At 39.5% G+C, this 70932-nt stretch overlaps 6 protein-coding genes across 7 annotated transcripts in view; 2 read left to right on the top strand and 4 right to left on the bottom strand.

The window, feature by feature from the left end:
* Positions 1 to 12590: 12590 nt before the first annotated feature.
* Positions 12591 to 26987, top strand: LOC110055401 (adenylyl cyclase-associated protein 2-like). Its single transcript, XM_089271867.1, has 14 exons — positions 12591 to 12792; positions 12921 to 12952; positions 13077 to 13145; positions 14324 to 14401; positions 14920 to 14973; positions 16441 to 16530; positions 17167 to 17252; positions 20443 to 20548; positions 21805 to 21976; positions 22915 to 23081; positions 23995 to 24118; positions 24817 to 24899; positions 25660 to 25806; positions 26432 to 26987. Exons 1-14 carry the CDS (start codon positions 12696 to 12698, stop codon positions 26513 to 26515), a joined length of 1389 nt encoding a protein of 462 aa, XP_089127993.1. The 5' UTR covers positions 12591 to 12695; the 3' UTR covers positions 26516 to 26987.
* Positions 26988 to 42044: 15057 nt separating this feature from the next.
* On the bottom strand, positions 42045 to 45223 carry LOC149105494 (uncharacterized). The gene is made up of 3 exons (XM_089272362.1): positions 45144 to 45223; positions 43484 to 43743; positions 42045 to 42468 (listed from the first exon to the last, which is right to left on the bottom strand). The coding sequence occupies exons 1-3, from the start codon at positions 45221 to 45223 to the stop codon at positions 42284 to 42286; spliced, it is 525 nt and encodes a 174-aa protein (XP_089128488.1). The 3' UTR covers positions 42045 to 42283.
* A 6666-nt stretch (positions 45224 to 51889) lies between these two features.
* LOC149105493 (uncharacterized) lies at positions 51890 to 58173 on the bottom strand. Of its 2 annotated transcripts, none has more exons than XM_089271874.1 (3): positions 58021 to 58173; positions 53716 to 53939; positions 51890 to 52427 (listed from the first exon to the last, which is right to left on the bottom strand). In XM_089271874.1, the coding sequence occupies exons 1-3, from the start codon at positions 58023 to 58025 to the stop codon at positions 52243 to 52245; spliced, it is 414 nt and encodes a 137-aa protein (XP_089128000.1). In that variant the 5' UTR covers positions 58026 to 58173; the 3' UTR covers positions 51890 to 52242. The 2 variants fall into 2 exon arrangements, with proteins under 2 accessions (XP_089128000.1, XP_089128001.1); XM_089271875.1 differs by lacking the exon at positions 58021 to 58173 and adding an exon at positions 56618 to 56724.
* A 124-nt stretch (positions 58174 to 58297) lies between these two features.
* On the bottom strand, positions 58298 to 61259 carry LOC110055467 (uncharacterized). Its single transcript, XM_020761857.2, has 3 exons — positions 61129 to 61259; positions 59277 to 59575; positions 58298 to 58861 (listed from the first exon to the last, which is right to left on the bottom strand). Exons 1-3 carry the CDS (start codon positions 61131 to 61133, stop codon positions 58674 to 58676), a joined length of 492 nt encoding a protein of 163 aa, XP_020617516.1. The 5' UTR covers positions 61134 to 61259; the 3' UTR covers positions 58298 to 58673.
* Positions 61260 to 63026: 1767 nt separating this feature from the next.
* On the bottom strand, positions 63027 to 66171 carry LOC110055472 (uncharacterized). The gene is made up of 4 exons (XM_020761863.2): positions 66082 to 66171; positions 64434 to 64525; positions 64033 to 64265; positions 63027 to 63593 (listed from the first exon to the last, which is right to left on the bottom strand). Exons 2-4 carry the CDS (start codon positions 64517 to 64519, stop codon positions 63406 to 63408), a joined length of 507 nt encoding a protein of 168 aa, XP_020617522.2. The 5' UTR covers positions 64520 to 64525; positions 66082 to 66171; the 3' UTR covers positions 63027 to 63405.
* A 4203-nt stretch (positions 66172 to 70374) lies between these two features.
* Positions 70375 to 70932, top strand: part of LOC149105492 (THAP domain-containing protein 1-like) — a 936-nt gene continuing 378 nt past the window's right edge. Inside the window, exons 1-2 of the mRNA XM_089271880.1 lie at positions 70375 to 70645; positions 70723 to 70932. The exon at positions 70723 to 70932 is cut by the window's right edge and continues 10 nt beyond it. Of these exons, the coding sequence (XP_089128006.1) occupies positions 70493 to 70645; positions 70723 to 70932 (363 nt within the window). The 5' untranslated portion in view covers positions 70375 to 70492. The remainder of the gene's footprint in view (positions 70646 to 70722) is intronic.

Below are 70932 nucleotides of genomic sequence, written 5' to 3'. Positions count from 1 at the left end.
GATCGCTTTTAAGATATTTTGCCTGTTCCTTTTACATTCGATCGACAAAGAGTTACATTTACATATCTTTTGATTTGATTTTCCAATGCTCTGTCATCATCCTTGTTCAAGAGAACGTGAAACTATGTATGTTGTCGTGTTTATTCTGCCCGCAATCATCACTTGAAGCCAATGGAGCAGGGAAAAGAGATCAATTAAGTGCCAACAAGGGACTATGGTCTCTTGGTGCTAGAGAATCCCGCTTAAACCTCCGCAGAAATCAATTGTTCTTCTGCAAACCACCTCCTATCTAAAGGCTTTTCATTATGAAAAACCACAAAGCAAAGAAACAAAACAAAAAAGCAGAGTTTGCAGAACAAATCGTTGTTAGCGAAAGTAAGATTTGTGCTAGTAAATTCGTTTGAGTTTCTCTCAAAATGTTCTACCAAACATTTTTTGTTAAAAAACTTCTCCTGCCAGCTCTGGTCCCGGTTTGTGCATAGCAACGCGCGTTCCTAAGGTCCTTGTTTATAGCGTACGTGAGGAGTAAAATATGGCAAAAACGTTAATATATTTGATGCCTGAGGGGTCAATGGCGGTTCACTAGTACTTTAGCAGATTTGTAGTCACGAGTTCTTTCCAACTGACACGAACACCTGGGATTTAACTCGGAAAAGTATTATCCAGTTATATCGTGCTTTTATAGTCATATTGTTTCCCAAACGTATAGTCTTGGTTTGTTTTTTACTCGGTTTTCATCCACCACGAAAATCGTGCAGTCTTACATGCACAACACAGATGTTCACCAAGCGTGTCAAAAGTTCATTGAGAGCTAGATCAGAGAAGAATAACTGTCGCGTTTTGGCTCGCGCTCATTGGTTAATTTTCACCGCCAAGAAGAGGGCACAAGTGAGCACAAGTTTAACTTGTTATAATTAAAAGCAATTGAATTGAAGTCAGCTTTTAAAAGTCCCGTCTTGTTGTTTACATTGATTATAGAAACGTCGAGTTGGTCCTGAATAATTCTGACAATGTTAAGATGCGTTTGGGACGGCAGAGTGTGAAAAAAAAAATCATCAAATTCCATTGTTAATTACACACTCGCAAGACGTGGCGATTAAAAAAAAAAAGATGAAATTGATAACCGTAATGACATATGATAATAGATCCCCGCTAGGCGGTCGCCATTGTTGAGAAAACTTTAACTGTTGCCAAGGAAACTATAATTACTAATTATTATGTTAACAAGTCTGTTCCCAGCGTGGTGCGGCTAATTCCATTATTCCAATTGTGCATGTCTCACAACACAGAAAGTGAGGTCTTAGAGGTTAACAAATTGTGCGTCTCACTATTCATAAACCGTTGCACATAGTTGATCATGATAGTCAAGCAGGTCAAGTATTTCCTACGACGCCATTTCTTTTGCATCTTCAGTAATAACGAAAATATAATTTCCCCCCTTCCACTCTTTTTCACTCGTCTTTCACTCGTCTTTCACTCTTTGCGTATTCCATCGGTCCTCTTGGTCCAGAATTTGGCCACGCGTGAATGCGATCATTGAACGTAACTGTTATCGGTCATTTCAAAGCATGCACTGAACTGCCATCGTCAGCTTCTTTCTTTTCTTATAATTTCGTCAGCTTTTGCACTCATGGAAACATCAGAAGAATCCTCCTCTCCGGATAGAGTCAACTTTTATCTTCAGCTTATCAAGAGAAATGACGCGTTTTTATCTGATAGCTGAGATTCTGAGAATGGCAATATCTACTGATGGCTGAAAATGGGATTAGAGTTTATCTAATTGTCGAGAAATCACCGGAAATTTAACTGATAATTGACATTCCTGCACCCTCATCCAGACTTTCTTTCAGGGGCCATTTCCTACATCGAAACATGCCCGGGTATCATTACAACTATACAATAGCCTTAACTCCTCTTAACTCCATCTTACCAAGTTTATCTCGGTATTGAAATAGTAAAAGATGTACTGTAGTAAAAAGTCTTTTTCCATATGCAGGTTCATGATAGTAACTGTTGTTAAGTCGAGCCGAATAGACTGGCTCTGTTTTACATGACGCAACTCGTGATCACTCCACTGTATCAACCGTACCGGCATCGACTTTGTTAAATCGGAGAAGTGAGCTGTCAGTTGGATGTACCTGTGTCCTGCATTTCGGTAAAAACGGAAATATAGGAAATATTTCAGCTGACAAGATATCAAAAAAGTGGTCGAGGAACTGGCTTACGATCTCAGCCATTCCTAAGTTTACACCATGGATAACGCATGGAGTATGCATGCAGTGTCTCTCAAAATTCAGTGAGTTAGAGGAACAGATATCGACACTCTGAAATTTCAGACTGCTGAGATATTAAATAATTGCTTTATTGAAATAGATTTTAACAAATGAGTACAGCAATTATTCTCAGTCAAGTTGCCAAATCAACCAGGGTCGTGACAGTTCAATGCAACAGAACTGTTGCCATGGCTTTTTGGTAACGCGTGATCACCTCGAGACTTTTGATGGGACTTTAGGTTGTCCGAGCTGAAGCAAACAAGAGACCTTATTTCTTACTTTTACAATAATCAAAGACCAGAATTTAGATCTTAGACAACCTTAGTGGCTTTGGCAAAAACTATATTATGTACAGGGGCCGAGTCATGCAGCGATAGACAGTTTCACAGAACAAACAGCTGACTTGCACACAGTTAACGTTACACTGTGTGAGTTAAGTGCCTTACTCAAGGAATCAAGATTTTAAATTTGATTTTATTATTAAACGAGCGAGGCAGAAAAAAACTACCAGGGTGTAAATTTTAACTTTGGAACCAACCACGTCGACTGGCATTGCAATAAGCCGGTATAGTCATGATCGTCTGATATAAACAAAGGGTTTACTAAATGACGGGATACTTCCCGCATTGTTTGTTTACACTTGTATTTTGCTGTAATTCCAATATCAATCCCCACGAATTCCAGTAATATACGCATTAAGCCGCCGTTCTTGAAACGTTCACGTATCTGTTAAACTGCTGATTGCTGATTTCCGCCACGCACGCTAGGCTTACGCGGATTTAATACGAAGCACGCGGTTGTTGAAAGGACAGACGGAGTCTGTAGTCTGACTGTCCTTGTAGTGTCCTCAAGTGGCAGTAAACCGCAAAACAAGTGACCTTAGAGTCTTTTGTACGTAAACACATGAAGTGCGACCACTACAAGTGGTTGTCCAATCACAGCTGAACAGTCAGCTCTCAATTATCTTATAAACGACCACGGACTGGTATTTTGGGTTGGTTTTGATTAGAACGTGACTTAACCGAAAAACACGACAGAACGTGACGATGCAACAATAAAATGCCTTGCTACCCACAAGTCAAGCATCCTGTAATTAAAGTCAATTTGCAGACAAGCGCGTTATATATCCGCCGCGATTACTGGCACTCACGTTCCGAATTTTTCTTCGACTCGCTCAGGTGGACCAGAATATTAGTTGACTTCCGGTATTGATCAAAATCCTCTTTCAAGATTTAAAAAAATATCTTCATGGTTTGCTTAAACTATAGCAAGGTGTCTATCGTTTCAGATGCAATTATTCTTCGGATTAGGTAACCAAATATGTGTAACCCAGATATGATACCCAGGACAGCAAATAAGGTTGCACGTAAAGTTATAGATGTGTGCCACAAACAGAAAAAGGTCTCCCCTCTGTATGTTTACAGTTGGGACCTTGTAGATTTGAACAGGTGCCATCTAAAAAGTGTTTTACCTTGCACATTACAGACGGCAATAAAATCAATACTTTTGACTAGAAACATCGTATTGATAACTCAGCTTGAACCTTTACAGATTAAGTGCGGCTTTTAGTCTTTGCGTCATGAGATTAAGGCGATGGTTCCTTAATATATTTGTTCTAGAGCCTTTTATCAACCGAATCTTACAATATCCGAACTTACGCAGTGGCTTAAGTTGGATAATGTTGGAAAATTCCCAGCTAAGACAAGGAGATCAGTCAGTCAGGCGAGAGCCCGTAAGCGCGTAGTAAAAATTCTCCGTTATAAAATCTGATCTAATTACAGGAAAAGCGTCAATGATTTCCTTAGGAATATTCTAGATTTCATCCATCATCCTTAAGGGTTCAAGCATTAGATACTCAAGTAATGAAGGCTTGTGTTACAATTACTGCTGGTGTTTGCATTCATGGCACTGAAGTTATGTAGATTTCAGGCTGCGAAATCATTTATCGCTCGAAAACTAATTAAGGCAGCAAAAAACGACTCCTGAATCTTTCCTCTTAGTTTTAATGTTTTGAGGATTACTGAGGTTCCAATAGTTGTGTGGCAAACGTGGGTCTTGGAATGCGCTAATACCTGTAAATATCATGATCATCACAGTTATATACACAATTTAGGCAGCTGTGAAATCGAATATATGATATTTTATACGATCACTTGTGCTAATACCATTAAAGAAAATATAGTGCATTTGCGATAACCTCTGCACTGGGCATACTTCTAAAATCTTTTCATTGTCAGCGTTTGGCTTGTACGGGAAACGGGAAACAGAACAGGCCATCTGCTGCTATCGTAACCGAAACAAATACCTGAAATTCCGACTGTTTCTTCATGGCCTTCTGATTTTTTGCATCAAAAGGCAGCCATGCAACCAGGAGACCTCCCAAATTGTTTTCATTAATTGATTCCAGTAATACGCTCTGTAATTTAAAGAGTTGCACGAAGCTGAAGCGTATACTAGAAAAAGAACAGGATGCAAACGTCGATTACTGTCGCCTTTTGAAATTTCTAGTTGTTATCGTGTAGTGCCTTGTTATGTTCAGGGGAGGGATATGAGAAAAAATTGAGTGCTATATTATATTATCTCACTGATCGGATAGCTTGAATATTCGACTCGTGACTTGAAAACTGAATTAAGTCCCTGGTAGGGTGTTTCGATCTCAGTATGCCGTAACAGACTAAGAAACTTCATTATATTTACTTTTCGTCTTCCGATCTCTTGAGTTTGACGTATCCATGGCAACCAGAAGCTCCACCCTTTTGGGGTTGATTTGATATGTTGTTATGCAAACTATGTTCTACTACTGTCTTGAGTTTGAGTTGTCCATGGCCACCCCTATACAGCGTTGATTTGACCGGGCGGAGAAGAACAAGTTGTTACAAGAGTGGGTTGTGTGGTTTAGTATGGACAAGTCTGAAAGGTGTTGTTATGCAAATAAGTTGTTTCCTCGAGTTTTACGTATCCTTGGCAACCAGAAGCCCCAGCTGCCCTTCCAGGCGAAACAAGAAATTACCCAACTTTTTTATGAGTAAATGATACTATCGCACAACAAAAAATGATCCTATTTACAACGCGATTGTGTGCGGACGCGCTCGGATTTAATGCTGAAAAAAGAGTAAGTCAATGATCTTGCAAAAAGTTACAGTGCGACTATTTGAACCAGGCCACTTGGAAGAACGTTAACCAATCAAAATGTTAGTTAAGAACATCGAGACTAAAACACCACAAGAGTACATACGAGTACATCGATGGCAGGAGGGTAATAAACATGAAATATACAATTTTTCTCTTTACATTTCATCATGTCTTGCACAAACACGCGAGCCCGCGTAAGTGCCACACACGCACGCGTACCACACCCATGCGCGTGTGCCACATACATACGTTCGCCATACGCGTGCCGCACACGCGCAAACAATCCTGGGCGCTGATGTGATGTGATGAGACGTTGCGCGTCAAATTAACGCAGATTACGATGATTGCACACAGGATTTAGCGCGCGCAAATGTCTGATAGAATTATTTTCTTCGAAGTAATCGCATAGTAAAAGCTTCGGGGGTGTGTGGCGTGCTGTTCAATGGATTGAATCCCTCTCCCTTAATTCCTTAAAGAAGTGGTAAAACAGTCTAACTTCCTTACAAATTTGCAAATTTTGGTTATATTCTTAAAAATTAAAAATCCTTAGCCGCCATAGGCACAGTCTGATGATCACTTTATGCGTGAAACTTGAGTATCTGTAGTTGCTATATCAATTTGTATATATTATAAAGCCAAATTAAATTTGTTGGTTATGTATAATAATACACCCTTCCGTAGCGCAAGTCAGAAAACGGTTCAATAAAGACTGGAAACAATAACATTACTTACAAAAGGAATTTTTCACTTCACAAAGTATTAATCAATGTATATTGAACATTGAAGAATAACCTATAAATGCGTTAGGCGGGTAACTGTAAACAGACATACTCGAGAACTGCAACAAACCATAGCGCTATGAAAACAAAAGATAATCACAGTCCTACACGGACTTCTCTCGTAAATTGTGGTAGCGATGCATTTTACTCAAACGACCTCGTATGTTACTCGTAGTTACTCGTATGGTACTCGTATGTACACTGTACTTGTATGTTACTCGTATGTAATCGTATGTTACTCGTATGTACTCGTATGCTACTCGTACGTACTCGTATGTACTCGTTTGCTATTCGTATGTACCCATGTGGTGCTTTCGTCACGATCACAAAGGATAGCGATCTTTTTCTCAAATAAAACAATACTGACATTGAAGAATATGAGCAATAGATCTTAACAAAATTGAAAACGCAGCAAAGTACCCAAACAATTCAGGAAACTTTGCCATTTGTTAAGTACATTTTTCTTATATTTTTACTGCAATCTTAACGGCTTACATTGTGAAGTGCTTTAGAATATTTTACAATTTTAGAGTTATAATCAATCTAATCTTACTATTGGATAGTTTCGATCCTAATTTTGTACGTTTTTCAAAGGTTTCGGCTCAGTTGTCGTAAAATGAGTTTTCAATCTAAGTTTTTCGCGCGATATCTGTGATTATGATAATTCGCCGTCAGGGACCGAATCTCTAAGTGTGCTTAGAAAACAGCCCTAAGAAAATACGCGCGCTGATTGGTTAAAAATCGTGTTTCTATTGAGCAATTAGATTATTCGCTTTCGACTTCTATCGCGAGATAGTTGACGAGGGCGTAGCCCGAGTCAACTACAACGAGTAGAAATCGAGAGCGAATAATCTAATTGTTTTAGTATAACTCGATAGGAACACGCTACATGTTTTATATTTTTTAAATATAACGCAGAGGAGTCGATAGTGTTTATGTTTTCACGTCAAACAGGCTATTACCTGCTGTCACGAGAAGTCAGCTACCAGTCCATCATTCCCAATTTACGTTTTGATCGGTTAGTTTTCTTGTAGGTAGACCGGTTCGAGTAGTTGCACTGTAGCAATTTTGAAAAAGACAATCAATAAACAATCTTGGATTAGCTGAAACTATTTTTTTAAAAAGCTATTCACAATATGTAAAAAGAGTGGCTCCTAAAGGAGCCGGCTTGCATGCGCCATATACATATTTACTAGCGCCAGTTTAATGTGTGTGCTTTTAGGATGACATGTATCTCTTGCAAATCAAAAAAAAAAAAAAAAGAGAGAGAGAGAGAGAGAGAGACAGGTGTGTTTACATCGAATGGCCGCCAAGCGAAGGAACGACATTCGCTCAAAAAAAAAATCACTTGGTCAATTTATCATTTGAGATGGTTGCCATGCCAACAACATATTTGCTGTCGACTACCGAGAGGCGCGTCTGCCACATCATCACCCTTGGCCTTCCAGTATGCTAACCAATGTACATTCACTGTTAATGAAATAATGGGAACAGTGCAACAGAAACGAAAAATACTTCGCAAACAATTCCTCACGTTTTTAAAACCTAAGGAAATCATAACCATTGCGCTGTTTAGATATCTGATTTTAATTAGCATAGATCTTTACGATTTTATTTCTCCGTTTTCTCTTTAGGTTTATTTTCGCAATTGAGAAGATATATCAAGCACTTAAGACCGTATTTTACCACATTTCCAAACACCTCAAAGCTTTTCAAACTGATATACATCGCTAAGTGTAACATTTTCAACGGTTCTCTTCTCGATGTTTAGAAATATGGTCAAACATGCACGGTCTTTCTTGTTTGATGTAATATATCAAGCACGAAAGACCGTGTTTGAGCACATTTGCAAACACCGAAAAAAGAATTCAAAATACGACGCGCAGCGGAGTATTTTTGACGAACTTCGAGTTGTTTGGAAATGTGGTAAAACACTGTCTTTCGTTTTTGATATATCTTCTCAATCGAGACTAAAACTAAGGAAAAAAAGGAGAAATATAATCGTTAAAATCTATGCTAGTTAAGCAGTCAGATATCCAAACACCTTCACGGTCATGATTTCCTTTGTTTAAACTTAATGAATTATTAATGAGTTTGAGAAATATTACATCCTATGAGTGAGAGTCTTTTGCATTATATCAGGATAAGATTTACAAAAGCAAGGACTTTCCATGCCTGGTCAAGTGGTCTCGCTGTTCGCTCTAATTAACAGGCCTTGACCTCTTGGGCTGCAAGGCGCGCGCTTTGGAATCTTGTACACTACAATTGTCTTTCTAGCGAGCTAGTGTGCTTTAATTTGGCAGTGGGAGCTTTTTTCATGCCCATCTTCTAATCTCTTCTGACAACGGGTATGTATGAACTTCCCGCAACACGATTAACTCCCTATAAGGGGGCTACCCGTTAAACTACCGACAGCTCAACTCTGAAACAACATCAAAACACCTCCTTGAAGTTTAACTACTCAAATTCTGCTGACAACTCTTGCCAACGTCGGCTTTGGTGATCCATATTGTATTCGATACACTGAATATGCTTTATTCGATGCGGCGAGTGAGAGTGGTACGAATATAGTATAGGCGATACGACAAGCGAGATCGAATTTTGAAGAACATACACTGGACGCTGATTGGCTCCAAGATCAAGCTTCTGATTGGACGATGGATAAAATATAGTTCCCTAAAAGATCCACCTCTGTCTTACTTAATACTTCAGTCACTTGAATCGATGTATTGTTTGAATCGTTTTTCTACTATTACTCTTAGCATGAACTCTTTGGCCGCAGTATGCCTTTTTTCAAACAGCAACACTCAAAGACTTGTCTCACAAGGATAAAAAGAGAGTGAACTTTGCAAAACATAAAATACACGGATTCAACTATCAACCCTGCTACCAAGAAACAAGATCAACTAGATAATTGTCTTGCTGCAATTTTACAACCACAAGACAGAGGAAAGAACCCTGGTACTCTACGAAGGAGGTCATGTGGAAAGTACCTTTTGGATAAACTGGACATTCTGAACATTAACTTTTAAACTTTGGGTACGTTGCCGAAAATGCGAACAGTTAAAGTAAATGACTGTAAAACCGTTACAGAGTACGGATTTCTCATCGGTGATTCGATTCATCATTGCTCAGTGACCCAGTGTCACGCATTTTGGTTATAGTTTCAAACTTATTTCCGGCAAATAAACTGTTGTTGATTTTCATTTAACCTTGCTATTATGAATTTATCGCGTCAAGAATCATGGGCGCAACATGTTGCGCACGGTTGATCACCCTGTTACGACATTTTGCGACATGTTGAGTGTTGTTTGCTCAAATTTGAAAATAGTTAAATTTTTCACGCAACATTAGTGGATGTTGCATGATGTTGTAGTCGTTTGGCCAGGTTCGTGCAACAATGCTGCACGCAGGCATGCGCACTAATTCGATTTTCAATGCCCAACTTGTCGCAGCACGTCGCAACAGGGTGGCCAAACGCTCGCAACATGTTGCGTCCAACAATGTTGCGATAAGTTGTGCTGAAATGTTGCGATCGTTTGGCCGGAGCTTGCAAATGTTGGGCCAACAATGTTGGGATATGATGTATTGATATGTTGGAATCGTTTGGCCGGAGCTTTATTTTTAAATGCTCATGGGAAGTCGGCACATTCCTAAGAGCATTTTATAAAAATAGTTTATGCAAAATTTGGGGTACAAACAGAGAGAATTATGGGGAACTGGAAAATAGAGAATACATGTCTACTCTTGTCACAACTTGCCCTCCTCTGTCCAGTCCATTCAGCGCTGGAAGGGTTGCCATGGATTCATAAATTCTAGAAAATATTGTAATTTGTATAACATGATCAAATCAGGACTTAAGGGCTGGGTCTCCTTGTTGCCAAGGATACGTCAAACACAAAAGAAATCTTTAGCCGTAAAAACACCGACCTGTTCTTTTCCATAACAACACCTGTCAAACCAGCTACAGGAATTTCCAAGTCGCGAAATTAAGTACGGTGCAGTGTACCTTACAACGGACTCTTTGACATTGAGGATTCAGGAAGCTTCTTTTCTTTTTTTTTTTTTTTCTGTCCAACCTCGTTCCCAGGGCGTTTTTCCTGGCTTGAGGGCGGGGCGGGCAAAGGGGACATTTTACGTCCCCGCCCCCAAGCCGGGAAAATGCCCTGGGAACTAGGTTGCTTTTTATCAACTCCGAGATATTGAAATTTAATCTGGTTTAACGCTTTTGCCTTAGAGACGAGACAGATTAAAACTCCACGCACAAATTCCCTATGTAGACTTACGCAATATGCCAAAGTTTCCGGTATGACTGCTTGTTTTACACCTGGGATCTGAATATCAGACCCACTGGAGGTCCGCCTGAGGTTAATTTTTAACCAAATTTTGGGCGCCTTTTAATTTTAAGCAACTCTCTCGCAGAGTAAGAAATTATTTACAAAAGGAAAGTCATTTAAGCCCAAGGCCTAAGCTTTTATCGGAAGAGATATTGGCGATATTGGCTTGCAAGAATATTTATGATGCCTGTACCGTTAACCGAAATGTGGGCCCCTTCGGTAAGCTGTGATTCCACGAGCAACTGGAAATGACCTATTTTTCAGGCCTATTATTTTAGATGCCCCCATATCTCATCACAAAAAAAAAACCTAAATTTCCATCGACTTTCGTTCTTAAGGTAACTCATATTTCCAGCTTTGAAAGAGAAGTCGATACATTGAATGACCCTCGCCCCCGCTCCTGAAGGTTGTGCCCCAGGTTCGTCAGATCAGAAAACAAAGATGGCGCAAGTTTCGCTGAAGTATTGTGCATGTTAATGGCAACAGCTGCAACAGTCACGAATAATTTGGCCATAGCGCTCCTTCTTTGGGCTAAACAGCAAAGACAATCACGTCTTTTCGCTCTGAGTTCAAACTGTGGCCTTCCTAATGTAAATATATTTGCTAAAAGAAGAAATCAAAGAAAGAGAAGATCACATTTGAGAAGGCCAGGACTCTTTCAGTCTTCGTTTCGTCCCATTTCCAGCTGCTAGTCGTCGTACCTCTCTTTCCTCCCTTTTAACAACTTTTGTTAAAAGTTATTTCCTAACCGTCTCTCTCCGCCATCTTGAAAACGATGTACATGTGCCACCCGCCCTAGACTACACGGTTTGCGACTTTTATTTCGGAATGAAATTTCATGCTAGAACGAGAGTTTCATTCGGATTAAAAACCGGAAAGAACTCATTCTAGAATGACTTGTGAAAAAGTAAGGAAATGAAATTTTTACCCGGTATCATGCATTAATATATGGGGATGGAATGAAATTGTTTCAGAGTGAAAGTCATTTCGGTATCATGTAAACAGCCGCCTTCACACAGTCCACAAAATATTTTGCAATAAAAGCTGGTTCATTGTTTGCTTATCAAAACCGTCAATGTGCCATAGGAAATTCGGACCTCTCCATTTGTATTGACGCCTTTGCAGTCTATGCCTTAACCTCTCATCAACACCTTCTGGATCCAAAATTCTCAGAGCGTGTCTTACAGCTTCTTTAGCGACTACCAGGTCGTGGTCGACCACAAGCCTTTGCCACATGGACCGATAACCGATATTACCTCCACTGCATTGAACTTGCTCTATGCGATTTACAACTGTTGAAACTGAGATTGGATACATGTTTCCTTCTTGTTAAACTTCTCCTTGCAAGAATTCGCCTCAACTGCCTAGAACTCAGTTCTGGTCGTGTATCAGCAGAAGACATGAAAGAATTTCCTTTTGTTGATATCCTAGATTCAGTAATGTTCAATGAGTTCGTTTCGGTCCTCCATCTTGAATCTTGAATTGGATTCCCGGTTCAGTGCCCCGTCAGCTACACGACTATATGGGAAGGGACAATTTTTTATAAATCGACTTATAAGTCGGCATGGACGAGTTATAAGTCGACTTATCAGTTACCATAGACGAGTTATAAGTCGACTTATAAGTCGTCACCGGCGGACTTATAAGTGGACTGATGAGTCGGCATAGACGAGTTATAAGTCGACTTATCAGTCTCCATAGACGAGTTATAAGTTGACTTATAAGTCGTCTTAGACGTAAAAGACTGATAAGTCGTCTTGGACGAGTTATAAGTCGTCTTATAAGTAGTTTTTTTTCCATCTCAAACTTTTTTGGTACATGTCCTATTGGGGGCTCCGTACATTATACTATGAGCATGTCTTTGATAGTAAACTGTGTTACTCTGTGTTACAAAAGGGGTAATAATTAACTATAATTGCACAACATATTAGACCCTGTTTTGAGCGGACACCCTGAATCTGGCGGACAGCTCGAGCACTGGAGACACTTTACCAACGTTATTTGACGTATTTTCCTCTTCCTTAGCTATGGAAGACTGGAAACTAGTAATGACGAATACCATATTAGGAAAAGTCAGCGATAAAGTTTCACCCCTCCCTCTGATTCAGCAGGTTCCTTTCAGTAAAATTTCAGGACTTTTCTTGTGTATTTGATGGTGTTGGTGACTTTGTAAGATGTCTGGAGATCTAAGTGCACTCGTGGCTCGTCTAGAAGCAGTCACGACTCGTTTAGAGTCTGCAGCTGACAGAGCGAGCGGCGGAGAACCAGCAGGTCTGAAAATTGTCCTAAACTTAGAGCTTGACCTCACGCGGAAATTTTTCGTTTGGTAGTCTCTTTCTAAATACGTTTAATAGTTTAAACTGAAGGTGATTTACTTGATTGGTTTCATTTAATTGCAGATGTTGGGGTTCTGGTGGAAGCCTACGACGAGGTACTTCAATCGAACTGTGAAATTATTTTGATAGAATACGGTCAAGTAACCCTCAGCTTTACAAAAATTGTTAAGACATACGATATTGGATTTACTAATCAGTGCTTTTGTCTTTGACTGGTAGATCTTGAATGGAAATGTGACTAAATTTTATGCCCTTTCAAGTCAAATTGGTGGCGATGTGGACACCCAGGTAATATGATTCGAATTAAGAGATAATTCCCGTTTCTGTCCGTGAAAAATTGATGGATACAGAGATGTTCAATATAGCTCAAGTGGGGCTTTGGCCTATTATAAGCTTACATGTAACAATCGCGACAGATGTTTGTCTTATTTGCTCCCAAATAAGGTTACATAGATACAACATATAAATGTACCTGCCAGTTTAATAATATTATGTGACCCATCCTCCCCCTCTCCAAGCCCACTTGACAGTATTGTCTGAAGGGACTACATGTATGTAAGTAGACAACAGCAACAACAACAGCAGCAACAACAACAACAACAACTTTATTTGTACTCAACATAGAAATTAGAGTTAGCTGAATGAAATAAGTTAAAATAAAAAGAGTACATGGCTGCCCGAAATAACCTTAATGAGCTAATAAGACTGGGCAGCCATCCTTAGTGATTTAAAGTGATTACTAATTTGGGTCAAACAAGAGGAGAAAATAAGAAAAAGACATGCAAGAGCACACGCACACACGCACACACAAAAAAGACTAATTATACATAGGGAAGTAGGAGGGCTGGCACCCAATACAACATGTACTGTAGGGGATGATGAATGGTGAATGCAAGACTTTGCAAGAAGGCACGAATAGCATTTTTCTTTGCAAGCCCGATACACTTTGACTTCTTCAATTGCTAGACTGAGACTTCAAAGTGTTTCAAACATGTGCTCAAGATGTTTCAAAGGTTCTAAGATGTTCAGACGTCAGTTATCAAAAAAAAAAAAGAAAAGAAAAAAAAAAGTTGACACTTTCTTATCCTTGCGGACAGGTTTGTGAAAAAATTGAGACTGTGAGACACACATAACCACTAAAACAACAAAACTGCGTAACCCGTGAAATCTGGTGAAAATTTTGCGAGATGTATGGTTTTTGAAGAACCATTCGGCACCTCCACTGTGTGTTGGTGGTGGTGTTTCTATAAGACAACTGGTGTAGTTGTATACTCAGTGTATTTGACTGGTAACCACAAAACAGCTAACGCATGTCTTAGACTAGTTCATATTTTAATTCAAACTTGCATCAACTGTACATTGGACATGTACTTGTAACTGGGTTTGAGGATGGTGTTATTTTAGTTGATTTGGTGTTGACTATATTTTGTAAGCTGTTTCTTGTGTATGTTTGATTCTTTTTCCAGGTGAAGATGGTTAAAAAGGCTTTTGATGCTCAAAGAGAATTAATTGTACTTGCTTCTAAGAATCAGAAGCCGAGTACGGTGAGTTCAACAGCCACATTAATGTGTCCTTCTTTCACGTAAGCTGAAGGTGAAAATTGCTGATCTACTGTATCAGTCAAAGTACATGTAAGAAGGCAGATCTCTAAGATAACAGAACCAATCATTTAACTAAGAACTGTATGGAAGGGCTTACTGCAAATCTGGAAGATCAGGAATAGCCCATATTATTAGAATTCTCAATATTAACTGGAACCAGATTGCAAGTGTGGTTAGTAAGGGGAGTATTTTCAAATGCAAATTGCATATATCTCTCTCTAATGATTTTCCCATGCCTGTGCTTCCATTGTAAACCAGCTGCATTCCACTACTGTGGACACTAAAATGGCATATACAGCTGTACAGTTGTACATTGTGCATCCCTAAGACAACATGCGAACTCCTGTCATTTCAGTGTGGTTGGTGATACTTATTGCACTTTTTACTATTTTCTTCTTCTTTACCATAATTGCTAATAATCCATTGTTTGACATAATAAGTGTTCAGTGTTTTCTTTACAGGAAGAATTTGTGAAGCTGCTGAAACCACTCTCTGGTGCTATATCTGAAGTGCAGGTGCTGTCATATTTTAAAAATCTTATTTAATATGAGTTATGCTTGATTTAAGAAAAAAAAATTTCAATGTTTCTTTGCCGCTTCAACTTATAGAAATGCACATCAAAGTTTGTGAGAACAACAGTGGCTGTGGGAGAACAAAGCCCTAGGCAGTGAGCTGATTGTTTCCAATGCTTTGCCAAATTCTCTCCACACTTTCCTTTGTGTTTCCACAGCTCCATATTGGAAACTCAGAGAAAAAGATGTGTTGTTTCAATTACAAGTACCCGTAGAGGGCACTGTAAGAAAAGGGAAGAAAATCACTGATTTTGCAAATGCTACAATTTGATTGGCAGGGCTATTGTGTACACTAACATTAGAATGCGGTGGCTTTAGGTCATGTGTGAAATGGTGACGCTTTCAAATTTTTCTGAAGTTTCGGGAGAAAATTTAGAAGTAATGTTAGAAACACATAGAGCATGACAATCATTATCAGGGAGTGACAAATGCTTAACGTTACATTTGATATTCAAGGTGATCTTTAGACTTACCACAAGTTGACCTCATGAGTTTCAGGGTAGAATAGCTAGGTGAGCTGTGAGGTTTCAGGCCACAGAGTGGTTGAGCAAGCGATTAAGGCGCAAGAGGTTGACTTGTCTTGCTTGAAGGGTTTTCTTTTGCATTTCACGCTAAAATTGAGGAGTGGCGTGACTTGCAACTGGTGTCTCAGATTACTTTTGCGAGTCCTTGATTTGAATTGAGGAACGTATCGATAACTTTTCTAACTAAAATGTCCTGCAACTGTTGTTCTGAACAATCTCCTACCTAAGATGCTGAAATGCCATGGGAATTTAGACCTTATCGAGAGCATATTTAAAGAGCTTTCCTTTGCATTGTAATCAGTGACTGAGATGTATTTGATACACAGGGAGAGCTGTGAACATTAAAATATATTAGAACGAGATCGAGAGTGACTATAGTGTTGATATCTGCATTTTGACCCATAACATAAATAATTAAATTCCATAGAAGACTAAAAGAAAGACACTGACTGTTTCATGACTTTAAAATCTTAACATTGCCTTAAAACTGCAAATTTGAAAAGAAAATTCAGTCTGTGCAATTTCTCTTAAGTGTAAAGTTTAATACAGCTGCAAATATTGGAGAAATAATATTGGAATTCATTTTCTGAAGGAAATTTCAGTTAGAATTCTTATAACAAGACAATTAGATTATTTGCTCTTGATTTCTATCATGATGTGATAGTTGATTTGGCCTTTGGCCTTGTCAACTAACACCTCATACAGTTGTACATGTACATGTATGTAAAAACTGTGAGCTCATAATGTGATTGTTAAAAAAATAGGACAGCTTTTAGAACATTTACTAAAGATCCATTATGATAATACAATATTACTGTATGCTGCAATAAAGTATTATGGGTTGTTCACCTTATATACAGGTATGTTTTGCTTTTGTGTGTTACAGAATTTCCGTGAGAAGAATCGTGCAAGTAAGTTTTTTAACAACCTCTCTGCTGTGAGTGAAGCCATTCCTGCTCTTGGTTGGGTATCAGTGGTAAGCTCCTTACGTTCCTTTTGTAATGTCTTCAATAAGATTTGAAATACAGTAAATAGGTATGTATAGTGCAAAGGTGAATCAATAAAGCGTGCTTTATGTACGTCATTAATTTGATATGTGTGCAACTTTTGCGTCTTTGCATTTGACTATAAATGCAAACGTGAACATGTTAAAACATATAGTTCTAAAAGCAGATAAAGCAGCCAGGTGAAGGTCTTTTCACAGCCGGTCAATTTTTCTGGTGCCCAGCCCTTAATGAATCCCCTGTTGGTTACATCAAATGGCAAAAAATCGCCAGTGAATGAATGAAACAGACATAGTCAAACAGATAACTGAAATGGAAGTTTTTTTTTTTATACAATACCAGTGAAAGAAACCATCTACAATATACTTTGTAACTTAAACTCTTTTGAGCTAACATTCTCTTTTTTAAAATAAGTTCATCAATAATTGGCTTGTGTTATTCTGTTTTATTCTGCTTAAATTAATTAGCTGTTTGGTTGATCCACTGAAAGTTTTTTGGAGTTCAACTATTGTGCATTTGTTGCTCTTGGTGCCAACAAAATTCCATACATCAAATCATGCAATGTATGTAATTTCATTTGTTGTTCTGAATTATTTTATACTTGACAGAGTCCTACCCCTGCACCATATGTTAAAGAGATGCTTGATGCAGCTCAGTTCTACATGAATCGAGTCTTGAAGGACTTTAAAGAAAAGTGAGTTGGCAACTCTTGTAAAATGAATTCATAACTATCAAAGTGTACCATGTACATTCCTATGCACGCATTACTTGCCTATGACGTGGACATCACTACCGTATTTACCCGTGTATTAGTCTATCCTGTGTATAAGTCGACCCCCAATTTTTGAGGCCAAAAACTAGATTTTCTTAATTTCCAGGTAAGAATTTCTTGGAAAACTTATTTTGTATTTCTTAGAATTTTCTTTCAGCTACTACGGATATGTGAACAAATCACAGCAAGTTTCAACATAAAGTTTTAGTAAGCTTATTATGGCATGTACAAAAGCGTTTTATCAAGTTTAGCAACATGTATGTATGCGGGCTTTTTGACGATAATTTTTGTAAAATGCTCACAAAATCGAACATGATGATTTCAAACAAACCTTTTTAAGTGTGAAGAGATAAGAAGTGGCTTTACAAGACAGGCAAAACACCAAAGAAGCTCAGGACTCTCCCAAAACGACTCGATAAACAAAGTTGGGGAACTTGGTAGCCAAGCCTCGAAATCCGTCAAGTACTGGTGACTGCAATAAAACTAAAGCTACACGTGGCTTGCTTACCTGGGCTTTCCATTACTTTTTTTGCATTCGCCTACATGCAGAACATTATAAGGAAACAACTAAAACACAATTTTACAGTTGGTCATTGACTTTTGTTTTATTTGGTGGCTCCTAAAGGAGCCGTTTTGTAAGCAAGCACAGTCCCTGCTTGCTAAAAGCCGTCGAAGTCCTCCTCATCATCACTCGTGCCAAACAAGTTTTGCCACTCTTCTTCTGTGAGGCAATCATCATACGCGTCTTCGTCTTCACTTTCCTGGTCTTCGCTCTCTTCGTCTGGAACAGTACCCTCTTCTTCTTCCCACAACATGTCATCCTCTGTGCCATCAGTAGAGTTGGAAATTCCACATTTCTTAAACGATCGTGTGACCATCTCTTCAGGTAGATCTCGCTATGCTTCTAAGACCCATGAAGCCACAGTTGTCAACGAAGCTGCCTTCACATTTCCAGCCGGAGTGAAGGTCTTCTCTCCTTCCACCATCCAGGTTGTCCATCTTTCTCGGACTCGGTCCTTGAATGGCTTATTCAGGCAGACATCTAGCGGCTGGAGGACGCTGGTTAATCCGCCAGGTATGACTGCGACATCCGTGTTGGTCTGGCGCAGCGCTCGTTTCACTGGCTCAGCAAGGTGGGCCCTAAATGCGTCCCAGACAAGCAGGCTTCCTCTTCTCAGCAAACTGCCAGGTCGCGAACTCCAGACTTTCTGAATCCACAGCTTCATGCCTTCTGCATCCATCCAGCCATTGGGATGATGATGTACAACTACATCTGGCGGAAACTTTTCTTTAGGCTTGGTCTTTCGCTTGAAAATGATCATGGACTTCAACTTTGTACCATCGGCCAGGCAGGAAAGGACGACTGTGAAGCAGGACTTCTCGTGGCCGGTCGTATTAATGGAGACGGTTTTCTCTCCTCGTGTGCTGACTGTTCTGGCCGAAGGCATATCGAACCAGACAGGAGTCTCGTCCATATTGCCAATGTTCACAAGTTCGTAGTTGGCTTTCCTTCTGCAGTTCAGCACGAAGCGATGAAAGTTTACAATCTTCTCCTCTAGGTCTCCCGGCAGCTTCTGAGCAATCTTTGTCTTCTGGCGAAGAGCTAGATTGTTGCGACGTAAAAATCGCGTGCACCAGTTGTTGGATGCCTGGAAGCCAGTGATGTTCAGTTCGTCAATCATTGCAAGTGCCTTGATTCGGATCATGTTACGGGTCACGATGTATCCAAACTGCCGCTGATCTTCGATCCAGTTGACGAGCTTGTCTTCCAGTTCTGGCCACTGGCACTGTTTTCCTTGGTTGCTGCACTTGTTCTTGGGCATACACTTGAGTTTCTCGACTTGCTTTCGCCAGTCACGAACCAACTTTTCATTGACACCAAACTCTCGGTTTGCTGCGCAGTTGTTCGATTCCTGAGCAAACTTCACAACTTGCAACTTAAACTTCGCGGTGTACTTCATTCGTTTGGAAGACATTTTCGTAAACAGTTGATGTAACGCAGTCAAGACCTTGTTAGAAATGATGAACACGCTAACAAGTGAGTTTGTTTCTATCGATATGAAGCATTTTGATTGGTCTTTGTCTAGTTACTAAAAGCTAACAACACAAAAGAACTTACCAACAGTACTTTAATTGGTCCTCATGCATAACCAAAAACAAAAGATCTTTCCAACACTAGCAACGTTCGTAAGAAACCAAACATCTAACTTACCAACAGCAGTTTAATTGGTCCACTCACGTAACTAGAAAAAAAACCACTTACCAACCATACTTGATTGTCAGAACATGCGCGTGTAACAAACAGAAGTCCTCGCGCGTGCTCGAGACCGTATCCTGCCAGGTTACTAAGCAGAGAAGTTCGATGCGCAAAAGATGTTTTCTTCGAGCGGCTTTACAGCTTTATTTACAGGAAAAATATCGGTTCTTTATGACAAAATTGAGTCAGTGAGTATCTACAACTTTCAGGTTAACATTTAGCGGATAAATGTTGATGTATTTCAACTTGGAGCTCTGATATAGAGAAACAGATCGCTAAGCGAACGTACATTGTAAACTGTGCTGCCATTTATTACATGTTTGCTAACATTGAAAGACAATTATTATGCTAATTATTTAACTAATGCTTGTTTTGACCCATGTATAAGTTGAGGGCGAATTTTTGGACTGATTTTTAGGTCTTGAAAGGTCGACTTATACACGGGTAAATACGGTACATATTAAGTTCAGGATTTACAGCGCTGTGCTTTCCTTATGTAATGCTGATGAGCAAAGTGGCCCATAATCTGGAGCTTATCCTGGTTTCTGTAGCATGACATGACTGGAAGTATTTCTACTCTTCCCTGGATAGGAAGTTACCCCCAGCATTTGCTGGTACCCATTTGTACACCTGGCTGGAGAGAGGCACTGTGAAAGTAAAGTGTCTTGCCCAAGAACACAACGCAATGTCCCTGGCCAGGACTCTAACCTGGACTGCCCAATCTGGAGACTAGTGTGCTAACCATGAGGCCTTATGTACTGGCTGTGATGTTTGAGACATTTCTATTTATTCTAATCAGGTGATGGTAAATTATATGGGTACATGTGTAATCTATTTTTGTTTTTAATCTCACAGAGATAAGACGCATGTGGAATGGGTAAGCTGTCTCAAAGGTGCCCTTGCTGATCTCCAGGCATATGTCAAAGCACATCATACAACTGGCCTGGTGTGGAGTAAAACTGTAAGCCATTTTTTTTTCTTTTAAGAGCTACATGCAGGGTCGCCATAGGTCAGGAAATAGTCAGGGAAAATTAGCAAATCGAATGTGGTTTATTGTGGTCTGTACTCTTGTCGACAACGATATGCGTCATCACTGTGGTTAAAATGTTGTGGACTCACGAGGTGCAGCCGAGTGAGTCCACAACAAACTTTGACCACTGTGAAGACGCATATCGTTGTCGATAAGAGTACAGACAATGCTAAACCACATTTGATTTGTTTTTTACCACAATATCACACGAGCAGCGTTGTCTGGACTCTTATCGACAACAGCAAATTAGCGGATCAGATGGCAAGATTAGTAGCAATTGTGGTAAAAAGCAACTTCTTCAAGATCAGGGAAAAGTTAAGGAACTTTATTAAATGAGCCCGGGAAAATATACATTTTGATGAAAAGTCACGGAAAATTGAAATAATTTAACACAGCTGAATTAATACCTTTGAAGGCTGGAAGAAATGCATTTGGGGTGACTGTGATCACAATGATATTTTTACTTTAGGAAAATGAAAAATTTGTTGAATTAAGCCTATCAGTCTTAATGTATGAGTGGAAAGGATGGCTGTGATGCTAGTTGAGACTAGTAGATCCAGACATATGGTATATATTTGAACAGGGAAATAAAACTTTGTAAGGGAAAAGTCAGGGAAAAGTCAGGGAATTTTGACAAGTGATGTTTATGGCAAATATCTATATATATGCCCCTGCCTACTGTACATGTATCTGTACTAAAAGTTGTTTGTTTAAAATCATGCCATTATTTTACATTTACTCTAAGTCGTACAATGGATATTTGTAAACTGTTCCAACATTGAAAAGTACATAGGAATGTTAGATTGTTTCAAGGACCTTATCCTTATTGGTCATTGATTAATAAAAGAAACACCCAAGGTCAAGTTTTCAACATGTCTATTTTTTTTTTTTTGGAGGGTGCAGGAGGGAGGGGGAAAGATAACACAACAAAGTATAACTATATATTGGAAGATATAAAATGATCTACAGTTTCGAAATGTAGATTGCTGTCATGGTCATGAGCTTTGGGGTTTGCAGTTCTGCTATCTTTTGGCTGAATATGGTCCTCATGTTCGCCAAAAAGGTCTGTTCAAAGTACAGCGGTGTAATTGCCAAACAGAATGTGTTGTATAGGGATGGAAGTCTTGGCGCTGCCTGTGCCTTTGATATATACTATAATCGTGATAGAGTGATTGACGTTTTAATAGGGAGCAGTGGCCAAGGCAGGAGCTGGACCTGCAGCACCACCACCCCCTCCCCCTGTACAAGTGCCACCACCACCCCCAGTACAAGCACCAGCACCAGGTCAAGATGCCCAGAGAGGAGCTGCTAATGCCTTATTTAGTGAGATCAACAAGGCAGGCACAAACATTGCTTCAGGTACATGTACTGTTTATTTTCGCCTGGGTGTACATTGTAAAGTGGTTTTAAATGCAGCTCACTTATCCCAAGTGTTTTCAATGCTTTTGTACATTTATCTTCCCAAATTAACTTGTTTTTAAACTGCATTTGCAACGAATTTCAAATTCAAGCTAAACTATGGTATACAGTGACTAAAACAGTGATATGTACAGTGTGTTTTCTTCATTAAGCAAAAATAATAATGATAATGATTTGGATGAGGTTACTTGATGCATGAATTTCATGATGTTGTATTACTTTTAGCTAGAAAACTAAATCTTGAAAATCAAAAGGTCTTGACACTGTAGCAGGGAGGTTAGTGATAATTTTATAAAACAACACAACACTGTTTTCAAAGTTTTGAAGAAGACATGTAAACTTCAACAATGTCTATTGTCATGGTCAATTAGGTTGGAGCAGTATACCAATTTTTTTTTAATTTGTAATTTTATTATTATTATTATTATTATTATTATTATTATTATTATTATTTTGTATATGAATTATTGATTACAATGTAGAAAGAACATAACTTACTAACAGTAGAATAATTAATTGTATTGCTATAATTAAGTTGAAAAGGCACTGGCCCTGTGCATTTCAACTTGTGTTTAATGCATGGTTGTATGCTCATCTCACTTGAAACACCAGGGCCAGAAAAAAATTATGACTGAAGCAATGTCCATGGTTAAAATTCTCTTCCTAGGTATTGAGGGTGTTGATGATCACACAAACAAAATGATCAAGGCAAGTGCCTTGGTCTGCCCACTGTTACTAGCTACAGCCCTGAACACTGTCATGTTTATGCTGCCTTGTGCTTATGCTTGCATATCCGTTCATCAACCAGCCCTACAATAGCTTTAAAAATAAAACATTCAACACCACTTAAGCTCTCTTTTACTCCTCCACATACGTAGGTTTACGGAAGGTACGGGATGACCAGAAGACTCATAAAAATAAAGATTTGAGAAAGACAGGTCCAGTTCCTGATAAGCCAAAACCTTCTGGTGGAGGTGCACCAAAGGCAGCTGCTCCTGTGAAGAAACCTCCAGTGTTTGAACTACAAGGAAAAAAATGGATTGTGGTAATTGTTTTGATGTGCAATAATTTAGTTTTAAAAACATCAATTTTAGCTTAACTGTTAACACTGCACTGTGTTGCCAGCTGAACCCAATTTTTCAAGGTTTGGTAAATGGCACATTCTAGAGTCAGAGAAATACTACTCAAGCACCCCATGATCTCAAATTTAAGTTTTCAGACCATTAATGCATGATTGGTCTCATGATGGGGTGTCACCTACATGTACATACATGTCCAGTTTGTACAACATAACAAACACCACCCCATAAAAGTACTTATGCAGGGCAGCCATTAAGTTTTGAATCACCTTCAGTAGGCCCCCCCTTCCCCAAAATCCAGCCAGCCAGCACTTAGTGACAGCTCCGCATGCAGTCTGCTGGCATTGGTTTCTGGCTCCCCCTCCCCCGACCTCCTATTCTCTATACTCTCTCCTCTTGCCTCTTGTATTCCCAGAATGCCAGAATGTGTGGTAGTCGAGTTAGCTTCATCAGGGTACAGTTACTCTACTGTACCTTAAGTTGAGACAAGAGTTTGATGGCTGTCCAGATGTTGTTTGTTTTGGAGAAAGTTGACTGGTACCAGTATTATGTACAGTTGAATCCCGCTATTTCGAACTCTCTGGGAAAACAAAAAAAGTTTGAAATAGCGGGAGTTCAAAATAGCCAATAGTAAATGACTGAATAGCAATTCCAAGGGAAATGGTTTTGAGTTTGAAATGATAGGGAATTCCAAGTAAACTGAGTTCGAATTAGCGGGGTTCAACTGTATATACCATTGCGTGATCATTGTGTATTTGCCAGTACATGTGCTACATGCGGTAATGAAGGAGTTATTAATTTTTGGTAAGGTTGTTATTATTTTGACTTATCATGCAAACGATTTCTGTATTTCGTATCAATTTTGTGTTATTGTCACAGGAATTTCAAGAAGACAACCGAAACCTGGTTATCTCTGAGCCAGAAACATCTCAAACAGTTTACATTTATAAGTGTAACAAGAGTACAATTCAAGTCAAGGGGAAAATCAACTCCATGGTCGTAGGTTAGTGCATGTAACTTTTCTTTTTATCGTTAATCATAGTACTGACAATATTAGCTATACAGGACGGTATTATTTAAATGTTCATAATAAATTTGTTTTCATAAGTTATTTAATTAACAATTACAGGCTGAAGGTGAAGCTCAAAGATGATAATGAGATTCACTGACGTTAAAGGAAATGAGTATATCTTTAAGGATAATTTCCAAACATGTTGAATTTTTAAACAACAATAACTACTGACAAACTAACGGGCTAAAACATGGAAAATGACAGTTACAAGTGCTTCCCCGCACAATACTGGACATGTACTGTGAGACTTACATCAATAACCCTTATTCTTATTCTCAGGATTGGACTGGAACTAGCCTGAAACTGAGGCTAATGCGGGGAGCATGAGCCTCAATTGCAAGCTAGTTCCAGTCCACATGTTCATTTGTAAGACTCAATTGTTCCACAATAGGCCATTTTTGTATATCAATGTTAAGCGGTAAAATGCATAAACAAGTCACTACGACAAAAAGTTGGATACAACCAGATGCACTACTTTTGTCTTTGGACAAAAGACACATTCGAAGAAGAAAAGAAAGCATGCCTGTACACTGGTACGCTGTAAGTTGTCAGTTAGCCTTAAAAATATAAACTTGCCTACAGATTGCCTTTGAATGATTTCAAGCATTCAATGTTCTTTTTCTGCTTAGATAGCTGTAAGAAAACAGCAGTGGTTCTCAAAGGAGCTATTGGCACTGTTGAGTTTATCAACTGCCAGAGTATGGAGTGTCAGGTACAAGCAGTTAGTGGATATTCTGTCATTGATTTAACTGTTATGGCTTTTTTTGTTTCTCCTGGCATTTAATGTATGTTAAATGTGTTTCCCCTCCCAAAAAAACAAACAAACAAACAAAAAACAGACTACAGTTTGTATTTGTCCTTACCCCTTTTAAGAGGCCACACAAAATTTAATACACGTACTGGCTTTGTTTTGGAAGTGGTCATGACAGATAGGAGTCCGAAATTGAAAGTGACCACTGATGAAAAGCATTCAGACAGGCATTTAAAATAAATGGTGTCTTCATGTTATTTCGTGCTGCCTTAAAGCATGTTTGTATTTGTTTTTTACTAGCTAAAGCCTCATTCTAATCCTTAACAAGCCCCCATTACACCTCCAATTCCCCCATGGGTGGCCACTCAATTAATGGTGGTGTGACTCAGTACATGTACTAAAAGAAATCATGTTGTTCATGAAGATCTTAATCTAAAATTAATGATTATTAACCTATACTCACATATTCCAGGTATTGGTGGTTATAGAGAGATATTTCTATCTGCAATTTGGTGGTTTATTTTCAGGGAGGGGAGGAATTTTTAACAGAATTGTGGGGAAATTTATAGTTGTGAAGAAAAAAAGATGTCAAGAAAAAAAATACCTTTGGTTGTAAATGTAATATTTGAAAGAAGAAAAAAAAAAACCTTTGACAAAGGGCAGTTAGATATTTGGTGACCCGTTTCGCTATACTTGACTGATATTTCGTGGTATTGTGTAGATTGATGGAAGTGTTCCAACCGTTTCAATTGACAAGACTGATGGCTGTCAAGTGATGTTTCCAAATGGTATTGGCTCAACAGAGATAGTGACAGCAAAGTCGTCTGAGATGAACATTTCGATTCCTAAACCTGGCTCACAGGACATGGTAAGTCGCAGAAATTTCAATCGGAATATGAGTCATATGGCATCCAGTCACTGATGCTATGCAAGGTTGTTTTTAAGGGCCCTAAACCAGTACCACCCGCTACGCCTGAGTATGCTTAGTTTTCCCTTGATGTTACGGGCGAAAATAATCGCCTGTTGTTGATGTAATTCACCTACAAAATAACTAGATTGCTACGGTTGTGGAAAACAAGGCTACTGATGACTCAAACCCTAGTTCAAGCACTGCCTTGGTTTTTGCCACGCGGGCTTCTCTCGTGTATATGTAAATTGCCGTACTCTGTGGAGGTCAGTGTAAACTTCAGTCTCCCACTATAACTCGGCACTCGACATTCACTTCCCAGTTTTTGATGTGTGATGGTCGACACTCAATGCAGGGTGTCCAGATCCTATTTTTCCTTTTTTTTTTTTTTTTTTTTTTTTTTACGTTTTGAGCAGATTCCCATTTTGTCTCTCTCTTTTTTTTTAATGAAACCTCTTTATTTCGTGATCTTTGTTGTCACTGTTGTTGTCATTGCCGTTGTTGGTGGTGATTTAACGTCGCTAATGTCAATGGTCGTACATGTATGCCTATGTAAGTGGCTATTTTTTTTCTCCTGTTATATTAGGCGGAATACGCGCTTCCAGAACAGTTCAAGAGCACATGGAATGGCAAGACATTTGTTACTACATGCAGTGAATCTCTTGGATAAATGACCGAGTTTATCTAAACTTGGATTTGCTAGGCTACATGGTTAAAAACAATTTTCAGTACGCACAATCTAGTGACAAAATAGCTTGCAATATGACCATTACTCAGGAATCCCTTTGCAAAAATTTTAAGATAAATTGCAACATATCACTAGCGAGTTTCAGAGAGCTGTATGCTGTTATTCGAACATGCAGCTAAATCTTTTGCTCGTTGACTAACTTGATCGTAGGCATTATAAAGTTGATCTTATCTTTATATAAATTTTAGTAATTATTGTCGCAGTAGTTTTGTGATTTTTGCTAGTTAAATAAAAATCTCATTTCACTTGGAAAAGTGATTTTTTTTTTTTCAAAAATGTAATGTTGCATTGATTATTAGAGATGAAGAACTGCTTGTATTTTTTGTATTACACGACATTGTCATTTTCAACGTCGAATGCTAATTAATAAAGAAAATATTTTAATTAGTTATAATTCGAAATAGAGCCATTATTAAGTTGCATATCCCATTGTCTTGGCCCTGGTGTGGAAGAGAGTGCTTTACATCTCTAGAAACATGAAACGTGAAGGTTATAGAACAAGGAAGAAAACTTTTACCTAGTTAAAGCTTCATTTAATTAAATTCCCTTAAAGTTACGGCACATGGATGGATGCCTGAACGAACCAATCACAGCACGTGAGAAAATAAGAACGAAAGGGCCCGTTTAAAGCGCGGGAAAGCGTCTGGAAAGCCACCTTGGTTTTATTCTTACTTTTATCTTGCCTTGATACGAGCCAAGTGAGCCGGTTAGCTCACAATGAAACGGCTAGGAGTATTTCTACTCTTCCCTGCATGGGATGCTGGTCCATCGCAGGGTTATCCCCCAGCATTGAATTCGCCGGTACTCACTTATACACTTGGGTGGAATGAGGTACTGAGAGAGTTAAGTGTCTTGCCCAAGAACACAACACAATGTCCCCGGCGAGGGCTCAAACTCGAACCACTCGATCCGGAGTCGCGGGCACCAACCATGAGGCCACACACTGTTATTGCGAATGAAATACATGGAGAAATGTTAGCTTTATTGAGCACATTACACAGCGAACTAAGCTCTTCATTTTATGTCTTGGTTACGCGCGCGCTCATAGATCTATGGTATTTCAATAGATCTATGACCACGCGCGTAAGCAAGACATGAAATGAAGAGCTTAATTCGCTGTGTAATGTGCTCAATAAAGCTAACATTTCTCCATGTATTTCATTCGCAATAACAGTGTGTGGCGTCATGTTTAGTGCCCTTGACTCCGGATCGCGTGGTTCGGGATCGAGCCCTCGCCGGGGACATTGTGTTGTGTTTTCTTGGGCAAGACACTTAACTCTCAAAAATGTGTGTATGAACTCACATAAAGAGAAACTACGTCAAAAGGCGCGGAATGTTTACTCTAACAAGGAAGCAAAAACCACAAGTTTTTCCTGAAGTCAAAGACTATTTGAGCTAACTTGTGCTTCTCTTGCTCTCGCACTTGTGGATTTTGTTACTGTTTTGACGGCCTCATATTGTTTGATTTATCTCGGGTTGAACCTCGACCACTTCTATTTTGACGAATATAATGGAGAGAAGAATAGGTCAGAATAAGAGCATCCTCGGAGACCAAGCGATATTTTCGGGCGAAAGTTTACATCAGGAGTGGCTCTCCCGCTCTTGATGTAAATTTTCGCCCGAAGATATCGCATCGCCTTAAAATATCGCATTGCCCCGACTAGATGCCCCTGAGTCTCCGATGGATGTGCAAATGCTATGTTAGCTCTTACATGACGAGGTAAATTAATGGTTAAGGATACCGCTTTCTTGAATTATGCGTTTGCGCAAACTCGTTCCCAGTCTGCTAGTGCGACGCTGTTGCATTTTTATTGTTTTACATTTGCTCTTCCGGCTTCCGAACGATACAGCTTCCCTTTCTTGGCTGCTATCAACATAAGAACCAGCCGATAATAGTCTCTGTCATTTATTGGCAATTCCCTCTATGGATGACACGAACAACGAAAGCCTTAACCACGGGTTAACAGGTACAGATGAACAGTTTCACTCACAAGACCCAATGGCCGATGTAAACAATGCCGAGAGTTCTGTTCCATCCCTGACTGAAATGCTGACTGTGATTTCGGAATCAAGGGAACTTACACAGAATCTACAGGATTTAATGCTATCATCTACATGTACGAGTCACAATTCACACAACTCACTGGGCTCAGCGGAGTCGAAATCGAAAGAGGAACTGGCTGAGTTCGATTCGACATCTCCATCGCTAGATACTGGAACTACAGCCGCAGCAACGACGACAAATTTAACATTTTACGACCAAAATTACCAGCGATACAATATTAAGCTGCTTCACCAAGAATCGCTCAACGTCAATGTAGAAGTTGAAGGTGGCGAAAATGTGGTAGTAGGTGATAATGCCAAAGCTGACATTTGCTGCTGTCAGAATAAGGGAACGGTGAATCAAACTGCAAGCTCCAGATCCACTGGATGCCACCTGAATGAAAACTGTTCGCTTGTGCAAGCTGACGGACCGACTGGGTTGTGCAAAAGAAAGACGAAGAAACGCTCACACGGTGAGAAAAACAGCGGAGAAAGATCTGCCACAAGGACGAACTCGGAGCCGGGGAAAATCAAGACAAAATGGCGATTTCCTTTAAACCTGTCTGAATTCACGGACACAGAGAGCTTGCAACACAGCATTGATCAGTGGCTAGAGAAGGTTATCTCGGACCTGCTATCTGAAGCTCAAGATCTGGATGACTTCGAGTCACTGATAAAGCTTTTGGAAGAGGCAAGAAATCTTTATCAAAACTCCATAGCTAAGTGCATCCTTAAATTGGCTGAGGTGATCCAAGAAATGATTGCCCATGTTGAAAATGAAGACGGTGGAAAATACAATGGCTTGTTAAGTGAAACACAGTTTGTTTTGGCAGAGTTTCACACGAAAGAAGGAAAATATTTGTCAGCATTAGACTGTTTAAGGACGTTAGAAGAGAGCCTGCCTGGAGACACTCAAAAATCCAGACTTTACGCGAAAGTGGCTAAAATTATGGAACACTGCTTAGAATATTCAGTAGACTTCCTTACAGATCAAAAGGAGCCCGAAGGTGGTTCAAGTACGTCGGTTTCGAACCGAAATCCCGACCAAGTTGTACTGAGTTATTACGAGAAAGCTCTGAAATTTAGCAACCAAGAACCGTCAGTAGAGAAGCGGGAAATTATTCAGAGATGCTGCTATTTGGGAAAAGCAGCTGTCCAGATGCGACTTTGGGAAAGACAAATTGAAACGGAAAGAAACTTACCGGAAGTGCGACAAAATTTGTCATCAACAGAAAGACTTTTCAACAGCATTTCACCCTCTATGAGATGTCAATTTTACCTAGCCGAAGCGTTTTTGCTTTTCTTTGAAGGAGGGCACCAAATGGTGGCAGAAATGAAGATACAGAAGGCTAAAACAATAGCTGAAGAGGAACATTTCTTGGAAAGAAAGTGCTTGGGTTCCAAGAGGCTCTATTTTCTATTAGCAGAATTAAACAAGAGTCCAAACATTTCGGAAGTTGGAGGAGAGATTCTAGATTTGAATTATGTTGAAAGCCAGTTGTAAGAAGAAGTAGACTTAAGCATTACACCAATTATAAAATGTTATTTTACATTTGAGTGGGAATGCATTGTAAGAAATATTAAAGTCAAATATACTTATTCTAGTGAGATTGAAATCTTGGAATTTCAGTTCTTCACTCCCATGCATATGTAGTTTGAAGGCAAAATTTTGTCATCTAAATGCCAAAACAGAGTACCAAATGGCATGCAATATGAACCAGAATATGCCTTTAAAACTAATTCATAATTTGTCTGAGAAAAAGGAAGTAAACCTTTTGAATTAAAATAGATTTAATTATGTCCTCTCATCCTTCAAACTTTTGTTTTATCTTTCTGCGCCTATGCCTTTATAATAATTGAATATCTTTGAATTCTTTTTTTGTTCGATCTGTCGCAGCTCGCATCATGTGAGTATGAAAATTATATTTGTTGTGACATCTTTGTTATTGTCACGCATCACAAATTTTAAATACGGGCATCATCTATTTTTAGGAAGCCATATTGAAAGTGAAACCAACCTTTAGCCCACGTCAGCACAGTTCAAAACACAAAATTTCTGTCGCGTTTTCGGGGAGTCCTTTCTGAATGTAATGTCGAAATCGGCATTTCAAAACATGGTGGGCAAACCATGAGCGTGTCACGAGAATATCTACGACAATGTCAGAAAACCTCGGAAGCGTATTTAATTTAGCCATGGATGCCACGAAACCACCAGAATCACAGACTCCTCTGTTAGAAAGCGAAGCGGTTGAGAGCAGTAACTGTTCCCATTGTTTGAATGGACAAGAAATAACAATCAACGCCATGGATGTAACAGCCTTGAACTTAGTATTGCGCAATAATAGAACGACAATTGTAGGGAATAACTCACAGTTGAACATCTGCAAACGATGTCTTCCTCGGCAGCGAGTGTCACAAAGCAAAAGCGCTGAAAGCGGGGTGTCAGTTGCAGATGGAAAAGGTGCATCGAGTCAGATTGAAAGTACTAAGAGCACGAAGGCGAAACGACGGAAACGAAAACGATCGTCCAAAGTCCAGACGACTTCGAAATGTGATGTGGACGGGAACTTCGCCGATGTTGAAAATTCAGACTCCGATAATGCGGACAAATTCAAAGATTTTCTTCAAAGTGACTCGGACGATTAGCAATCAGCGGTCACAGCTAATCAAATGACCTCCATGTCGGCTCAGTAAAGGTACTTTTACTAACGCATATAGAAGGAAGATAACAAAGTTACGACTTTCTTTCGTGCATAGTAGCCCAGATCTCACTACTCCGTGTCTGACCGTGGGAGATCTGGGCTCGAGATATCTGGAGGACTTTCTGTATGCAATAATATTGAGTTTCACACTTGAAAAGCGGGATCTAATTAACTTTCAAGCATATGATTAACTTCAAATATTTATTAACAATATTTTAAGTTAGATATATGGAACATAATACCTTCAAGGGAGGGGTAAGTGTGTCAAGACTGTCAACCCCCACTGCCTCGCCACATGTTGTCGCCCTTCCCCCTCCCTCCAAGAACTTTAAGATTTACGTGCGCACATTTCTAACTTCATTAGAGTAAGAAATTCTTGTAGAACAATTGCAAACAGCGGTGTCTCAACTGAATTTTTAGGCCTTTCGCGTTTTCTTAGAAATATAAATGATCATTTGCTAAATGCCCTGTGATTAATATTTCTTTCAGTCCATCCAAATGATGAGGCTAGGGGCAAAAGTTCACTTTCTGAGAACTGGATCACATACTTAAGGCAAAAGGCCCTTTTGACCTGCCACGTGTCACATGTTTCTTGTGTGCGGAGAAATCCACTGTTAAACCAAACAAGTGTAAAATGCAAGCGCGACGCTAGGTAAAGTAAACAGGGGCGCATTTTCAGTTCCGGTTTCAGTACTCTAATCACCCTGAAACGATTATAAAATATTTTGGAACTCATCTTAATAAACACAAACACAGCATCAGGGGCGGGCATCTCGTTTATTGATGTCGCTTATTCATACAGGATACAGCGAGCGTTACATCATCATAAAGAAAGTACAGCAGTGAATAAACAAAAAAATTAAAAAGCAAAGTTGAAAGAGATGCCTTCGAGTGGCTCTTGCATAACTTAAATAGCCTACTAACCCCTTAGGGATTCACGCCTAAAATACTTCTAGCGTTAACACGAACCATACATAATGAACATACTCCAGTTTAATTAGCGAAACGTTACAAAATATATTTATACTCTAATCACCCTGAAACGATTATAAAATATTTCGTAACTAATCTTAATAAACACGAACACAGCATCAGGGGCGCGCATCTCGTTTATTGATGCCCGCTTTCAAAAATAAAGAAAGAGAACAATGGAATCTAAGTGTGCATACTTCTAGACACTGAACGTAAAGATTCTAACTAATCGTAACATAGCCGTGCTTGGCTCGATCAGTCCTCCATCTGCCGTAGGTAAGTAAGTAGGTAAGTAAGTAAGAACTTTATCTGAGTGTCAATGTATAAAGCCCATGTGGGCTAATTGGGGACATTGTGACGATGACGATTAAAGTGTCCGATTGCTGACGTCTGCTCCTTAGCGGCCCCTGCTCTTAAGCTATGTAGATCAAACAATTATTTAAGATATCCTAGTTTGCAAACGCATGCCAAGTGTAATACTTTATTTTACTACGAATTTTTTGAGAGCAAAATATGCTAATATCTCCGAAGAAAATAAATTCATCAAATTAAAACTAAAAATTACATATAGTAGATGCATAACTATTTCCCTAATCCTAGTGTATTTCACACCCGTTTTATGAAAACTTTAAGTAGAAGTAGCTTTAAGAAATTGCAAAGAGCGAAAAAAACGGCAACGAAGAAGACAGGCCTAAATAGGCACAAACGTATAAGTAAAGTATATGAAAAGGACAAGATACAGAATCTGATTGTGCCGACAATACGTACATCGGCGCCATCCCTATAAACGTCTGTTTTGCTCTTGCATACATAACTCCTGACAAATGCATCGCAAAAACTAACTTCACAACAATGAAGGCTAGCTAACATGTTGACGCGGAGAAAAGCAGCTAAAAGTCGACTAGGCAGTCAAGCAAATTGTAGCTAAGCGAAGATTAGAAAGGTTAGCATTGGGGCCCGCAAACCTATTAGATATCCTCAAAATCATCTCGGGAGTAACAGCGCCCCCTTTTTATGGAAACAGGTTTTGCAAGCTCAATTTTAGTCGCCCCGAGAACATTGCTATCGCAAGTCAAGTAACAACTCGGAGAGTCATACCGATAGTGTGCCCAATTTATGCCACAACAGGCAGACTCAAGTGTGAAGTAGAGGGAACTCTGCTGCAGCAAAATACTCCAAACAAGGAGCAAATGACATTTCCATCAGACGGCAAACAAACGACTTCCTCAAAGCACTTGAATAACGCTCCGTTGTTGAAGGGGCCCTTGGCTTTAGTGGAACGCAAGGGAAGACCTTCCGTTAACTTGTGAAGCCGTCTGGATCTCTTGAGTGGGCAATCTTTGAAGTAAACACACATCCACTTTGAATAGAGGGGGTAAGTTTCTGAAGAAACTGTGGTGCTGCGTCGGTGGGGAGTATAACAAAAATAATTTGGTTTTATCAACGACGAAGGGCTAACGTTCGAAACGTCAGCTTTCGGATTTCTTTACGGTGGCCAATTCACTTATCAACCCAGTTGATAAAACCAACACATCCATTTTGTAGACTTGAAAGATAGCAAAAGAAATGTGAGAACAAATAGAAAAACTGCAACAACGCGCAGTTCAGACCATAAGGAAGGCCCAGAGGCCAAAATCTTGCATTCAGCACACTATATATGGGCAGTCCTGCACAAAGATGGCATGGCCCAACGGCCTAAAACAGTGTAATCACCTAAGATCAACGCACGATAAACGGGCACTGTCCCGCACAAAAATGACATGGCCCAACGGCCTAAAACAGTGTAATCACCTAATTAGATCAACAGATAATAAACGGGCAGTCCCGCACAAAGATGACATGGCCCAACGGCCTAAAACAGTGTAATCACCTAATTAGATCAACACATAATAAACGGGCAGTCCCGCACAAAAATTACATGGCTCAACGTAGACTGCGAGCAGTCTCTCTTTTCCTCGAAAATCCGTGGGAAAGAACGCAAAACAAGTAGGCGTGCGAGCGTAACTGTGAGCGTGACATCCTAGCGGCGATCAGCTTGCGGCATCGCCGCTCGAAGGTCACACTCACAGTCACGTTCGCTTTGCGTTCTTCCTCACAGTTTTCGAGGAAAGGAGAGACTGCTCGCAGTCTAGGCCCAACGGTCTAGAAGAGTGTAATCGTGGTTGCGCGGCATGACTTCTCCATAGACAGGTTCTACTGGACACTGTACTGTACAGCCCCGACAAGCAACTAAAATTCTCAAAAAGGGAACTATTGTTTGCCCGGCATGGTGATAAACATCTTTACAGTTCTGAACGAAGAGAATATCAATGACAAACGATATGAAAAACCCCCTGCGATCTACCAAAAAGGGTCAAAAGGGAGCTGAAAGGCCAATAAAGAGAAACCAGTTCCATCATTGACAAAGATATACCTAGCGGATGACATTTTTAACTAAAGAAACAAGTGGCACCAGCCAACAGGTTTCTCCTACCCAACTAAATGCTAGGGAATCTTCGAATAGAAACTGGGAAAACTTGAAACTTTTTTTTTAGGAAAGTAATAAGGGACCCCAATAAGAGGTTACTTCATGAAAATAGCTATCTTTAAATGACCAATCATAAAATCGACGATCTTGCTTAAGTAATCAGCTAGCTTTCTCGTTAAATGAACGAGGTATCAACTCTACGTCGTTTTTGATGTTACTTTCTTTGGCGGCCGGTGTGAAATATATCACTCTCGAGTTGCTGCGAACAATGTTTCACACCACCATAATCAGCTTGGTTGTCAGTAAACCACTCAACAGAGCACCCTGAAAGAAGAGGTGCAAAACGAACACAGTGGAATTCTCGCCACATACGTGGAACTCGATCTGGTTCGTCTACATAGAATCACAGTTTTTGTGCGAAACAGGCATGTCAACAATTAATGGCAATAAAAGCACCAAATCCAACAGCGCTAACATCCGAGTATACAATACGAGATAGTCTGCGAGCAACGTCTGCAAAACGCTGGAATTGAGATAAGAAACATTCTTCTTCCAGAACTCCAACTGTATGGAAACTGACAACAGGTTAACAACAGCAGGCCCACACGCGCACTCGTCCTGATAATCAGTCTTTCATTCATTCAGTCTTTCATTCATTCATTCATTCATTCATTCATTCATTCATTCATTCATTCATTCATTCATCATCATGGCTAGTGCAATTGTTAACCCTCGGACTAATACCCCCATCGTGGTACCAGGGGGATGAGACCCCCTTTTTGGGCTTTCGTTCTGTTAAGGCACAGAGAAATAAATTAACCCTTATTTAATACATAGCCCTGAGCTTGCTCTTTAAAATGATAACATATTTTTTGGCTGTGACGTCCCATGACGTCAAATGACGTCATTTGACCCACCATCTTGGATCCGCCATCTTGGATTTTACTATTTTCTTAAAAAGTTAAAATATAATCCAGAATGCTTATGAAGCCAGAATGCTTATGAAATGCACAAAATTGGTGAAATTCAGGAAAAAGACGAACTAAACTGAAAAAAAAAATGCAGAGTTATGTCAAAAAAGTTGATTTTTGTCCAAAGCCATATGAAGTTTGCGGCTGCCATGACAGCGTCAAAAATGATGGACACAATTATGTACTCATCTTATCCCATTTTCTTCAATGCAGCTTGGTTTTTGCCATGAGCATGTATTTTTACTGCTTGGAGGGGCTGCAGCGGTTCCTCTGAAACGGCTTGGGCAGGAAGATGGATTTGCTCAGTGGCCTCTTTGGCAGCAGCTGAAATTCTTGTCTGCTTGTTGAGGCTCACGCTGACGTCCACGAAAGGACTGCATGTGAAAAAAAACAAAAAGGCTGATTAGAAGAAAAATAATTGCCAGTGGACAGACCATGAGTAGATGGAGCTTCACTGGATGTAGAGCGGGTAGCTGTAGAGTTGGCCAGCTAGACGCATTTTTCCACTTTTTCTCCCGGATCTTAGCTAGCGCTCGTCTTTCGGCTGATCAGAGCTTTTTCTCTTCCTCTGAATCTTCGGCGAGTTTGTCCGATTCGTACTCTTCCACTGCTGCCCAATTAACCCAAACAGCGGGGTTCTTGTCCGCGGAACGAAATAATTTGGCTGCTGAAAAGTTTCCTTTTGAGATGGTCTTGATGGTCCCGTCTGTTGCATCCAGCAGAGTTGCTGAACTCGTCTTGTACTTTAAAGTTAAAAGAACTTCAGCTTCTATAGTTGAGACTGAGTGGCAGCTTGTTTGTCGTCGAGATCACGTTTGAATGCAGCGAGCTTCTGATCAAACTTCAAGTCCAAAAGATGAGAAAACGACTTCTAATTTATGTCTTGACGTTGGATAACGTCGAGCTAATATTCGTGAAGCAGTCTTATGAACAGGATCTCCCTCAGTGAAGGATTACGCGATCGAAGCGGGAACGCTCGCTAATTCAGTATCCGACGGCAAAACAGCAAAAGCAAAGTTGAAAGAGATGCCTTCGGGTGGCTCTTGCACAACTTGCAAATTCTTAAATAGCCTACTAGGCCCTTAGGGATTCACGCCTAAAATACTTCTACAGTTAACACGAATCATACATAGTGAACATACTCCAGTGTAATTAGCGAAGCGTTACAAAATATATTGTCTTGCCCAAGAACACAACACAATGTCCCTGGCGAGGGCTCGAACCCGAACTACTCCATCCGGAGTCGAGGGCACTAACCATGAGGCCACACGCTGTTATTGCGAATTAAATACATGGAACAATGCTGTCTTTATTGGGCACATTATACAGCGAGTTACGCTCTTCATTTCATATCTTGGTTACGTGCGTGCTCATAGATCCATTGAAATATCATAATAATACTATTAAACATAAATATGTGTATGAAATTACATAAAGAGGAACGACGTCGTAAGGCGTGGAATGTTTACAACTCTAACAAGGAAGCAATAAAAACAAGTTTTTCTTGAAGTCAAAGAGTATTTGAGCTAACTTGTGCTTCTCTTTTTCTCGCACTTGTGGATTTTGTTACTGTTTTGACTACCTCCTCACATTGTTAAATTTACTCAAGTTTGAACCTCGACCACTTCCATTTAGACCGCGAATATAATGGAAAGAAGAATAGGTCAGAATAAGAGCATCCTCAGAGACCCAGGGGCAGCTAGTCGGCACGTTGCGATATTTTCGGGCGAAAGTTTAAATCAAGAGTGGCTCTCCCGCTCTTGATGTAAATTTTCGCCCCAAAATATCGCGTTGCCTGAATATCGCATTGCCCCGACTGCAATCCACGACCGTGAAAGTGCTTGGCACACCTGGATCAGATAGCACGAAAATGCGTTGACAAGGTATTTTTGGGACAATACCTAATGACATCATTAGAATAGCGAACCCCCTTCCCCCGACAATGTTGTAAGCGGGCAATGACGACTTCATTACGATAAACAACATTGAATTGGGAGGAAGGGGACGAACTGATCAATTTCCCTGACAGATATTGCAAAAGTGGGAAGGTGTGCCAAGACTTTTGTCGCAATCTCCTTTCCAGAGTCTTCGTTCCCCTTGACCAGCGGTCGGAAAACGAGAGCCCCTGGACGTGCGCCATAGATGCAGACTGCGCAGTGAAACCGGATGGGCAGAATTCGTTTATTTCCTGGTTATTTCAAAATGGTTGCTCCCAGAGCTCTAGTTTTCCGACCGCTGGTCAAGGGCAACGAAGACTCTGGGAACGGGATTACTTTTGTCGGGGATTGTAGATGCCCCTGAGTCTCCGATGGATGTGCGAGTGCTATGTTAGTTCTTGCGTGACGTGGTACATCAATGGTTAAGGATACCGCTGTCTTGAATTATGCGTCTGCGAAAACTCGTTCCCAGTCTGCTAGTACGAAGCAGTCTTGTTATTCGCTTCCTTTGCTTCCGGCTTCCGAACAATACAGCTTCCCTTTCTTGGCTATAAGAACCACTAGACAATAGCCTTTGTCATTTATTGGCAATTTGTTCTATGGATGACACGAACAGCGAAAGCCTTAACCACGGGTTAACAGGTACAGATAAACAGTTTCACTCACAAGACCCAATGGCCGATGTAAACAATGTCGAGAGTTCTGTTCCATCCCTGACAGAAATGCTGGCTGTGATTTCGGAATCAAGGGAACTCACACAGAATCTACAGGATTTAATTCAGTTTATCATCTCCGTATACGAGTCAGACTTCACAAAACCCAATGGCCAGTACAGAAAACTCAACGGAACCCAAAGCGAAAGAGGGACTGTTTGAGTTCGATTCGACATCTCCATCAGATACATGTACTCGAACAACTACATCAGCAACAATAACAAATTTAACATGCTACTACCAGAATTCTCAGCCGCTTAATATAGAGCTGGTTCACCAGCCATCGCTCAAGTTTAATGTAGAAGTGAAAAATTGCGAGAATGTGGTGGTGGGTGATTATGCCAAAGCTAACATTTGCTGTTGTCAGAATAAGGGAACGGTGAATCAAACTGCAAGCTGTAGATCCACTGGACGGCACCTGAATGAAACTGTTCGCTTGTGCGAGCTGATGGCGACATAACTCCGACAGGGTTGTCCAAAAGAAAGACGAAGAAACGCTCACCCAGTGAGAAAAACAGCAGGAAAAAATCCGCCACAAAGACGAACTCGGAGTCGGGGAAAATCAAGACAAAATGGCGATTTCCTTCAAACTTGTCTGATTTCACGGACATTGAAAGCTTGCAACACAGCATTGATCAGTGGCTAGAGATGGTTATCTCGGACTTGCTATCTGAAGCTCAAGATCTGGATGATTTTGAGTCACTGATAAAGCTATTGGAAGAGGCAAGAAATCTTCATGAAAGCATGAATCTTCATGAAAGCATCCTTAAACTGGCTGAGACGATCCGAGCAATGAGTACCCATGTTGAAAATAAAGACGGTGGAAACTACAATGTCTTGTTAATTGAAACCCAGTTTGTATTGGCAGAGTTTCATACGAAAGAAGGAAAATATTTGTCAGCATTACACTGTTTAAGGTCATTAGAAGAGAGCCTGGCTGGAGACACTAAAAAATCCAGGCTTTACGCGAAAATTGCTAAAATTATGGAACACTGCTTAGAATATTCAGTGGACGTCCCTACAGATCAAAAGGAGCATGAAGGTGGTTCAAGTACGTCGGTTTCCAACCGAAATCCCGACGAAGTTGTACTGAGTTATTACGAGAAAGCTCTGAAATTTAGCAACCAAGAACCGTCAGTAGAGAAGCGGGAAATTATTCAGAGATGCTGCTATTTGGGAAAAGCAGCTGTCCAGATGCGACTTTGGGAAAGACAAACTGAAACTGAAAGAAACGTACCGGAAGTGCGACAAAATTTGTCATCAACAGAAAGACTTTTCAACAGCATTTCACCCGCTCTGAGATGTCAATTTTACCTAGCTGAAGCGTTTTTGCTTTTCTTTGAAGGAGGGCACCAAATGGTGGCAGAAATGAAGATACAGAAGGCTAAAACAATAGCTGAAGAGGAACATTTCTTGGAAAGAAAGTGCTTGGGTTCCAAGAGGCTCTATTTTCTATTAGCAGAATTGAGCAAGAGTACAAACATTTCGGAAGTTGGAGGAGAGATTCTAGATTTGAATTATGTTGAAAGTCAGTTGTAAGAAGAAATAGACTTAAGCATTAATCCAATTATAAAATGTTATTTTACAGCTGAGTGGGAAATGCATTGTAAGAAATATTAAAATCAAATATACTTATTCTAGTGAGATTGAAATCTTGGAATTTCAGTTCTTCACTCCCATGCATATGCAGTTCGAAGGCAAAATTTTGTCATCTAAACGTCAAAACAGAGTACCAAATGACATGCAATATGAACCAGAATATACCTTTAAAACTTATTCATAATTTGTCTGAGAAAAAGAAAGAAAACCTTTTGAATTAAAATACGTTTAATTATGTCCTCTCATCCTTCAGCCTTTGTTTTATCTTTCTGCGTCTCTGCATTTATAATAATTGAATATCTTTGAATTCTTTTTTTGTTCGATCTGTCGCAGCTCGCATCATGTGAGTATGAAAATTATATTTGTTGTGACATCTTTGTCATTGTCACGCATCACAAATTTTAAATACGGGCATCATCTATTTTTAGGAAGTCATATTGAAAGTGAAACCAACCTTTTCCCCACGTCAGTACAGTTCAAAACACAAAATTTCTGTCGCGTTTTCGGTAAGTTATCTGTGAAGAAAATGTCGAAATCGGCATTTCAAAACATGGTGGGCAAACCATGAGCGTGTTACGTGAATATCTACGACAACAATGTCGGAAAACCTCTAGTCTCCTCAGCCGTTCACCGGAAGCGTATTTAATTTAGCCATGGATGGCACGAAACCACCAGAATCACAGACTCCTGTGTTGGAAAGGGAAGCGGCTGAGAGCTGTAACTGTTCCCATTGTTTAAATGGAAAAGAAATAACCATCAACGCTATGGGTATGACAGATTTGAACTTAGTACTGAGCAATAATGGAACGACAATTGTAGGGAATAACTCACAGTTGAACTTCTGCGAACGATGTCGAGTGTCACAAAGCAAAATGTCAGTTGCAGATGGAAAAGGCGCATCAGATTGAAAGTACTAAGAGCACGAAGCGGAAACGACGGAAACGAAAAAGATCGTCCATACTCCAGAGGACTTCGAAATGTGATGTGGACGGGAATTCCGCCGATGGTGAAAATTCAGACTCCGATAATGTGGATAAATTCAAAGATTTTCTTCAAAGTGACTCGGACGATTAGCAATCAGCGGTCACAACTAATCAAATGACCTCCATGTTGGCAGAGTTAAGGTACTTTTACCAACGCATATAGAAGGAAGATAACAAAGTTATAATTTTCTTTCGTGTCATTGTAGCCCAGATCTCACTACTCCGTTTCTGACCGTGGGAGATCTGGGCTCGAGATATCTGGTGGACTTTCTGTAATAATATTGAGTTTCACACCTGAAAAGCGGGATCTAATTAACTCTCAAGCGAGTGATTAACTTCAAATATTTATAAATAAGCTTTTAAGTTAGATGTAAAATACATAATACCTTTAAAATTCGGGGGAGGGGTAATGGTGTCACGACTGTCAACCTCCACTGCCTTACCCATGCTGTCGCACTTCCCCCTCCCTCCAAGAACTTCAAGTTATCGAGGCCCCATTTCTGTAAATATTTTCTGACTCAGTTTAATTAAGGGAAGACAGGAATGTTGTGGACAGATGGTAATCTGGACATACATGTAGGTTACTCACAGCAAAAAACAATAATAACAACAACAACAACAACAACAACTTTATTGAAGTCTATAACTGAAAAATTTACTCGATTGTGATTGGCCGAGAGCAGTGCAGTTCAAGTGTAACACTAGTGCAAAAAAGTGTGACACCAGTGCAAATTACACATCGTAATTCTGGATTATGATTGACTGAAAGACAACAGGTAATTTTCTAAGCCAATGATATCACGTAAAATGATGCCGACAATTTTGTGCGGAAACTTTGAAAAACGTTTTCTTGAATAAAAAAAAAAGGGTTTCAAGAAAGATCTTCCGACACTTCCTCCACGCGAATTTTTTCATGTTTATATTATTAATAATATAAACGGCTCGTGCAATTTCAGCTTTTTGAAAAACTCACTCGTGCAAATTAATTTCAAATTGAAGGAGAAAAACCGTATTATTACCTGTACTAATTTATTATAATTTTACCGCCAACCCCACCACCGACCAGATGCATGACTAGAGATTGACTCACAACGGTAAAAGAGTCGTGGTTACAATCACAGGTTTTATAGTTCACCATGATTCGCACGCATCCCTAATCACTCTCACGTACAAGCGATTTAAAAACAACAATTCCAGTATGATATCTCTGATTCTATCCAAATTTATTAATTAAATGTAGAGTTAAAGCAGCTTAAAAGCGAACAATGAATTTAGAAAAAGATTGAATTACACGAGCTTTCATTCAATTTCCCTTCCCGAGATCCATCATCCTCTTGGAGCCATGGTGACAGTTGTCAGACAGCAAGCTGTAGCTCTCACCGCCAGCCTTGACAAAATCAGCTACTCTAGTCCCGGGCTTCACGGACTGAGAGCCTCCTGATTTCCAGTCTCCACTCATGTGCTTAGCATTGGTAACCACTGTCTCGCCTGAGGACAACCAAAGTAAAGAGAATGTAAGGAAATTTGTGTGCCACCCTGTCAGATCATGTGATAATAAAAACATTTACATTTACATATCCACGTTAAATAAAGCATTATTATTATTATTATTATTATTATTATTATTATTATTATTGTTATTAGTATCATTATCATTATCATTATTATTATTATTATTATTATTATTATTATCATTATCTCCTGGATAAGAGCAAGGACATCCTTCGCTTTACTAAGATCCGCACTAATCTGCCTAAGAGGTTCAAGAGCTAGAAGGAAAGCCTTTTGTGACTTTAAGAACATTAATATTGACGTTGAAACCCAGGAGGGAGCCATTATGTAAACACTGTTGAAATAGGTTTTAATAGTTTATTTCTTTTATTTACTTTTACCTTGTAATATAGCGATATTGACGTTGAAACCCAGGAGGGAGCAATTATGTAAACACTGTTGAAATAGGTTTTAATAGTTTATTTCTTTTACTTACTTTTACCTTGTATATACCAATTTGTATGGAATATGTTAATTAATGTTATGATGATGATAGTAGTATTAGTATTAGTTGTAGTAACCATGATATCATGATTAGATACGGAAACATGTTTTACAGGTTTAACAGACATCAAATTATGTAAATATTATAGCATTTTGTAAAGCTTAGCTCTAGTTTTTGTCACAATAAACACTCCTCTTTTTAATAAAAAAAAAATTATTATCATTATTATTATTATTATTATTTACATGGTGTAATCGAGTACTAAGTATTTCAAATAAAACTATCCGTACAACTCAAGTGAAAAACGAAAAAATCATTGAGGCTAGAAAATCTAAAATCCACAACAAATGTATCTTGCTCACTTCGGAGTCGGTTTTAAATTTTCCAGCGTTTATGTACGCATCATGTTAACTCAGTCGGAGAGGCAAAGTTTGTTGCCTTGCTATTCACATTACTGACTTAAGGCTACTTCAAAATTATGTAACGGCTACAGGAGCTTATCACGGCTTGATTCTCCATATCCTAAGCCCTTGTGAACAAGCCAGCGGTCTCCACTTGTAGTTGTCGCCACGACAGAAGAGTGTTTTATTCTCACTGACCCTCCCGACACTCCTAAGGGTCTGGTCACGTGCTTTACAAAAGTCACTCCAGAGTTGTACAACTCGGTGAGGCCCTGTTTAGAGGTGATGTCATGAGGACGTCTGCCGCCTGACGAGGAACTAAATGAAGAACTGGGCAGACAAGAAGATACTGCTGTGCTATCAATTCTATAAATCAATAAATTAAACGAAAATACATTCGAACATCGTTATCAACCGGCCTTTGAATAGGTGTTTGTTCTAGCGAGGGTCGAGGAAACATCTAGGCCCGTCATAGAGACCGAGGTATACGTTATCAAATTATTGACTATAAAATGATTTACCAAACGGTATCAGACTACAACAGTTGATGGAACAATCCCTAATGTTCTCAAAGTCATTAATAATTTATCAAGTTAAAACAAAGAAAATCACCACCTTGAAGGAGGTTTGGATAACCGGTCTCAATAAGTATGGATTTTTATAATTTTATTTCTCTGCGTTTATTCCTTAGTTTTTGTTTCGATTGAGAGGATATATCAAACACTCGAGACAGTGAAAACTTTTTCCTAGTTAAAGCTTCGTTTAACTCAACTTCCTCAAAGTTACGGCACACGGGTGAATGCCTGAACGAGCCAATCATAGCTCGTGACAAGATAAGAACGGAAGGGCCCGTTTAAAGCGCGAAAAAGAGTCTGGAAAAGCACCGGCCTTGGTTTTATTCTCACTTACTTACTTTGATCTTACCTTGATACGAGCCAAGTGAGCCGGTTAGCACACAATGAAGCGGCTAGGAGTATTTCTACTCCTCCCTGCATGGGATGCTAGTCCATCGCAGGGTTATCCCCCAGCATTAAATTCACCGGTACTTGTTTATACAACTAGGTGGAATGAGGCACTGAGAGAGTAAAGTGTCTTGCCCAAGAACACAATATAATGTCCCTGGTGAGGGTTCGAACCCGAACCACTCGATCCGGAGTCGAGGGCACTAACCGTGAGGCCACACACTGTTATTGCGAATGAAATACATGGAGAACTGTGGTCTTTATTGAGCACATTATACAGCAAATTAAGCTCTTCATTTCATATCTTGGTTATCTCAGATCTATTGAAATATTAATAATACTATTAAACAAAAATGTGTGTATCAAATCACATAAAGAGGAACCACGTCGTAAGGCGCGGAATGTTTACAACTCTAACAAGGAAGCAAAAACCACAAGTTTTTCTTGAAGTCAAAGAGTATTTGAGCTAACTTGTGCTTCTGTTTTCCTCGCACTTGTTGATTTTGTCACTATTTTGACGGCCTCCTCATATTGTTTGATTTACTCCAGTTTGCACCTCGACCATTTCCATTTAGACAGAATATAATGGAAAGGAGAACAGGTCAGAAGAAGAGCATCCTCGGAGACCCAGGGGCAGCTAGTCGGCACGATGCGATATTTTCGGGCGAAACTTTTACTTCAAGAGTGGCTCTCCCGTTCTTGATGTAAATTTTTGGCCCGAAAATATCGCATGCCCCTGAGTCTCCGATGGATGTGCGAATACTATGTTAGTTCTTACATGACGCTGGAGATGGTTAAGGATACCGCTGTCTTGAATTATCGTCTGCGCAAACTCGTTCCCAGTCTGCTAGTACGAGGCAGTTTTGTGTTATGCCAGGAGCCATAATCGGGGACGGAGACCATAAGCGCGCGCCATTTCTAGTATTGGGGTTGTCCCCATGATATGGGACAATAATTCTATTTTTAGAACAAATTGCGCCATCGCCTATGGCACACGCGCGTACATGCTGCGAGGATTTTTCGGATGTCGCGCGGGGGAAATGGCGTCCGAAATTCCCGACATTTTTCATGTTTTTGGCCCACAACTCAACGCGTTTACATCTGTTGGAATTTTGCTTAAGTATTTTCCATTACACAGCAAAAATCTAGCTGGATATATTTAGATATAGCAGAGCTTCAGGACTTCAGAGTTTCCTAGCTCCTCTTGCCACACACTTGCGAGGAATTCGTCAGTCTATCACGACCGAAAAGTAAAACAAAAATAAAGTTTCCATATAACGCGCGCTCTGATTGGCTAAAACAGCGTGCTTTATCAGAGAACAGAGCACTGGTTGATGACGGTGAGTTGGCTTCCAAATTTTTGCTTCGGAATTTTGACAAATTTGACCCAAATTAAACATCCCCTGTGACTCAGACAAACGCAGTGGAAGTGAGCTATTTTTCTGCAGTAAATATGGCTCACAGAGACCATTGTTAGCAACAGTAGTGTTAAAACTGTACCAAAATAACAAGCTTTGCTAGATTCCCGCCGACAAAACATGTACAGCTGTAGCGAAATAAACAAATTCTCAACCTAAACAGTGCTTCGATAAAGAAATTATATTTGTTACGAAGGCCGAAATTATACTGAGAAGTAAAACAACGACAGAAAACAACCATTGAACTGTCTCTGTTTATGATGAGAAGCTTTATTTTTGTAAATTTACAATTAAAAATGCTCAATTGCTCAAACAACACTTACATGCAGTGTAGTAACGCTCGTTCTCAGGTCATCTCGGCGAAGTAAACCGACGAGTGGTCAATGCAAAACTTGCTCTGATATTCTCTTCTGTGCTCTGAGTAGAACCAGTGGGAGCCGTTAAGTCTTTCTAACTTTTACGCTGGATCGGGCAATCTTGCTGCATGCGGCTACAAGCCGTAAATAACTGTAGCTCCTTTCAAATTCAACTCGGTTTTTTGAGCTCCGCGTTTCGTAATTTCCACTGGAAAAGTGCTCGTTTTCATGGGCCACAATACGGTCGGATTCCTCTGGACTATAAACCGTTGCCTGTCTTTAGATCCGTATTTAAAAATTAACTTAAAAGCGAATTTTGAAGGCATCTTTCTTCTCTCGAAAGCCGCTCAAACTACTCGAAACGGAAAGTTTAGCTGAAGTGCAGTTTGTGATTGACAGCTGTCGCTTCGTAAGCCAATCAAATTATTTGAACAATTCTAACAAGGATTGTGATTGGCTTATTTTAGCGTGTTTATCAGAGAACAGTGCACGGCTGACGCCACTTTTGCCCATTTGGAAAATAAAGTTTGGTTTGAAACTTCAGCCGAATGCGTCGGGAATTTATCTTATTCTTTATCATAAAACATATAAAGAAGCCTCGACTGTGCTCTGTTGTGTTGTAAAGCACTTAGGAAGCGGTAGAGCACTCAAGAAGTAGGGAAAAACACTCGACTACGTCTCGTATTTTCCCCTACACTTCTTTCGTGCTCTACCGCTTCCTGCGTGCTTTACAACAGAACAGAGCACAGTCGAGGCTTCTTTATTTGTTAAATAACTGTTAGTTTGAGTTTCGCTTGAATTGTAAGCAACGCTTGATGTTTCATCAAGGTCCAATAACTTTACGTCCGTAGATACTACTCAGTTTTATTCGTGTAAAAGTCAAGTAAATTCTTTGTTGTCGATGAATGAGAGCGCCCGCCGATACGTGTTTTGTACAGTCAGTAAACATGACAAATTGTACTTCCGCCGCACTTTCCTGTGAAAGCGTACATCGAACTCAAACTCTATAGTTTTTAAATATGTTTAAGATTGATAAATGTTTGAGAACATATTAAAAGCTAAGCTGAAAATATGTGAATAAAGCAGAAATAATCAGCAAAGTTACGATGACGCTTTCTTTAATCAACTTGGAATAACGATTTCGATTTTGTTGATCGAGTTATCAAAACTCCTTGTCTATTTTCATTTTCGCAATGTAAAACTTCACCATGCTTATATGTTGAAGAAACACACATGATGTTAGTAGCCTTTTTTGCGTTGGTGAAATCTGTTACAGCATCTCAGCTCAAAAGATAACGAAAGAAATCTTTGTCAAGATTTGTTGACAATTGAAACACCATTGAAAGTACACAGCTGCACTATGCAAATGAGCTAATTGTACGCGTCAGACTTTCCTTTCAATAACTTTTGCAAACTCACCAAACAAGCAGAAACAATAAGAAACCATCAAAAAAGGTTTTGGTTATGATGAACCATTGTCTGAGAAACTCACAAATTAACTCGATACCAGAATAGAGAGTTTTCTTGCTATATTCTTAAGTCAGAACAAACGCAAAAACATACGCGTAAGCTTACAACTAGCGTGAGCAGATCTTATTATTCATTCCCAGCGGGAGATTGAAGTCTTGTTTTCGTCCCTGAAAAACCCACCTTTCCCGTTAGCTCGGAGCATAAAACTACATGTAAGCGCCCTGGTTCGTATTCCCTGCCTTATTCCCTGCCATCGCTGTGAAAAATACGCAAGAGAATCTCTCAACTCTCACCATTTGATCACGCAACGCGACAACATCCACGCGAGAGCCCCCGACATGTGCGTGAATCTGCGCGGATATATTATTATATGACGTCCGGATGGCGCAATTTTGGCCTAAGAATAGAAAAATTGTCCCATATCATAGGTGCGCGCGAATCCCGAGACTTACGGTCTCCGTCCCCGATTATGGCTCCTGGTTATGCTTCCTTTGCTTTCGGCAGGTATATTTTGCAGGTTGCAGGTTGCAGGTTGCAGGTTGAAATTTAATTATAACTGGAAAACCGCTGGCACTAAAATAATTAATAACCTATATACTCGTCAGGGGTTCTTACATAAAGTAGTTCGCCTCTTTCACATATTGAAAACACGATCGATCAGTGATAAGTACTTATCGATTGACACGCTAAGACTACTGAAATCGCTTCAAAGCCATCTGAATGGCCGCTCCACAGATGTTTCCATCGATTCCAGATTTGGCTCGGGTCTTCCCTCAACAACAGAAGATTGCCATCACAAATGAAGCAAATAAATAAAGAAATGAAATAATGTTTATGATTTTAAAAGACGGAATATACTAGCACAAGCTCAGTGTGCTTTCATTTTGGTACTCACAGGGAAGAAACCAAATTCAGCAGATATTTCAGATGATATTTCAGATGTTTTTTCAAAAACAATAATTCATTGCAGGCTTAAAATCATAGGAATATACTCTCCTCCCATCGCTTCGGCCGATTTGGCACTTAGGAGGAAGCCACCTTTCTGAGCGATTGTAAACAGAGTCATGTAACAGTCACGGTAAGTCTACCACCTGTAAAATTAAATTTCAACCTACAACCTGCAAAATATACCTGTCGCTTTGCTTTCGGCTCCGAACGATACAGCTTCCCTTTCTTGGCCGCTATCAACTTAAGAACCACCAGACAATAGTGTCTGTCATTTATTGGCAATTTACTCTATGGATGACACGAACAACGAAAGCCTTAACCACGGGTTAACAGGCACAGATGAGCAGTTTCACTCACAAGACCCAGTGGTCGATGTAAACAATGCCGAGAGTTCTGTCCCACCCCTGACTGAAATGCTGGCTCTGATTTCAGAGCCAAGGGAACTTACACAGAATCTATAGGATTTGATGCCATCATCTCCGTGTACGAGTCAGAATTCACAAAACCCAATGACCAGTAAAGAAAACTCAACGGAACCAAAAGCGAAAGAGGAACTGTTCGATTCGACATCACCTTCAGATTATGCCAAAGCTGATGGTGACATAACTCCGACAGGGTTGTTCAAAAGAAAGACGAAGAAACGCTCACCCAGTGAGAAAAACAGCGGGAAAAGATTCTCCACAAAGACGAACTCAGAGCCGGGGAAAATCAAGACAAAATGGCGATTTCCTTTAAACCTGTCTGATTTCACGGACTCAGAAAGCTTGCAAAACAACATTGATCAGTGGCTAGGAATAGTTATCTCGTCCTTACTATCTAAAGCTCAAGATCTGGATGATTTTGAGTCACTGAGAAAGCTTTTGGAAGAGGCAAGAAATCTTCATGAAAGCATGAATCTTCATGAAAGCATCCTTAAATTGGTTGAGGTGATCCGAGCAATGAGTAGCGCCCTTGCTGAAAATAAAGACAGTGGGAAATACAATGCCTTGTTAATTGAAACACAGTTTGGTTTTGCAGAGTTTTATACGAAAGAAAGAAAATATTTGTCAGCATTAGACTGTTTAAGGGAATTAGAAGAGAGCCTGTCTGAAGACACTCAAAAATCCAGGCTTTACGCGAAAACTGCTAAAATTATGGAACACTGCTTAGAATATTCAGTGGACTTCCCTACAGATCAAAAGGAGCACGAAGATGGTTTTAATACGTCGGTTTCGAACCGAAATCCCGACGAAGTTGTACTGAGTTATTATGAAAAAGCTCTGAAATTTAGCAACAAAGAACCGTTAGTAGAGAAGCGGGAAATTATTCAGAGATGCTGCTATTTGGGAAAAGCAGCTGTTCAGATGCGACTTTGGGAAAGACAAACTGAAACTGAAAGAAACGTACCGGAAGTGCGACAAAATTTGTCATCAACAGAAAGACTTTTCAGCAGCATTTTACCCCCTATGAGATGTCAATTTTACCTAGCTGAAGCGTTTTTGCATTTCTTTGAAGGAGGGCACCAAATGGTGGCAGAAATGAAGATACAGAAGGCTAAAACAATAGCTGAAAAGGAACATTTCTTGGAAAGAAAGTGCTTGGGCTCAAAGAGGCTGCATTTTCTATTAACAGAATTAAATAAGAGTACAGACATTTCAGAAGTCGGAGGAGAGACCCTAGATTTTAATTCTGTCGAAGACCAGTTGTAAGAAAAAAAATAGACTTAAGTGTTCAACGAGTTATAATCTGTTATTTCACAGTTTGGAGGGAAATGCATTGTAAGAATTAAATAAATCAAATATACTTATTCGTCAAGTGAGATTCAAATCCTGGAGTGTTTTTTGTAAAGGAACTTCAGATACATCAGTCCCATTCTCGCTGCACTTTGAAGAGAAAATTTCGTTATCTTGATATCAGAACAGGGTACCAACAGCAATGTTGTATCAACCAGCATATACCTTCAGAACCTAATTATTATTTCATGGCTTCCCGGAACTCTTATTTGACCGAGAGAAGAAAAGAAAATTAAACCTTTACAGCTAAAGCATGTTCAATTATGTCCTCTTATCCTTCAGCCTTCTGTTTTATCTTTCTGTGTTTTTAGCGTCACGGGAAAAGCTAACCTGGTACATTTATGTCCACTGAACATCTTTCAATTCGTATTTTGCTCGATCTGTCGCAGTTTGCATCATATGAATATGAAAATTAGTTTCTTGTGATGTCTTTGTAATTGTCACGCATCACAAATTTTAAATATGTGCACTATTTTCTGTTTTTAGTAAGTCATATACGAAGTGAAACCAACCTATTCACCGGCCCACGTTTATAGTTCAAAACACAAAATTCCTGTGGCGTTTACGGTCAATTATTTGTGAAGAAAATGTCGAAATCGGCATTTGAAAACATAGTGGGTAAAGCATGAGCCTGTTACGAGAATATATCTACGACAACAATGTCAGAAAACTTGGAAGCGCATTTAATTTTGTCATGGATGCCACGAAACCACCAGAATCACAGACTCCGCTGTTGGAAGGCGATGCGGCTGAGGGCAGTAACTGTTCCCATTCTTTGCATGGAAAAGAAATAAAAATCAACGCCATGGATGGTAGCTTTAGGGGATCACTCACAGTTGAACATCTGCAAACGATGTCATCCTAGGCAGCTAGTGTCACAAAGCAAAAGCGCTGAAAGCGGAGTGTCAGTTGCAGATGGAAAAGACACGAGCACGAAGCGGAAACGACGAAAACGAAAAAGATCGTCCAAAGTCCGGACGACTTCGAAATGTGATGTGGACGGGAATTCCGCCGATGGTGAAAATTCAGACTCCGATAATGTGGATAAATTCAAAGATTTTCTTCAAAGTGACTCGGACGATTAGCAATCAGCGGTCACAGCTAATCAAATGACCTCCATGTTGGCTGAGTAAAGGTACTTTTGTTAACGCATATAGAAAGGAGATAACAAAGTTACTATTTTCTTTCGTACATAGTAGCGCAAATCCCACTACTCCGTTTGTGGCCGTGGGAGATCTGGGCTCGAGATATCTGGAGGACTTTCTGTATGCAATAATATTGAGTTCCACACCTGAAAAGCAGGATCTAATTAACTTTCAAGCATATGATTAACTTCAAATATTTATTAATAATCTTTTAAGTTAGATATATGGAACATAATATCTTCAAGGGAGGGGTAAGGGTGTCAAGACTGTCAACCCTCACTGCCTCTCCGCATGTTGTCGCCCTTCCCCCTCCCTCTAAGAACTGCAAGACATCGAGGCCCCATTTCCGTAAATCTCTTATGACTTAATTTAAGGGAAGACAGGAATGTTGTGGACAGATGGGTAATCTGTGACATACATGTAGGTTACTCACAGCAAAACAACAACAACAACAACTTTATTTAATTCTCTTAGGACTGCATATTACAATACCGCGTTGCAAGAAAGTCTATAACTTGTAATTTATTCTAATTATACTGCCAATCCCACCACTGACCAGGTACATGACTAGAGATTGACTTGCAACAGTAAAAGAGTCGTGGTTATAATCACAGGTTTTAAAGTTCACCATGGTTCACCCGCATCACTAATCACTCTCGTGTGCAAGTGAGTTAAAAACAACAACTCTAGTCTAATTTCTCTGATTCTATGCCAATTTATTCGTTAAATGTAGAGTTAAAGCAGCTTAAAAGCGAACAATGAATTTAAAAAGATTGAAGTACACGAGGTTTAATTCAATTTTCCTTCCCGACATCCATCATTCTCTTGGAGCCATGGTGACAGTTGTCAGACAGCAAGCTGTAGTTCTCACCGCCAGCCTTGACATAATCAGCTACTCTAGTCCCAGGCTTCACAGACTGAGAACCTCCTGATTTCCAGGCTCCACTCATGTGTTTGGCATTAGTAACCACTGTCTCGCCTAAGGTAAACAGAATATAAGAAAATCATTGTTTTGCCATAGGAATTAAAAGCCCTTTGTGTCCCACCCTGTCAGATCATGTGATAAAGAATACATTCACAAGGTGTAATCGAGTGCTGAGCTTTCAAATGAAAACTATCGGTACAACTCAAGTGAAAAAACAAAAAATTATTGAGACTAGAAAATCTTGCAAGAACTTGACATGTTTTAACAACGTCAATGAGCAAATCTACTCGGTAAATATCAAATTAAGTTGTGCTGGCATTTTCTCTGTAGCGTGAAATTAAATGGAAGGTTCGTTTACTACAGACCTTAGGTCAGTCGGTGCACTTAAAATCCACAACAAATGTATCTTGCTCACTTTGGAGTCGGTTTTCAATTTTCCAGCGTTTGTGTACGCATCATGTTAACTCAGTCGGAGAGGCAAAGTTAATTGTGGCCTTGCTATTCACATTACTGACAACACAGTTTTCGCGCGCGCTATTGCTAATGCAATTCAGCGCGCGCACAGGGATTGCAAAAAACGAACATGCCGTCAATAGAGCGATCATTTTATTTACTCAACACCCGCAGAATCTGTGCTATTTTTCTCTATAATTGAAGGCAGCGTATTGATGGCTTTAGTCTTATATTACAAAGATATGTTAGAAAAGGTAACGATGCAAAGAACCCAGCAATTCTCAGCTTTTTCTTTCTTACCGAAAGAACCCAGTTAAATGCAGCGCATGCGTAGTAAGTCAAAAAATTGCGATTGAATGAAAATTGCACCCTCGGAAATACGTCTATTTCTCAAAAACCACTCATTAGAATTTCACGAAATTTGGCACGAAAATACTTTGGGAAATAAGTAACTGGAGTATTGAAAATAATTGAACTTTAACAAAGGAAATTCTAGATATTCCATGCCAGTGAACCTTCAACAAGGGATAATTAAAGATCTCTCTGTTAAATTATTAGCAAAATGGGGTTAATCTGTGAGAATTGTTATAAGCTTGTTGCATGCAAATTATAAGGAAAATCTAATGACTAGATTTTCTACAAATAAACAAAACCGATTTTAAAGGCCTGTTTATATTTATTCATGTTGCCATGGCAACGGCACGCACGTCAGCTTAACCATCAAAAAACCGAAGTTTGTGTTGTTACCTAGCTTGGTGCCATTTCTGACGACCGAGGGATCAAGGGTTTTAGAGAAAAAGGTGAATGAAACACAGGTATCAAAAACTGTGTTCAGCCACCTTAAGGCTACTCAGTTCAAAATTATATAACGACTACAGGAGTTTATTACTTGATTCTCCATATCCTGAGCCCTTATGTACAAGCCAGCGGTCTCCACTTGTAGTTGTCACCACAACACCTGAGTGTTTTACTCCCAGTGACCCTCCCGACCCTCCTAAGGGCCTGGTCACGTGCTCTACAGAAGTCACTCCAGAGTTGTACAACTCGGTGAGGCCCTGTTTAGAGGTGATGTCATGAGGACGTCTGCCGCCTGACGAGGAACTAGATGAAGAACTGAAGAAACAAGAAGATATTGCTGAGTTATCAATCTTATAAATCAATAAATTAAATAAAGACACATTCCAATATCTTTATCAGCTGGCCTTTGAATAGGTGTTTGTTTTAGTGAGGGTCGAGGAAACATCTAGGCCCGTTATAGAGACCGAGGTATACGTTATCAAATTATTGACTGTAAAATGATTTACCAAACGGTATCAGACTACAACAGCCCGGCCAGTGGAGTAATATCCTCTAAGTCATTAAAAATGCATCAAGTTAAAACAAAGAAAATCACAGGCGTGAAAGAGGATACCCGGTCTTAATTAGCGCAGATTTTTATAATGTTATTTCTCTGCGTTTGCTCCTTAGTTTTTGTTTCGATTGAGAAGATATATCAAACACTCGAGACAGTGTTTCATCGGCTATCCAAACACCTTGAATTTCGTCAAAAATACTCCGCTGCGCGTCGTATTTTCAACTCTCTTCTCGGTGTTAGGATATCCCGACGAAACACTGTCTCTTATGTTTGATATATTACTTGACAACTGACATTGGTCTGTATTCTGTGAAACTTAACAACACTGATTATGAATGGAAGGCGTATGACAGTTCTTGGAACTAATACTCCAGACAAATTCATAAACAATTCCAAGAACAAATATTTGTTGTTGTTTTTATTGATATCCAATTTCTTTCTTTACTGGTTATGATCATATCAACAAATTAATTTAGATATTCTAGGAAAACTTTTGACAGGAACTGTTCACCTTCAATGCTAATCCCATAGAACTGGAAATTAATTATTTCCTAGAACTGAATAATGAAAAGTTACCACAAAAACTGGTAACTGAACATTTGTCAAATAGATCAAACGACGTAAGTAAATAGCAACAATTTCGCAAATTTGAGGACAGTTTTAAAATAACAAGAAATGACACAAGCTTATTGTGCTGACAGAAATTTTCAAATTAAAAAAAAAATTATTCCACTATCAGCGGCAGGAGTAGGAGATCAGGCAACATTGGAAAGTCAAAAGCGAAAACGCATGCAAAGCATTTTGTACATTGAAGTATTTATGGAGGGCAAGTTCATTTTCCGAGAAAGAACGTGTCTTTACCCTGTCCAGGGTGGGTCAGAATTAACTGATGGCTTTAACGTTGGTTATCATGTGACTATCGCGGGCAAAGGTGCACGTAATAACATTCCGTGGCTAGAATTAATCTTTCTCGGAATTCTTGTTTCTTCACGAGATGGTCAGAGTGCATGTATTTCTAAACATTTTCTTTCTACAACTGATTCAGCGAGGTTTCGAGATCATCGCTCACAGCAATTCCTAAAACGCGATGATTCATTGCGCAAAATTGTGTAAAAAGGAAGAACAACTACCGAATGTTTTGAAGCTAAAACAAGACGGAAAACCTTGCTTAAGATGAACCATCTTAATTTATATTGTCAGGGAAAATAAAACGATGTTATTGTCCTGGCTAAGCACTTTTAAGTAGTAAAACTACTGACAGCTAGTAATTGCACCGTTGATGATGTGACAGTCTAGTCTAGTCTCGTCTAGCTGATGTAATATTCGCGAGACCCTTAGTATGCAAAAGTGACCTGAATAAATTTAATTTAGATTAAATCGTTTTTTTCCGGCAACGACTTCAGAATAAACTTGGATTGGAATCAAGCCCTGTCTCAACCTTGACGTACGTCCGTAGAGAAGGCCACTGAAGTAAATCCTCGTGTACCAGGAAATCGTGACAAGTTGCGTTCCCGCAGGCCAAGCACTGCTCTCCATAGTTATTCCCAAAGTTTTCAGACCGGTCCTCGCTCAGTACAGTTTCAGTGTCCATTCAAACGGGAATATACATTCCCAGGGAGAAACGTCTCGTCATAATATAAGTGAATACAAAAGGTGACCATCGCTCGGACCAAACAACAAAATACTCTAAAAATCATAACATCATGTTGTGGGGAATTTCACCATGCCGAATGAACTGCATCTATATCTCATCACATGCTAAGCAAGTTTGTCTCGGCCAAGAAAAATAACAGAGCAAAAGCCCCAACTAGAATTAGAGAGACATATCTTAGCAACCTCTATGAAGCTTGACTTAGATTTACTTTATGTTCTTCGGAACAATTTTAAGTTAATTGAAGACTGAAAAATAAGGCAATCCTTGAACCAAAATCAAGAAGAACACGTTGTCCAACCCCGTGATAACACGCAAGTTTACTTGACTTAGTTTGTTATTAGTTTACAGCCTGAAAAAAAAGATATATGCTGATAGATAATTAAGACAAAATGGAAGCACAAGAAAACAGCACATTTCCTTGGAAATTCATCTCTGAAGTGCCTAAATAATTAATTAAATGCTCCTGCAGATGGAAATTCTTTCCTTTCGCTTTTCTTTCTTCGGCTGAGCGGCAAGCTAAGGAATATTTTTAGCCAGTACAAAACGAAAACTGTCAGTTCCAACTACATTAATTAGCACTCGAATTCAATTTTCGTCATTGAATCTCAGTTTCCGTGTCTATATCAATTCTTTGTTACCTGAAACTGACAGGAACTGTTTCCACAAGGACGTGACGTGAAAGAAACGTATATTCTAGCTGAATCACTAAATGATTTATGAGCAAATTATGATCGCGGGTGTAGCCGTTAGCGTGTGTGTATCTCATCGCTGTTGAATACTTGCCTCATTCGCTTTATCTGGGCAGGGAGCACTCGATCTAAACGACGCTTTAACAGCTACCTCCGTTCTCCGTTCTACTCGGACGACTGCTGGGCGAGGTGCGAGCTACGTTACAACACCAGGAAAATATAGGTCTAGGCACATACACTTGCTAGACCAATCAAAAGTTAATACGTCAAGTCACCAGTCTGTAATCTTATTGATGGTGTTTTTATTTGGTGGTATTTTGATACTTTAACTAAAGCGCATTTTTTAATCTGTGTCAAGAGTCTGACATGCAGCAGCAATTCAACCTGAATAATTGCAAATACAAATGTCTTGATTTCGGAAGGTCAACTTTGCTTTTTGAGTCAGTTGTAGGTTGCCCGAAATTTCTAACATTAGATCCGCCACGATATGCAATTGTAGACGTAAATGACCACGGCCAAAAATCCCCTTTATTATATGGCTAGCTCCTTGAGCGGGCAAGACGAATCGAATTCTGCGCTGCTATTGGCTACCCGAGCGGATAAGCTGGCACTATCTTGCCGGCTCGGGATGACCCGCTGTGTCCCAGAAGAAAATAGCGTTCTACGAAATTTTGATTAAAGCAAATTCTCGGGCAGTTTTAAAAGCAGCAAGACATTCCACTCTCATTTTGTGTCAGGACATTACTGAACACAATCGTTTAACGATACTGCTACTGCAACCGTCTATCAACACCAAGAAGAGATCGATATCTCTGCTTACTGAAAAAATGAAAATACACACGAAGAAGAATTGGTGAACTACATAATAATGAATTTTGATTTTTCTTTTAAAATATTGCGCGTCACACGATGTTATTTTAATTTTTAGGATAAAATCAAATTTGTGACTGAAGAGTAAAACAGACTAACGCCGCAATTGATCCTGGAAGAAAGGCCAAGACGAAACATTATCAAACCTTTACTTAAAAACATGCAAGCGGTCATGCATATAACATTGAAGCCCAAAATACAATGTAATAAGCAAGCACAAGAAAAAAAAAAACAGTCAGCTTCGATTATCTACGCCTCGAAAGTGCTTAATCATAAATGATTAATTAAATACAGCGTCGAAACGAATATTCTTCTTGCTTCCGCTTTCGTTCATGGATTTGTTTACGCTAGTAAATGGACCAAAACTTTTAGTTGTTTTACTGAATTAACTGAAATTAAAATTAAAACCTAATTTACATCTTAATTTTTGCCATAGAAAACTTACAGTGCCGATATCAACTCTTTGCTAACTGACTGCGATGGTACGAATTTTTTCACAACGAAGTCTCTTGAAAGAAACATATATTCTTGAATGGGTACAGGGTTTATTAAGCGAACAATCTGTGATCGGGAGCTGAGCCCAGCTTACATGCCCTTATTTCAATGTTTTTGAACATTTATACCTACCTCATCCGATTTATCTGGAAAGGGAGCACTCAATTTGAACGGAGCTTCGATAGTAACAACTGCCTCTTTACCTCTCTCCTCCACACAGGTTCCCCGAAATGTAAGCCGCTGTGTGAGGTTAATGCAGGCGCAAAGTGTCCCTGTGCCTGTAATCATACCGTCCAGGAAGTATACTCCAGTAGACGGAGAATGAAAATCAGTGGACTGAGGACAACGCCATACGCACGCGCAAAAAGAGCAATGATGCTACGAGTAAGGAGATAAAGAAAAAACTGGCTTTAATCATCTATCAATCATTCTGATCTTTATTAAAGGCCTGTCCTGGGCTACAGGATTACGTCAGTCTATTACTTTTCTATTTTTTTTTTTTTTGTCTTGTTTCTTCAATGCTTACTGTATATAGCTAGAAATCGAATCACATAATCATTCCACATATTTATTACTCTCCTACCTTACCGTTTATCATTATGCGTCCACAAATTACTGAATTGTATTTTCAGCCAAATTTTTCAGTGGACGACTAATAATTACGTTTACATTTAAAGCCTTCAAGGCAAGTAGCTGGACAGTCTCAATTACACTATAGCTTATTATGGATATGAGCATCACTGATTCGCCTTAAAACCGAGGTAAAGAACATCTATGTTTCTCGGTCAACGCTTTCCCTTCCCGACATTCATCATCCTCCTAGAAGCATCATGGCAATTGTCGAAAAGCCCATTGTAACTCCCTCCACCAGCTTTGACATAATCAGCTACTCTGGTCCCAGGCTGCGCGGGCTGAGAACCTCCTGATGTCCAGGCTCCACTCATGTGTTTGGCATCTGTGACCACAGTCGGACCTAAATTGTGAATCGAGAGAGATATAAAAAGACCATTGTTTTCCAGGTTGACGTTTGGAAATCCGATAAAACCTAGGTAAGAGCTATCAAGTAAAATTTGATGGGCAAAAACTTTAATAAAAAGTTACTTTTATAAAGCCAAGGACTTGACAAAAAATGTTGATAAAATGGGTTGCAAATATTGAGAAGAATTTCTTGTCGCTCTAACAAGAATAATGTGACAATAGCAAGAATTCCGACTGGAATCACGACGAATCAAAAGAATGCTTTATAGGGAAGTAGCGGGAAGCACTTCATCAAGTTTGAAAATACATTCAGAAACAACCTAAAGCAAACCAACGGTTTGTAGTTAGAAATTAATTCTCAGTCTCAACTTGGTCAACTTAGCATATAAAACAGTGAGATAATATTTTACTTGAATCTCCATATCCTTTTCCCTTGTGCACGAGCCAGCGATCGCCACTGTTAGTGGTCACAACGACACCAGAGTGGGGGACTCCTATAGCCCCTATCACTCCTCCCATGGGCCTAGACACATGCTCCACAGAAGCCACGCCAGAGTTGTACAAGTTGGTGAGACCCTGTTTAGAGGTGATGTCGTGAGGGCGTGTACCCCCTGACTGGGATGAAGAAAAGGACGACAAACCAGATGAGGAACTGGACGAAAAACCGGATGAAAAACCGAACGAAGAACCGGGGGACGAACCGAAGAAGCTAGAAGAAAACAAAAAGATATACCGCTGACATAAAGTAGATCGAAGCAGAAGCCTTTTGGCTAGCTTCTGCGAACTAACAGAAGCTGGAAATTCTAATATAACACTACGTTATGATAACCATACCTAGAACAAGCTAATAGTTTTTTCTAGCGCCAAAATGAAGTGGCGGTAAGCTTTGCGGAATTCACTGAGGCAATTTATGGCATTTAATAAGGTTAACCTTTTCTCGGAAATTTGAAAATACAGTATCAAGTGACGAGAAGACGTCATTAGTAAAAACAAAACAAAACAAAACAAAACAAAACAAAACAAAACAAAGAAACGAATATAATCAAGACTTTGAAACTCCCTTAGCCTTACAAAAGAAAAGAGGGAGACTGCGAGACGCACAGAAGTGAATAAAAGAAAAAAATAATGACTATGTGACTCGTGAAACTGGGCTTAAATTTTGCGATGCCCAGAGTTCTTTTGAAGGACCATTCGCCATCCGTTATTTTTCTAAGAAACGGCCAGGTCAAAATTAAAGATTTTTAACTTAAAATATAATATATATTGGTCGAATATGCTACAGTCATTGAGGCACATAAATTTTTATCTGGCAAAATTATAATTGCTTGCTGCTCTAAACTCGGGAAAATTCTTGCAATTACGTGGAAAATTGATCACAATTCTAATCCCCATCGAAAGCGAAAACGCAAAAGAAACATGTCTGTGCATAACATAATAGTGTGGCGATAAGTTCAATTTCCGAGAATGGAGTTCGTCTGGACATGTACAGGGAATGCTGCGAATAAAAACGGACATCGATCACATGCGTCGTTAGCTTACAAAAAGTGAAAATGAAGACTCCAAATGATTTCCGACTATTAGAAGCGAATTGAGTTAACGAGCTTGTACTTGTTTAAGGTTGTTTTACTATCTGTTCCAGATCAAATTCCCATCATTTTGTACACTCTTAAAGCGAATACAAGTTAAATGCATATATAATCATGATACTTTCGAGCGTTGCAGTCATTATCATGATAGAGAAGTGAAAACGCACACAAAGCATATTTTTAACAAAACAAAACACGTGGAGGGAAAATTCCCTGCTTTGGAGGACAAAAAGCATCACATTCTGATCGAGGCAATTCGAAGAATAAAAAGCTCTGTTTTGCATAATATGGTAACAAATGCTTAAAAAAGAAAAGCCCGCTGAAAGCTCGATAACGTGATTTCAAGCGGTCGACAGAGAAGTACATGAATCGCAAAAACATGGTATGATCATTTCAAGCAAAATTTGAGTTACACTACGAGCATCCGCTGTCGTTTCTTTGTCGGTCACGGAATAGCGTTCGTTCTCAATTGTCCAACAGTTTGCTGTTGAAACTGGAATTGTTAAGACTGATAACATGGGATCCGACTACGTAAAGAACTTAGACGAACTGGAAACACTTCATGAATCGAATTCCTGCCTGTGTAGTTAGGGCAAAATTTATGGTATTTACTCAAAACGTCTGCTTGGCTAAGCTTGGCGTGAGTTTAGCTTTTGTGATGTTGTCGAATGCTTACCTCATTTCTTTTGTTTGGCGACGCCAAGAGCGTTCAGACTGTCTTGATGAATTCCTTTTCGCAGGTTTGCTTCCGCACAGACGACTACGGGGCGTGTAAGCTACTTAACAATGTCCTCGACTGAGGCAAATAAGTAACTATATTCAGGCGCATGCGCTCGCTTGACCAATCCCTAGCTAACACGTCATGGTAAACCCCCTCTACCTTTACCCCGAAATTTCGAAATAAATTATGAATCCCTTAAATTATGAACTTATTTCTCGTTAGTTACTGCGTTCAGTTTCCAACAGACGGCAGCATGCACCGGGATTCCAGTTTCTTTGATGTTGCATGGTCGTTGTTGGTGAATTTTTTTTTACCAATCTCTTTTATACTTTTTTCTTTTTATTGAAAATAGAAACTGAACAAATAACGTAAAACATAAAGTAATTATTTACTGTTTTTTATGTGGTAAAATTGGTGAATAATTTGTCATCTGTTGAGAGTAGATAGATCATTCAAAAGCGGTGTTTTCTTTCGGTGGTCCGTTAACCCATTGCTTGATCATTACAATGAATCTCACCAGCCTTGGCTTTAGAAATTGCAAACAGAGGTGTCTTAGCTTTTTAGGCATCTTGTGATTTCTTTGAAATATGAATGATCATTTGTTAAATGGTCTGTCATTTTTTCTTTACTCATCCAAATGATGAGGAGCAAAAGTTCACTTTCTGAGAAATGTATCACAAGTACCATGGTTTTAGCTTGAAAAACGGGAAATCGCAGTTTGCTGGTTCCACAGACAATCTTAAACATCGGACTCCGAGTTTCAAACTGTTTTTGCACAAAACATGTATCCGAGAGTCATTTCTGATCTTCTTAAAAGTGACTCTAGGCGACAATATTTGGGCGCAGCTTACCTTGCAATTGAGATTAGTTTTATTTCCAAGAATACAGCAGATGCGGCTACATTGCTAAACAATTCTTGGAATGAACTTTAACCCCTTAGTTTGGAGAAAAATAATGTGGTCTTCATTTAAAACCACAAAGGTAATAAATCATAAGCCTTCGAATAATCTATAAAGTAAAAAAGCAAAATACAAGATTCAAAAATCGACAAAGAGACCAACAAGCAAACGAAGGGAAAAATTGAACATTATAGTCAATGTTTTGATTTCCTCTAAAAAAGCCTACAACATAAAAAATAATAATAAATTAAAATAAACGATTAAACTGGATTATTTCTAGCTTTCACTTTCATTTCATTATAATAGACCCGGAGTTGTTTCCACAGGGAATTGAATATTGACTTTAGTTGCATCATTAAATGAGAAATTCAATTTTTTTATTCGCAGAAGGTAGCCAACACATTATTTTGTTCTGCTTTGCATGTGCGATCGAAACTTGCTTTTGAAGTGGAATTCGCAAGATATGTCTGTGTAGTCTAGTTTGGCATTTTACAGTAATTCTCTCATCGACTTCACGCTTAAAGCTACAATGCTTACTTCATTCGAGAAATGTTTCAAAGTTACTTAGTTAACTTGTTATCTCAAGCCCTGAAAAGCACCACCACCTTATTTCACGACTGTGGACTAAAATATTATGTTGGGCGCATGCGCTTGTTTAACTAATCGCTTTAACTCGGGGGGGGGGGGGGTGGGGGTGGAGGGGAGGCAAGTGCCTCAATTTAAATATTGGATATTGGAATCTATCATTGGCGTTATTTTTACTATAGGGATATGAGTTCACTTCATACTCTAACTGTATCTGTGAACAGACTCGAGCTCCAGCTCAGATTTTGTTGATTCCGTTAAGAGCGGCAGGTTACCGGGGTCTGCTTTTAAAACGTGTGGCTCTCTGGGTAGGAGATGGACAACAACACTGAAGCAATATAATGTAAACGGTAACATAAGATGACGAAATGGCAGAACCAAACGAGGTTTTTAATCCACACAAGAACACAACTCTGCGCTTTTAACGGCTAGAGTTTGATTATATGAAACAAATTCATTTATTTGTTAACGAGTTAAAATTAGTTTTAATCGATTTCGTCTCAACCGGACAAATGTAGTTATTTTAGAGTTAAAGACAAGCATGCTAGTGGAGTTAGGCGTTTCAACAAACATACGAGTTCCAAACTACTTTAGGTTATAGTTTTCCCACTGAATTGCATTGGAATGGCTTTTTCAATGAACTTAAGTACCCTAAAAGCAAAGAAACAGCAATAATAAAAATATCTTAGTAACTATATAAGCATCTCTGGTTATAATTGAGGCCAGAATCTTGTTGTTTCTCATATAGTTAAGGGTTTTCATTCCCAACATCCATCATCCTTTTAGAGGCGTCATGGCAGTTGTCAAACAACAGATTGTAGTTTTCTCCGCCAGCCTTGACGTAATCAGCTACCTTAGTCCCAGTCTGCGCTGGCTGAGAGCCACCTGATTTCCAGTCTCCACTCATGTGCCTTGCATTTGTGACTACTGTGTCGCCTGGAAATAAACAATATGACGAAATTATAACTAACTAATTTCAGAAGCAATTCCTTTGTTTTGTTGTTGTCTAATTAGGGGTTTATCCCAGTAGGGGGCTGTTTGTCATGAAAGAAACACTTTTATATACGTTCATTAAAACTTTAATTTTCTAAATTTTATTCTTTTAATGGGTTACTCTGGTACTGTCAATGGTAGAAAGAACGTATAAACAACCCAAGAAATCCTAACAAAATGTTCAAAACTCAAATAAAGGCACAACATTTTATGAGTGTAATAAAGCTGCTCTTTCAATGACTAGGGCGTAGTCGTGTCTTAAAGAATAATCTTATGGAAAAAGAAAAAGACATAGCTGTACCCCCTAGCCACCTTCACCCCCCCCCCCGCCAGCCACCCCCGCCCCCGCCCCCCTTGCCCAAAGAAAAATAAAGTGCTTTACTTGAATCTCCGTATCCTGGGCCCTTGTGTACAAGCCAGCGGTCGCCATTTTCAGTTGTTACCACGACGCCAGAATGCTTTACTCCAAACGAGCCAGCCGACCCCCCTAGGGGTCTGGTCACGTGCTCCACAGAATCTACACGAGAATTGTACAAGCCAGTCAGACCCCGCTTAGAGGTGATGTCATGAGGACGTCTATTGTCTGACTGCGAGCTGAATGAAGAGCTGAAGAAACTGGAAACAATCAAACAAACAAATATTGCTCACAAGAAGGATCTCTTTTAAAAACGTCAACTTTTTTCAATAGAAACATGAAGCTACAGAACCTCTTAAAATATGTCATCTATCAAGACCAGTATGTGTGAAATTAAGTACCAGACTATTACTTATTTTCATGCTTACCCCGCGTTGTTTCCGTTAGGGAACGACAACAAGAACAGAAAATACAGCAGAGGCGCAGCACTTGCAATTGAGGTGAGATGAATCATGTTCAGCTGTTTAAAGAAATTTTAAAAAAAATGAAGTAAGTATTAAGGTCTTCCAGACTGTCATAGAAAAAACCCAGCAATCAAACAAATTAGCACAAAAGAAAAACAAAATCAAACCAACATACGACATATAACCATACTCTTTTTTTTTCTCAGAAGTCACGTGGTTTTGCATACTTTTGTGATTTAGTTACTAAATTTGGATACGCTATCATGCAAGTCTTTCTTGGAATTTAATAAAGTTGAAGACAAGCACAAAATTATTTTCGTTATTTGCTTGTTTTAATGTTCTGTTGTAAGACGTCGATCCAGAACAGTTTCGTCCGGTATGCTATCTTAAATGGGACAATTCCCAATTAACAGGGGCCGGGAGAAAAATTTCGTACTTGTAAGCACGTTGGGGGAGGGGGAATTCATAATTCTATAGTACAAAGTCTTTGGGCAAAATCCCTTCACGGAAAATAGATAGCTGATTATCGCGAGCTTCGATAGCGTTAACTGCCTCTTAATTTTTGTTTTATGACTTTCCCATAGCATCATAATCACTTTCAGTCTCTCGAAACGTAGAAAGAAAGATCACAACTAAAAGGGAGTTCAGTTTTCAGATCGGCTCTCAGCAGAGAAAACGAAAATGCCAGCGGTTGCGAAGGGCAAGTCTCGTCCCGGAGGAGGTTTCACTTTCCAAGAACGAACTGCATAACATGTGGACACGTGCGAGAGATGGACCCGCATTTCCCTCCACACCGGTAACGATGACGAAGTTAGCATTCATGTGCAGAATCCTGTTCAAACGCGTCACTTGCATGCAGAATTAAATGTTTGGTAAGAAATAGGAAGTTGATACGGTCAGATGTTACTTTCATTTCTGAAAAAGGTAGCGTCATCATAAATGCAATTCGATTGTAAGCTTTCTTTCACTAATTTCATGAGTCTATGATAGATTCGATAAAACATTGACAAAAACCAAAGAAGAATCGTACACATTGCGTAGTTTTGTACTTTATCCCAAAAATAACATCAAGGAAAGAACAATTTAATAGCAAGTAAATGATTTTCTTGGAAAGCGAGCGCGAATTATGCGAGAGTTATCGATCAAATAAGTCCCACTTTCAGTTTCGTAACGTGAGTGGACTTCAGTCAGAGTGAGCCTAGGAGTCACTGGACACAGCATTGAATCAGTTGAAGCGAAACTAGAGTGAATTATTCTGAAATTTAGTTTTCAAATCTAGTTGCAGTCCGTTCAGCCCTGGGTATCGCAAAAAAATTAATTATTGGCTGAATCAAACAGACGCAAATCCTATCTCGCATCAGTAAGGGAGCCACAAGAGAGACAATCATCGATGTCTTTAATTAATTATCAGATTCTGTTCTGTGAAACAAAACGAAACAACTTCTAGCTTTGAGAGAGCTTGTGTTAAAATTACAGTTTACGCAACCCCTTGGCTGTTATCGACTCCAAGTTGCTTAAGGTTAATCGATCTAAATTTTACAGCCGTGGGAATGCTGTAAAGCTAACGTTTTAAGCTGTAGCCAGTCAGAAACTAACAACATTGCTCACGTACCTTACAACTCGAAGGAATGGTTTACACGCCTATCGGTAACAACTGCTTCCTTTAACACAACTGCGAGCAACTAAGATATATGTCACACTTGTCACTGACTAAAATGAGCACCTCTCGTGCACGTGACAGAGATTTAACCAATCGCAACCAAACACGTCAGGCTTATCCTCCTCTCTCACTCGTGCCGGGCGTCTTCGTTCCTATCTATCAATGAGATTTGCCGCTGAGACAAAGTCCACGGGACAAGTCCCTTGTTATGGACGCTAGGGACAAATCCCTCCTTTTAAGCATTTTCGATAGAAGTAAACAACCCCAGAAATGCATAGCATCTTGTCATTAATCTAGAAAACAAAGGATAATAATCACGATGGATTGTGGATTTCCTTGTGTTTAGTCTTGCCGTGTGATTTTCCATTCGCTGAAATTGTAAAATAAAGCAAATGCGAGTTCTAAGAACAACTAATAACAATTTCACGATTCCCGCGAATTCAGTTTTCAAATATTAACATATCGACTCCAGCTGGACGAACCGCAAAATGGAAATGTACAGGAAGGGAAGTCCCGGGGCAAAAGGTCATCTTCTATGAATAGTTGCCAACATTCCAAGATTGAGAACATATGCTAATATATTTTTTTTATCCGAACAGCCTGATGTCAGTGCATGTTTAGCTTCTGTGAATGAAATGGATCAAGCAGCACGCAAAGTTTGGCTGACTAGGAGATGGCAAGAGAAAATTCTCAGACAGTTAATAAAGCAGCACACACGCGTACTCAACATAAATAAATGTGGCTTTAGAATTACGAAAAATCATGAACAAAGAAAACGAAAACAAAACTTATACTCTGGGGAAAACAACGAATCTGTTACTTGACTGACATATATGTTTTTCACCGAGTTGAAAATAACCGAGTGTCAGACACCCCCGATGGACTACCGCTAACAACCTTTGTTATTGAAATGAGTTCGAAGTAAACGGTCGCCAAGCATTTCCTTGTGTGAAATATTTGAGCTTAGTCCACATTTATCTATATAAGTCCCTCATTATAAGTACTGAGTAAGTAATATTTTCCTTCTGAATGTTTAATTCATAGTCTTTGAAACATTTACGAGTGCTTATTTTATTTCAAATTACACGAGAAAATTCATTTGATTATACTTGTTTGTAATACACATGCAATTTAATTTTAACTTCCCGCACTCCATTTTCATTTTTTGCACACAATTTCAACTTTCTGCACTATTTGGGACTAATTGAAAACAGTCAATCAGCATGATGGAATATTTGCATGTACTTATATTATTATAGCCCTTATGTAACGTCGAAAATTTGAGAGCTGATAATATACAGAGAGCCTCTTATATACTGATCCATCTCAGCCGTTATTTTACCCTCGGTTCTACAAGCTATCTCATACCCCCACCGTGGTACAAGGGTGGAGGGGACGGAGGGGGAGGTGGCGGTTGGAGCCCCTTCCTTGGGTTTTCGTTCTGCTGAGACACAGCGAAATAAATTTACATTCAGTGGAAAACCCTCGAGCGTGCTCTACAAGATGACCCCATTTTTGGTACATTCAATAATGTCATTTGACGTGAACTGAATGACGTATTTGGATCCGTCATCTTAGATCCCTTATATTGGATTTCACGATTTTCTTAAAAAGTCAAAAAATAACGGAATTTAATACAAAATCAGGCAGAATGGAAAAAAGTAGAGAATAAAGTTAAAAAGTTGACTTTTTTTCAGACGTACATGAAGTTTGCGGCCGCCATGCGAGCACACAATTTACCTATCAAAGCGTCCCCTGACGATGAATGAACAGCTACTGAAAGTTTCAGCATCTTAGAGTAAATCATCTTTTCAAAACTTGGGAAAAACCTTATGGGGGAGGGGGGGAGGTCGACATCTACTAATGCATGGCGAATTTCTTGCGCGTCGAAGGCACCTGAGCGGAGCCCCATTGATTAGAAAATTAAGTAACCCATCGACTTAAAAAAAAAAGGTGATTGTCACGTGATTGTCTGCACGTACGTCTGTTCGTCCGAACGTCCCTTTCGTGTAAATCGATGTGGAATGTCACTCAGTAACAACCTAGTTTCCAAGGCTTTTCCCTTAGAGATTAGGAGGGTATATTGGATTAGGAGGGGAGGGTTTACAGCGTACAGTTTTGATATTGGATATTGGACATCCACGTTACGTTCAATTGACACCTGTTAAAACAAGGTATCCGCTGACCATTATCACGTGACCATATCGCGGGCATATGTTTAAAGTTATCGAGGTCACGTGTTTTTTTAAGTTGACCGCTTGCAAGGTACAGGTTTTCGATTAAACCGCAGGCTCAAGCCAGGTTAAATTATTATAATCAGGATTTCTGCTTTTAGGCTTGGCTAAATCTATAATTTACCCTGAAAGGACCGAGGGTTATTTTTGGTGAATTTGCCTCAGCACGAGTAAAATGGCTGCACAGTCTTGTTCAGCAGGCATCAATCAACAACAATTTGTCAGTCTCTTTCTACATTGTAATTGGCTGTTTAGATATTTGCATTTAAATTTAAAATAATTATAGATATGTGAGGCGTGTTGCGTAAATGGCCAAGTGTTCTCCCAACATACTGAGCGTGTTTATTGAGCGGTAAACCAATAGTAAGAGCTGTCTGTTTCTTAAAAATACTGATCCTTTTCGGCGAAAATTAGAGAGAGTGTTATACACTGATCAATGTTTAATCAATAAATCAATATCTAAATTAACGGCAAAAACTGGAAGGCGTGTCATATCGTAATTCATTTCTTCAGCCGTTACTCAACGGCAAAAGCTGAAGAGCCAGCTAATTACTAATCCATTTTCAAACTGCTTTTTAATGGCAAAAATTATAGAGATTATTCTATAATGATCCAGTTTTTTGCTGCTACTTAACAAATAAAGAAGCCTAAGCCGTGTATTACACTGTGATAAAACACGACGGGCATTTGAGAACGCGCGGGAAATGTAGGAAACACGAGCCGGAGGCGAGTGTTTTCTACATTTCTCGAGTGTTCTCAAATGTCCGTTGTGTCTTATCACTGTGTAATACACGACTTAGGCTTCTTCATTTACTTTATGATGTAGAGGTAATGTGGCCAAAAACAATAAAACACACTTTTTCTATGTTTTATACCCTGATAAAACATGGGTTTTTGACCAATCAGAGCGAGTGCAGGGTCCTATCTATATGTATATACATATGATTAATTCTCATCTGAGATTTATTCCCTTTTTGCTATTGTTGTGGGGGAATGATCATTGGTAGCTCTTACAGTTTCCTCCTCTGCCGATTTAAGGGGATGGGGGGATGCGGGGAGGGGGGGGGAGCGGTGGGAAGTGACTAGTGATTTACACGTATTATGGCTATAGGCCATTTCTGAGTTACGTCTTGCCTCTGTTTCAAAACGAGTCTTCGTGCAAAACCTTTCATATGAAAATGAGTTTAATTTGCATGAAAAAGAACCTGTAGGGGGAGCTCGGAAATGGCATACTGCTTTAGACGTGGAATGTTGCTGCTCGGATAGGGGAATGGTCCGGATTTAATCACCGGCGACTTTTGTAGTAACATATGCCAAATGTTAGCCACAGAGTGTAACCTTCAATGGAGTAATACCATCCCATCGTGGCAGTTTGGCAATCATGCGCCATACTGTTACGTCGCCGGGGGTCAAGGCAAAGAGACACACGAACGTAAACAGACTAAGTTCTTCACAACACAAGGTTTATTTTCAACTCTCTTTACATTACCTGACTCCGGTCCTAAACCCTAGATGAACACAAAGGGCTATACAGATCAAAACAACGAGGAGCTATCCCGGTTCATAAGAAAGCCTCTGTTCCGGTCTAACCACAGGAAATTCGGTAAGAAACAACAGTAAACTTGACTGTGTATACAAAGAAACCTTGAAAGCATAAACTTGTGTGACATTCGACCCTGGTCACGAAATCTTAGCTTCGATACAATATCCTAACAGAAACTTCAACTTCATTGCTTCCATCACCTATTACAATATATACTATAAATCGCCCAATATTACTATTTTGTTGATACAAAACAAGTGATGAGGGAGTCTATAGAAAAGCAAAAAAAAAAAAAATGCTTGAAATTATAGATCCCTAACTTGACATTTATCAACTAACTGATAATAATTATCAAACTTGAAACAAATTAACTCGAAATATCTTATGAAATAATCAACGAAGCAATAAGTATCAAAAGCCTATTTTATAAAAGGGGTATTTTGCCACTGCTGCTATCTTTGTCTATTCGCCTTTATCGCACAGCAGCCATCTTGGATTGACGTCATGTACTTTTGACACCAATGCGAGGCCACGCGTGTAAAGTCAACTTCCGACGATCGAGGAGACAAGGCGATCATCTGCAATCATGCCCAACGGAGATCACTGTTGCGTGCCGCAATGTAAAAATAATCGCGCTAAAAATATTCCAAATCATACCTTTCACCAATTTCCCAGTGATGAAGCCATTCGAAAGCAGTGGGTTGTCAAAATACGGCGAGACGTGAGCAAAAGTGTCCAGGTAAGTTGGTTAGGTTATCGATGTCATTGTCGCGCACATGTATTTACATTAATTATTATGATCTGGTCCATCTACAGATAACAAACAGCACAAGAGTATGTTCTGTACACTTTAAGGAAGCGGATTTTAAGACAACTTTAACAGGGAAGCGTGTTCTGGAGAAGCATGCAGTTCCGAGTATTTTTTGCTGGTCAAGATCACCCAGGAAAAGAAAATCTCCGACAAAGCGAGAACCACCGCGTGCACGAGTGCGATTGTTTGATGTAAGCGTGCCATCGTCCCCTGTC

This window comes from Orbicella faveolata, unplaced genomic scaffold, assembly GCF_042242905.1.
Source record: "Orbicella faveolata isolate gen_17 unplaced genomic scaffold, um_ofav_v1 contig_34, whole genome shotgun sequence".
NCBI classification, from domain to species: Eukaryota; Metazoa; Cnidaria; class Anthozoa; order Scleractinia; family Merulinidae; genus Orbicella; species Orbicella faveolata.
This window is presented reverse-complemented; position numbering and strand designations above follow the sequence as displayed.

Excerpts from the sequence above, each read along its gene's own strand:
- LOC110055401 (XM_089271867.1), top strand. The coding sequence starts at position 12,696 with ATGTCTGGAGATCTAAGTGCACTCGTGGCTCGTCTAGAAGCAGTCACG. Across the intron at positions 12,793-12,920 it reads GAGCGGCGGAGAACCAGCAG|ATGTTGGGGTTCTGGTGGAA; the intron begins GTCTGAAAATTG and ends ATTTAATTGCAG. Across the intron at positions 23,082-23,994 it reads AAGGAAAAAAATGGATTGTG|GAATTTCAAGAAGACAACCG; the intron begins GTAATTGTTTTG and ends TTATTGTCACAG.
- LOC149105494 (XM_089272362.1), bottom strand. The coding sequence starts at position 45,223 with ATGGCTCCTGGCATAACACAAAACTGCCTCGTACTAGCAGACTGGGAA. Across the intron at positions 43,744-45,143 it reads GACGATAATTCAAGACAGCG|AATTGATAGCACAGCAGTAT; the intron begins GTATCCTTAACC and ends ATTGATTTATAG. Across the intron at positions 42,469-43,483 it reads CTTAGGATATGGAGAATCAA|GCGAGACAGTGGTTACCAAT; the intron begins GCCGTGATAAGC and ends GGTTGTCCTCAG.
- LOC149105493 (XM_089271874.1), bottom strand. Across the intron at positions 52,428-53,715 it reads CTCAGGATATGGAGAATCAA|GCGAGACAGTGGTTACTAAT; the intron begins GTAATAAACTCC and ends TGTTTACCTTAG.
- LOC110055467 (XM_020761857.2), bottom strand. Across the intron at positions 58,862-59,276 it reads AAAAGGATATGGAGATTCAA|GTCCGACTGTGGTCACAGAT; the intron begins GTAAAATATTAT and ends TTCACAATTTAG.
- LOC110055472 (XM_020761863.2), bottom strand. The coding sequence starts at position 64,519 with ATGATTCATCTCACCTCAATTGCAAGTGCTGCGCCTCTGCTGTATTTT. Across the intron at positions 64,266-64,433 it reads CCTAACGGAAACAACGCGGG|TTTCTTCAGCTCTTCATTCA; the intron begins GTAAGCATGAAA and ends GATTGTTTCCAG. Across the intron at positions 63,594-64,032 it reads CCCAGGATACGGAGATTCAA|GCGACACAGTAGTCACAAAT; the intron begins GTAAAGCACTTT and ends GTTTATTTCCAG.